Consider the following 72,089-nt stretch of genomic DNA (forward strand, 5'->3'; position numbering starts at 1 on the left):
TGGAGATGTGGATTGGAGAGTTCCTACCATAAATCTTAAGTTTCAGGGGAAGGACTTTACTAAGGTTTTATTAGATGGAGGCTCTGGAGTGAACATCTTACCTGAAGGGGAGTTTCTAAAATTGAAGCAGGTGGAGTTGCAACCAGCTCCTTTCCAAGTGTGGATGGTGGATCAGAGGAGGGTCCAGCCTATCGGGATGTTACGACACCAAGAGGTACTGATTTCTGGTTTGTCATTCAAAGTAAATTTTGTGGTCTTAAAATTGGAAGACACATGAGGAGCTTACCCAATGTTATTGGGGAGACCTTGGTTCCGCACAACAAAACTTAAGCAAGACTGGGAGAAGGATGAAATTGCTCTTAAGAAAGGCTCCAAAACAGTGAAGGTTAGCATGATTGATAAAGCAATTTTAGCAAAGGAAATTAAGCCTCTATATGCTCAAGCAATCAACTTGGCATCGGAAGTCATAGATGATGAGGAAGAGGATTATCTTAAAGCAAATCCGATAGTAGTGCATGTTTTTGAAGTGGATGTCATTGACATTATGGATAGGTACTAGTTCACAGGGAAATCTAATCTTCAGTGTGCTCGAGTGGAGTTGGAAGGCCCAAAAGGGTCCGACCTGAAGGAAATCTCAAGGGAGGAAACAACTTCTCAGATTTTGGATGTTCAGAGCAAGGACTCTGAAAAGGATGCTGGAGAAGCTATCAAGCAAGTAGAGGCATTGTATGAACATACTCTGGGAAAGAGTTCTAGAGTAAAAGAAGATGAATTGCAAGATTTAGATTTGGGTACAATGGACAATCCAAGGATTGTCAAGGTTAGTGTGCACCTGGATTTCGATTTTAAGGAGCAGTTGAAGAAGTTGCTGCAGGAATTTATTGATGTGTTTGCTTGGGACTACACTGATATGAAAGGGATGGATCCACAAATTCATCAGCATCAGATTAATCTTAAAGAGGATGCTGTACCGGTGTGGTGCAACAGCGTTACCGCATTTGGATAAGCTCCTAAAAGCAGGGTTTATTAAGCCAGTGGATCAGGCAGCATGGCTTTCCCCCATTGTAGTAGTTCCGAAAAAATCAGGAAAGCTGAGGGTTTGTGTGGATTATAGGAAGCTGAATGCAGCTACAATAACTGATCCATTTCCCCTGCCATTTGTAGACACATTGCTTGATGATGTTGCTGGCCATGAAATGTATAGTTTTTTGGATGGATTCTCAGGGTATAATCAGATTAGCATGGCAGAAGAAGACATGGAGAAAACTGCATTCATAACAAAGTGGGGAGCATTTGTGTATATAGTGATGAGTTTTGGGTTAAAGAATGGCCCCTTGTCTTTTTCAAAAGCAGCATTCAGAACATTTGAGCCATATCTTACAGATTTCATGAGGATTTTCATGGATGATTTCTCAGTGTTTGGGGAACAGTCATTGCATTTGGAGCATTTGAGGAAATGTTTGCAAAGATGTAGGCTGTTTAGAATGTCCCTGAATCCATTCAAATGCACAATAGCAGTCCGCAGAGGAAAGTTGTTAGGACATATTATTTCAGTAGAAGGAATGTTGGTCGATTCCGACAAGATTCGAGTAGTTCAAGAAGCTCAATCTCCAAAGAATCTGAAAGAGTTAATGAGGTTTTTGGGTCAGATTAAATGGCATTGTAGATACTTGTGCTATCTGGCGGCGGATATTTGTGCCCCATTGTCTCATCTGACCAAGACTCACATGATGGTACACAAGAAATCATCCCCGTATCATCCGCAGGCAAATGGACAGGCGGAGATTTCAAACAAGATTTTGCTCAGGATTTTGAAGAAAATAGTAGCAGATCACTATAAGGATTGGGATGATAACTTTTAGATTCAGCTCTGTGGTCCTTTCGAACTGCTTTCAAAGTGTCCACTGGCATGACACCTTTCCGATTGGTGTATGGGATAGAAGCAGTTGTTCCCATGGAGCTTGTGGTTCCGACACTGAGGATTTCTTCAGAATATAGATTGTCACCCCAAAGGAGTCATTAAAGCACAGGCAGGAGCAGCTGTTACAGTTGGATGAAGATAGATTACTTAGTGCTCTTACAGTGGAGGTGATACAAAAGAGGAGACACGCATGGATGGCAAGGCAGATCAAGTTTAAAATTTTTCAGAAGGGCGATTGGGTTATGATGTATACCTCAAAGCTGGGATCACATCCTGGTAAGCTCAAACTTAGGTATTTGGGTCCTTATTAAATTACAGAGGATTTAGGGCAAGGCACGTTCCGACTGACAGACTATTTTGGAACGGAGGTGTTGAAACCAATTAATGGATTCAGGCTCAAGAAATTTTATGGAGCTATCCCAGGCCAGAAGGGCATTCATGAAATAGGTCGGGATAGAAGGTCTGACGATGACTTAATGGATACACAGCGGAATGAAGTGGAGATCATGTCCGCAATGTGTGAAGGGGTGATTCCGAAGGGAGGATCCGAGGCGTTGGAGTGTTTTGTGCTGACGTGGCGTTCGAAATTTTTAAATTTCAACATGATGGCTTTGATTTGTGTGAAACGTCTAAATCACATCAAAATGAGGATTGGGGGTTTTCGAGTTCTGGGAATAGAATATCCACTTGAATCTCTTGAGATGGTAGACGGGACACAGTTTCAAATTAGTAAGTGTCCTACTTCTGAGCGGGCCATGCAGCATGCAGCCATAGAAAAGCTGGACTGCTTGAACGCGCTTAGGAGAAGCTTAGCACTGCTAGACATGCCCCAAAACCCACAGTAATTCTGTCCCGATGGCAATGAAGAAAGGTAAAGGACATTGTAAGAAAATGGGGGACGAGATAGTTCAGATAGGGCTAGTTGAGGGTCAGAATAGTCTTGTGGAGATTGAGGATGATGATGATGATGAGCAGCAGGTGTCTGGATCTGACTAATGGTGAGACAGAAGCTTGGCTGAGGCGGATAAAGCTGTGGGAATTTGCAAATCTTCCATGGTCAGAGTGGGAGAAGAATCCACATGCAAAGGAGCAGTTCGACTACCTGAAATCTATAGGCGGGTTTGTCACACAACAGATGCAGGTAACACCAGACTATGTAGCAGTAGCATTTCATTTACCTTATACAAAGGATTCTAGTGTCCTAAAAGTGATCGACCAGATGATGAGGGTGGAGTTTGGTTCTCCCGAAGGTACAAAGGGGTATTTCATGGTTAGAAATGCATCTCCATAGAGACAAGTACAGTGTACCTGGTTTTTATCCAAGGTGTGCCTATTGGTGAAAAGTTTGTATATGAGTAAGGAATCTTATGCAGTGTTGCACAGTGCAGAAAAAGGATTGAGTATTGATTGGGGTTCTCTTCTCCATGAGAAATTATAGTTCTATGCAGGGTTTCGGGATAAAAGAAGGCAAGTTTCGGGATAAAAGAAGGCAAGTTTCGGTGGACCGTTTAGCCCCATACATGGCCGGCTTTGTTCCGATCCTACTCATGCAGAGCCGAAGGCATCGATGAAGGAGCCTGTGGATGGTGGAAACCTCAAGAGAAAGCTGTAATACATGGCAGGGTCAAGTATGAAGGCAACTGATGAAGCGGATTTGCTTGCTACCGGATATTTAAAGCAGGAGGTGTTAGACGCAGTGGCTAAAAAGAAGCCTTCTTTAGTGGTGTTTGATGGAGATAAAGCAGGGGGTAGCAAGCCTGAATCGGCTATCATCAGACATAAGTTAAAGATGCCAAAACGAAAGGGCACTGGCAGATTGGCACTACAGGCTTTAGGGAGTTCTGTACCATCTACTCCTGTAGCACCAGCAGTTCAGATGATCATATCCACGGGGTTGGAGGTAGCCATGAGACCTGAAGAGGCCATCACAAAGTTATACTCAGTATAGCATTATATAAGGCAGCAAGCTAAGCAGGGAGAGAGACAGAAGGCTGCTGTGGAGGCTTTGGAAAAGCAGGTAGCTGATAATGAAGCAGGCTGCCCTATGGAGGCTTTGGAAAAGCAGGTAGCTGATAATGAAGCAGCAAGATTGGATGACATGCGTAAGGAAATAGAGGACTTGAAGGAGCAGAATGTTCAGCTCAGGAAGCACCATAAGGAGGAGTTGTTGGGTGTGCGGAATTCCACAACATTGTTCAGACAGTGGACAGAGGTGTTTAAGCAAGAATGCAGGTCTGAGTGGACTCAAACAATGGACAAAGTGGCAGCATTTCAAGCAGAGAACGAGTTTTTACAGTCTCGGATTGCTGCATTATCAGAGTTAGAAGGGGAAATCTTGGAAGAGAATCAGGTTCAAGGAGTGATAATAGCAACTGAAGATGTTGAAGTGATGAAGAAAGCAGTGAGATAGAGCATGCATCAGAATTGTGGGAAGGTTTGCTGTTGAAAATGGAGGAATGGATTTCAAAGCCTTATCAGGAGTTGAAGGCTATGTTTACTTCTGAAGTGGATGAGGAATATGTCATGCGGATTAAAGAGCTTGAGGCAAAGAATATGAAGCTATCTAATTAATTGTTACAGCAGACATTGCAGGAGGTTAAGGATGCATTTCTAGTGGAATCTGGTGTGTTTGCAATGGATATGCAGATAGGAGCACAAGAGGCATTGTCTCGCCTGTGGTTGCAACAGGAGGTGATATGGCTAAGGGTTAGAATTTGATGGTTAGTACATCTCAGGAGACGGAAAATCAGTTTGAATTGGTGAAGACATCAAGACCTTTGACTGATGATGCAGAGATTTTGGAAAACAAATACAGCAACAGAGGATGAAGGGGATGGAGCATTTCAGGAGGGGGATGGTGGTTTTTCTGCTTGATCATATGTTCCGTACCTTGGATTTGGTTCTAGGCACTACCGTTTGCTATCAAGTAGGAAGCTGCTATCCTAAATCAATAGAGAATTTTGTCGGATCAAGGGATTATGGGAAACAGGTCTGCCTGGTCAGGCTCAGGCCACCGGGCTGTGCCAGTGTTAGGGCTCTACTTACATTACCATAGATTACTTTACTTTGTTTTAGTTTTCAAGTTTAACAATTCCTTTTTGTAAGTCTTTTTGGCAAAATACCTTAGTCGGACTTTCATTATGTCTTGGGGACATTCCGATGAAGGAATGCAGTTATAACCACTTGTAACTGATGCGGGCTTTTAATCAGCCGCACTATTGTGTTTTGGATATGATGAATTAAGGAGTTCTGTCTGAGTTCTGTAATGGCATTCGGACTCATTTCTGTCATCCACGTGTATTTCTGATTTCAGTCTTACTTCCATGTATCTGAATTAGGTTTAGTGAAAGTCTGATTTGAGTTAGGAATATACAATCATGTTAACATGGCTATCCTCTTTCGGATCCACCTCAAGCAAGGAGCTTTGGGATGACATGAGCCAACAAAACACATATCGCACCAAGCCTTCGATCCCAACAAATGACCAATACTCAACATAGTTCTCATGTTAAGAAGGCTATACTTCTTCGAATCCACCTCAAGCGAGGAGATTTGGGAGGAAATAAGCCAAAAAAACACATATGTGAGTGCAGGACCATTAAAACCCTTGGAAATAGGAGCTCCCTCCCCACATGAGCCTCCAAACTCAAATTTACAAGAATTGGCTCTGTAAACGTCACCTTAAATTTTATGAAGAAGGCATTCGATCGTCCTATTTTTTATGAGATGTCAAGCTCAACACAAGCTGACACTCAACGCGCCTAGATGATCGTTCCACATTTACACCATTGGTGTCTTTGGTAGCTGACACGATAGATCTTCACCAGTGTTCAATAGCCAGACTACACCTACCTAGTCCAACCGAGTTATGGCATACTTATCTTGACAGCTCACCTTATTAGAGTGTTCACATTATGAACCGCTTCTGCATAGTACTCTAGTACTTACGTTGTGTTTTTACTTATCTTTTGTAGCTTTCTTTCGAGAGCAAGAAGAAGAAGAAGATTTCAGCCTTCCATCTTTGTGTGGGTGTGTGTTGTCCATTGTTGTGAGAGTGTGTGTGTGTGTGTGTGTGTGCTTGCAAGAGCTCAAGCTCTCTCTTGTCCCCCAATTGTTTCTTAGTATTAGAGTATGGTTCAAGCTAAGGAGCTGAGCAGTAAGCAAGGAAAGCTACGAAGGCAAAGGAAGCGGTAAATAGGTAAGAGCATCATTGTCTCTTTTTCTTCTTGTTTAGTTAAAACACCCCCTAGTGGGTAGCTCTAGAAGCTACACATCTTCGATTGAGGAGTTGTCATTTGTAGGCATGGAGGTGCTTATATAGTGCATAGTACTTTGTACTGCAATTTTGTGGCCAGATTCGCATTTCGGGCGCGTTAAGGTGGTTTTGAGCACTTCTAGGACATGGTAAAAAATAAGATCCCTTCATGAATATATATAAGTGTAGGTGGGTTAACGATCTAAAATTATAGAAAATGGGGTGAGAGTTTTAAAAAATACCCTAAAATGTCTGAAATTGGGTGAATATTTTCTAACACCCTTCAAAATGGCCAAAATTTGGGTGAGTGTTTTAAGATACCGGGTGTATTCTTTTACGAAAAAACCCAAAAATAGCCAATTGGTGAAGATTAGCCCCTATTTTTTCCTTGTTCTGGGGAAGTTCCAGTTTGTAACTGTTTGTTTTACAAAATCTAGTTATTACGGTACAATGATGCACTTTGGGTGTCCAGACAGAGATTGTATTGTTAATTTTGGGTTTATATACATGTACTTTGGTCATGTGCTGTGAAATATAAGTTGTGTAGAAGTACCACTATAGGAGCTACAACAGATATTGTTGCGTTGCAGGTTGCATACAAAAATCGTCTGTTTAGTTTTTTGGTGGTTGTAAAAGCAATGATGTCTGACAACATCAACCAGATTTTCATTGAGAAGCTTGACAAGAACAACTTCCATGCGTGGAAGTTCAAAATGACAAATTTCCTAATGGAAAAAGGATTTTGGAACTATGTTGAAGGAGACAATGAGGAGCCTCCGAAATTGCTTAAAGGAAAATGCAACTGTAGTAGAGATAAAGGCGTTCGAAGACTAGAACCAAGGTGTAAAGGAAAGTCATGTATTGTCCTTCAATTGTGTAACAGGCACTATGATAGAGCATATACAGGATGCCAACCCTCCAGAAATTGCATGGCAAACCCTTATGAAGATATTCCACAAAAACATAAAGGCGAGGAAGTTGCAAGTAAAATAGGAGTTGCAAGTAAAATAGGAGTTGCATACAGTGGGGAAGTAGAACATGTCCATTAATGAGTATGCATTGAAGATCAAGGGTGTTGTTGAATCCCTTGGATCTATTAATTTCTCAGTGGAAGATGATGACTTGGTGAGCATATGCTTGAATGGACTCAGTAAAGAATACAAGTCATTCAAGAACTCTATTGTTATAGGAGAGAATACTCCATTAGGGGGCATTTGAACATATTTTGGGCCTTTTGCTAATGAAAGTAATTAGGAACAGACCAATAGGAATAGAGAATTGTGCACATTGGAGGGAGACTAAGCTGTAGGGAGAGGAGGGGGACTAGGCTTTTAGTACTAATAATTACACTTGTCCTTTAAAAAAGTAGGGGGTTTAGGGTAGGTATGGTCCCACCATTTTTGTGGCTCAAAAAATCCTTAAAATTTTAAAATTTTCGAGATTCCCCCAAAACTTACTTTTTTCCCCAAAAACCCATCTCAGATTTCATTGTAGTCAAAAATTTCATTTTCAAGTCCGCTTTCCCTCTTGAACATCCAAATTAAACTCTTCCTCCCTTTCTCTTCCATCTCTATCTCATTTGCCCAACCCTAATGAAACCATGAAGCCCAAAACCCTAATTTGCATAGCATCTTTGCATTTTCTTTCTCTATCTCATTTGCCTAACCCTAATCTTTCTACTATAGCTTCGCAACGATTGATATGGCTGCACCACGAAGAAGAAGACCAAAAGATGAGATTGAGGAGATCTCATTGTACAATAAGAGGGATGATGATGGTGTTTGGGTGAGAGAGGCATTTTCACAAGGGTGTTTGGGTGAGAGAGGCATTTCACAAGGGTGCTTGGGTTTTCCTACAGCAACCTACTACTCTATTGGTCCACACCGAGTTCGACGACGAGATGTGATGGAGCTTCATTGGAAGGGTCATTTAGAGGGATTCAAAAAATCGAGCAATGGAGACCTAGTGGCCATTGTACAACATGTGTACATGGCACAAGACATACATCTTCATAAACAAACTCGATTCTCATGCAACTGTAAGAATCATAGGGAAGGAAGGAGGCTTGTGATATTACGATACCTACATCTTTCATGTTTAATGATCTTATTTTTGGGTTGTAGATATTTTTCCTTTCAACTTGGTAGAGGAGCAACCATTACAAAGCCTTACCAGAACATTTCAAGCACTCTCCATGCAGATATTAGTGAGGCATTGTTTTCTTGTAAAACTAGTGCAGACCTTCTTAAGGAAAAGATCTTCTTTTACCGCCACTCCTATGTGGTGCCAATGCATGACGGTGGGTTTGGTAAGCCAGAAATCATCACATCTCCTCTCCTCTCTTTTGTTGAATGGCCAACTCTTGATGCTTAGATGGTTATGCTTTGTGACATACAAGGATCTTTGAAGTTTGCAAAGCCATCTCGATATGTGGGTCTTAGTTGGTTATGTCCAATTCATCTTTTTTGTTAATATGTTCAATCAATTTACTTTCTCATAAACTCTTGATGCTTAGACGGTTATGGTTATGAAATTAAAGATGCTTTGTGATATACAAGGATCTTTGAAGTTTGCAAAGCCATCTCGATATGTGGGTCTTAGTTGGGTATGTCCAATCCATCTTTTTGTTAATATGTTTAATCAATTTACTTTCTCACATGTTTATGTGCAAGAAATTACTAGGTGATGACAAGGTTGCCTTGCTTGGAGAGCAGTGGGACATTGTAGAGAGGCAGCATAAGGATGATACATTCAAGTGCAAAATAGTAGAGTCCAGTGTTACATTTTGGCATCTTAAAGCTCGTGCTACCTTATACATTCGCTTTTATTACAAACGGTGGATGAAGAAAAATAGTAGTTGGGTCCCATTGCAAGTAGATGAACATGTTGTTTTGCCTCTTGACATATGCGTTAGGTTGCCCAATGGTGTGGTGGAAATTGTAAGTGCAAGCAGGCATTGGAGCCTACTAAATATTAGGTTGCCCAATGGTGTGGTGGAAATTGTAAGTGCAAGCAGGCATTGGAGCCTACTAAATATTAGGGAACACCTCAATATCATAGGAAGTGAGGATATAAGTGGGGCACGGTTCAAGGTGAAGAATAGAAAGATTCGAATGCGAATGGAGTCGAAGACCTTGGTAGATGCTGATTGGGAATATGATTGTATAAGCATGACTTAATAAGAAAGCTTTGGATTTTTTTATGAAGTCTATTTACTCTTGGGATTTTGTAAATTTACGTATGTAATTCATCAATGAAAAGTTTTGTCTTGTAATTGCCATGTCTTTGTAAATTTTTAGGTTGTTCTTTTAGAATTACAATATTCAGACCTCTTTTTTATGAATCCCTTTAAGAGTTCTAATATTTTCCTTTTAGAGATGTACACGAGTCACGAGATGACAATTAGCACAATATCTCAAAACCATTACAAACTCAAGTACAAATGTGTTTTGAGTAAAAAGCATCACAACATGAGAAGAGAATTTACAAACAAGATTATAAAATTAGAAGAAAATTTACAACTATTTACAATGATAAATAGGAAGGAGAATGAAGCTTTCTATTTTGTCTCCATCTCCTTTGGTTTTCTCTCCATGTCCCCCTTTATCTTCTCTGGTTTTGTGGCCTCCTTTGTAAACTTGAACTTAAGTTGGAGGAGGGCGAGAAGGCGTTGAGGGCGAGAGGCTGTCCACGATGCGATAGAAGGTTTTGGAGCCTATTGGATGTGTCTACTCGCGCCGTGGGGGGGAGGAGGGCGAGAAGGCATTCAGAGCAAGAGACTAGTCGCTTTCGAGGGAGAACACTGTCCACGATGCGATAAGCGTGATTCGACCCTACAGCATGAAGTTATTTGTGCCGTCAAGGGAGGACGTCGTCCACGGTGCGAAAAGCGTGCTAAGTGCCTGATAGATGGTAGTATTCGTGCCGTAGATGCCAATAAAACTTTCGCACTGATTTAAAAAAAATGAATATTTTACCCATTTTATAGAATGTGATGTCATGCAAGGGTGACATAAGCCCTATAACGTGTCACTTTGGTGATGATGTCAGCCCTACACGTGGCACAATGGCACAATTTGTTGATGTCATCCCTTCACTTCTGTCGTACATGTATGATCTCAGAGCTAATAAGATCTATATATATTCGTGCCTTGTTTATTTTTTTTAAAATTTATGTCCTTCTTTGCCCCTTCCACACACACGCTTTATAGTTCTGTTACCATGCGATAAGAGGGTTTGTTTTATAGTGTTTTCTTTATCCTCGCGCACCGTGAATTGGCTTCCCTCACGTCTGGAGTTCACTGTGCTATAGATAATTCCGCTTCTTAGTTATTTGTCATTGCACTGTGGCCAGCATGGAGTAGGTGGTTTAAGTGGTTCACTCCTATGATCCTTTGGAAGATGTAGAGACACTTGAAGAGGTAAAAGATGAGCCTAGTGCCAATGAGAACCTATTTGATTTATTAAGGAGAGCTGGGCACACGATGAGCGTCTTCCAGATGTTGAGCCTATATTCAATGTACCCTTTAATTTAGAACAAATTGTTAAAGGACATGGCAAGCTCCATGTTAGGGAAAGAGTGGGAGGCATATAGTAAGTTTGTTAGTACAGAAATTATAAATGAGGGATCATCACAATATGTTCACATGTCTAGCTTTGCCCTATCCTCATCTGAAAAGAAGAGCATGTCACGCAGGTGGGATGCCTATTCAAAAGATACGAGGATAAAGATATGTCTTGAACACTGCCCTCTTTACAAGAAAAAGTGCAAAGTTCTTGAGTACTATGGATTTGTGGCTTATCTTTTTCTTCATGTGTGTAGACAAAAAGAGGACTATACAATGGATGAACTGGAAGTTCAGAAGGGTTAAAAGGTTTCACAAGCTTCATTTGTCACAAAGATTGAATTTGATGATGAAGTTATGGACCTAGTTCTGGTGATGAGGAGAAGCTTCTATGCACAGGTTTTGATGTGGTAGATTTTAAGGCATCCACTGTTATTGATGAGGGATCATCTGTGCATGGAGAACACTTGAAATCAAACTTCATCCTCCCTGGGTTGCCCTCCTTTCTTATTAATGGCAAGAATTTTATTCTTCTCTCCCACATACAAAAGCTTTATAATTTAAGGGAGGATTATTGCCTTGCAATTATAGCAGATGGTTGTGAAGCTGCCAGGGGTTTACTGGATGTGGAAAATGAACATAAAGAGGAGTTTCTGAAATTGGACGCTGAAGTGACATAGGACTTCATTGAAGCCCCTAGAGCCATGTCATTGTGCTTTGAAAAAGCCAAGGAAACTGAATCTTCTCTTCCCACAGAGCTAGAATTTCAAAATCTTCAAGAGGAGTTAGGAATTACTGAAATAGGAAGAGAGCCCTTGCCCACCCTTGATCAAGGAAATGAAGAAGGCTCCATCAACCTTTGGGATGAATCGAAGGTGGAAGAGGATGAGAATCAGAAGGTAATTTATTTGTTCTTGAGTGAGTGAATTTATGTGAAAGCTTATTCTTTGTTTATGCAGATTGAACATGATGATGCCAAGGGCTTCCTTGACGTGGAGGTGCTGCCCGTGCAAGAGTTGGCTAAGATGCTGCTTTTGCACACTACATCCCATCTATTGACAAAGGAATATTTATTGTCTACCACAACAAATATTCTAGTGATGCTGAAATTCCACTTCTCACACTCAAGGCACTATCTAGATATACGGGCTATTCCTTTATCCCTTACAGTACACATAAGGTCATGCTGATAGAGAAGTGTGGTGCTAGTCATATCTTTGGATAAGGTACAAGATTTTGGCCTTTGAGAATCGGATACTTCCTCTGTTATGCTAGCTATGCTCTAGGTGCTAGACTAGATGATGTAAATGCGCTGAAGGGTTATAGTCTCGCAAGAAGTTTTTGCGTTATAGAGGAAAATTGCCTAGTGAAGAGGAAGAGAAAGTACAAAAGAGACTCAAGAGTAGTTAATTATCTTATCATTGTAAATATTTTGTTATATCTTTCATGTAATAAAATGATACGAATAAGTTTTAATTACAAGTCTGTATTAAGCAAAAATGTTTACAACACTAAATCCAAATTCTTCCTTCTTGTCTTCTTGATGATCTCAATGCTGCATGATGTGTTGGTCATGTTCTAGCTTTCCACTTCAGTGATCTCCTCATTTTGGCTTGATTTCGTGCTCCCTTTGCTAAATCACTCGTACAAGCCTTTTCCGTTGATAGTTTTCACCCAAAAGTATATCTGTAGAACCAATTGAACATGTGCTCCCTTTGCTAAATCACTCGTACAAGCCTTTTCCGTTGATAGTTTTCACCCAAAAGTATATCTGTAGAACCAATTTTGGCTTGATTTCGTGCTCCCTTTGCTAAATCACTCGTACAAGCCTTTTCCGTTGATAGTTTTCACCCAAAAGTATATCTGTAGAACCAATTGAACATTTCTTTGAGGTAATTTGTACGAGTCTTTCCTCCTCCATGTGTGTCGGGTGTTTTTGAAATATACTCCTCTAGCTCAGTAGTGAGATTTTTCGATTCCTTGGGTGCTCCACATGTTAAGAGAACCATATTCATTCATGAAGTATGCACCATGTGCATACAAAATGTGCTGCAAAAGAAAACATGACCAATTCAAAAGCTATAATTTATGTGCATACAAAATGTGCTGCAAAAGAAAACATGACCAATTCAAAAGCTATAATTTATACCTTATAATCATTTCAAATTGATGAGTAGAAAGAAACTCGTTTACCATGTAATGCGTAATGTTTGTATCAACCCATGTATCGACCATGGCTTTTGTAAAAGTTTGAATCTCTTCTTGAAATTTTTGGCACTCCTCTATAATCGTCCTGCTTTTGCTCATTAATTTAACCATCTTATTGAAGTCCGACCAAACTTTCTCACATAGAACTACAAGGCTTGGATTGGTGCAGTCAAATGTTGTGCATTTACACAAATCCTTCCACAAGTCCCATGAAGTTTTTTACTTTTTTTGGCCTCTCTAGAAAATGTCTTGCCTTATATCCACTTATACCTATTAGGCCAATTCATGATTAATGTCAGAGGTCTTCTTAACAGTAATCTGCACATTACCACCATGGCATCCAATTGAGTTTAGTAGTTCATCTGCTTTTTGAAGAGCTTCATGTTGTCTTTCCTTGCCTTGCATAGTAAATGCATAATCAACGTGACACTTGAGCAGACGATCAAACACACGCATGAATACATGCAAGGTACAAAAGTGGACATTCTTGAGTTCGAATGGAATTACAGGATTCCATTTGAGGTCTCTCAAATGCCTGCTAGCATGTTAGCAGATAAGATACCACCAACCCGATTGCCAGCATTATCATCCCCTGCCTAGCATGTTAGCAGATAAGACACCACCAATCCAAATGCCCGCATTATCATCCCCACTATGTCATTCTCATCATCTTGATTCTCTAGCTTCCTCTTCCTTCTTGCCTTTTGTTTCTTTTCTCTCATCATTCTCATGCACCATGGACAAGGATTTGGGATGTTAGCACCTTGTGGACACCCAAGAAGGCACTCTCATGGGGTTCATCTAAAAATATGTAAGTATACCGGTTTTTTAGTTCAAAATTTTAAGGTAAATTTACAGAAACACATGTATGGAAGTGGTTTTTAAAATCAAATTTGAAAAAAAAAAACCCGTAAGTCCATAAAGAAAAAGGAGTCATTTTATTCATGGAAAATTTACAAGTAGGGGGTTTTTTTAATACCCCTTGAACGCACGTGATACATAGGGTTTCTTAGTGGTGCACCCCTCGAGAAGGCACTTTATTGTCTTCAAGTCACCTCCTAAATGCCAGTCTATGTATAAGTGCCCTTACCCTCCACTTCTAATTTTTCTACTTGAATCTATGCTTTAATGACATTAGTAATCCATGGTATTCTATCAAACATCTAAACCAGCACTTCATGTGCCTCCTTCGGTATTTCAAACGCCCAAGCCACCATATCTCTCTCTTAGATTGGACACTAAAAGAGGAAGAACTTAACTTGCAAACCCTCTCCCTATTGCTCGTCTCTGATTGTTTGGGTTTTCATTTAGAACCTTCCAAAGGCAACTTAGTCTCCTCAGTCATGTTGATCTCACTCTTTGCATATGCCATTGCCTCATTTATAAGTGTGATACTCATTTGTTCTAACCTCTTACCTTTTACAATCTGACACTCATCCACTTTCACCAAAACTTTCCTTGTCACCTTACATGACAAACAAAAGTAGATAAGTTTTAGTACTTGAAAGAATTTTTTTTAAAGTTCGCAAAGAATGTAAAAAATTACTTACATTGTTTAGGTAGTCCATAGAATAAGATCATAGCTCTCTGATGAAGATGTTGTAGATCAACAAATATGTTGTTGAACTCATTGTAGGGATACATAATCTTACCATTTGTGCTTCGTTTTTCCCCCCAAGCTCCAATGGTTAATGTATCATTGATGCAATAGTACTCTCCAATTTTGCATTGCACATCATCATTGTATGTCCTCTTTTGCTAATCTTATCTTTTTGGGGGACAGGAAAAATATTCCTTGTGTGATGCCTTGTTTAGGTACTTGGTTGATGTACTTCATGTGCCTAACATAACAAAGAATTTGGTTTTCTATTAGTCAAATGGTTGAGTAGGGTTTGTAGGTACGCTTTAACCTTGAGGACTGCTATGTTGAGGACTTCAACAACAAATGTCGTTTGGTTACAAAGGACAAAAGAGTGGGCATAATGTTGACTTTGGATGTAAGCATGTCTGAAGTGAAAGCTACTATGTTCGCACAAGGTGCAAGTGTTATGGAGCCCATACAGATATTTAGCACAAATAGATTGGCCATGTGAATGAGTAGCAGCGATTAAAGTCTATGCAGAATTCAAATTTGTTATAGGTTTGCCAAATTTTAAGGTTGATGGAATCTATAAAGTATGTGAAGAATGTCAGTTTGGAAAGTAGACAAAGAATGTATTTCCACATGATAGGAATGTAAGTAAGAGAGCACTTGATATGGTGCACTCAGATGTATGGGGGCTGACAAAGATGGCATCAATGGGAGGATGTCGTTACTATGTATCTTTCATTAATGTGACTACACAAGAAAAGCAAGCAAGTTTGTAGGTTAAGCTCCTAAGGTCAGATGGAGAGGAGGAGAGTACTTCTCTAATGAGTTCAGTGAGAGTACTTGAGAAAACATGGAATTCAGAGGCAATTCACATGGTGCAGGTACACTCCTACAATGAAATGGTATTGTTGAGAGATGAAGAATAGGCACATTATAGAGGTTGATTGTGCATTGATGGGACTAAGAATCCCATGATTTGTCCGTACGCCAGGAGACTATAGAATCACATCGATTTTTACCATGTTGACTAAAAAATCACATCGTTCATACGCAATGGTTTATACGTACATCGTGAGTGATGACTATAGAATCACATCGATCAAGATAAGATAAGGTTTAATATTTTTGGCCTTGCACTCTCAAAAATTGTGGCAAGAATCTTTGGAAGATAATCACGCAAGCATGATCACGGCCGTGATTTTGTAGGTTTTACCCCAAAAAACGTAATTTTGTTTTAAAAAAAATCAATCAATTTTTAGGAGATTTTTGATATTTTCTCTTAGCCAAATTGTCCCGTATGGGCCTCCTAAGCATGAAGATCATGAATATATGTTCAATGGAGTCGAATCTACCCGCTAAACTCTAAATTTATGGACTGCATTGTTAGCCCATAACCAATCGTCCACCACTTGAACAAGTATGTGAACCTTCATATTCTCTTTGTCTATTTACAAGAACCATGGGATACTCTCATCCCATAAATCAGCAACCTTTCTTTACTTTGATAATTCTCTCATGCTCAAACCAAAAAAATTGAGGCAAAACTTCAAAACAAACCTCATCTTTGAGACACCATTGCCTCTTTGTTGACAACTTCCTTGTTGATAATGTAGACTCCAAAGGTCTTTATATTGCTGAAATCTCCATTTTCAGATTTGTAGGTAGCTTCATGATCTCTCCAATCACCAACATCATAATCTCTCTCCAAATTCAATACTAATGATAATGAGTATGCTTACATAATAAAATATATAAAATTATACAATATGCTTAATCAAATGAACTCACACAAAGGCTACTATACATAGATATCCACCATAATCAAGAGCTCATCCTAGCTCTAATACCATGTTGGTGCATATATTAAGAATAATAACTAAGGTGGGTTATACCACACTAAGAACTCCATGGCTCTAGAGTCAAAGAGAGAGTAGCACACTCAACAACACTCTATTGCATATGTTATCACCATACAAAGAAAGGCTTTTAGTATAGATAGCCATTGACCCAATCTCCTTTACACATCATCATGCCATGTGGCAATCCCTTTTCCACATTCTTTTATGTGGCTCTCATCACTCACACAATATCTTATGTGACATTATTATCTTTCCACAACTGTCAAGTTAATATCTTGCACCTCTAGGGTGCATTCACACACTCAACCAAATAAGCTAAGATTTAGTTTACATTGCACATTTCAACAAACCATAGATTAGAGAAAAATAAATGATAAAGCTAAGGAATTGCTTCTCAGTAGAGCAGTAGAGCAGAGCGATGCCAAAAATGTTAAGGCTAAAAATTCGCTCCAAGGGAACCACTCAACTCTACTTAACTTAATGTGTCATGCGAATCATTTCGATGGCCGAGCTCATAACACTTGAGGTCTCCAAGCTCAACACCACCACCATTTGCCTTCTTCGGTGAGCGTTGTCACACCATCACATTGCACTTATGGGCACTACTCACTCCTCTCACCTCAAATCACTCACACACACTCACGAGCATGCATTAGAGAGAACATTACAGAGAGGTTTAGTAAGAGTGAAAGCTCAATTGCATAATGGAAGAGTGTACTTGCATTGCCTTATATACATGGCCATAAGTGTTCACACACACTTAAACCGTGGGGTTGAAGAAACACCCCCATGAGCAGACACCCAAAGCTTCTATTTAGCCTATTGCTTATATATTTCTTCATCTCATAATACATTAATATATTACAACACTAGGAAGCACATCCTAGCTCATTACCACACACACTTGGAGCAAGAAATGCCATTAGTTATCCATCGAACCTTTATGGGTTCTTGTCCAAGTTTGAGATTTGGACACATGATTGCTTCATGGCTTGTTTGTACATGCGTTTGTGTGTCCATCCTTGACATTGGATGTAGATTACTCATACTTTGGCATACAATTGGGTGTGGCAACCTTGTTAACCATAAAATGGGTTAACAAAGTGATTTTTAGTGATATGGGTGAGCCTATGGTGGATAGGGCTAGTAGAATGAAGCACATTGAGGAGTGCATTACCACTTTGTGAGGGAGAAGGTTCTAGTAGGTGATGTAGATCTAGTATATGTTAGCATAGAGGATCAGGTGAGCTGACATCTTCACAAAGGCATGGGACATAGAGAAGCTCAAGAGGTTTAGGAGCTTACTTCTTGGAGTGCAATGTATGTAGTTGAGCTCAAGGGGGAGTGTTGAGATATCAAGCTTAAATAGTGCTGTGGACATTGATGACCTACCTGGGTGATAGCTTTTGCACTTATGCCACTAGCATGGTTGGCAAGATTATGGTTGATATGCTGCCAATGGATAATAAGCTGTGTGATAACACTTTGGAGTACTATAGTTATGGCACAGTTATAGCACTAGCTTATATAGTTGAGATTCACGCTATGGACTGACCATTATATGTTATAGTAGGAGAGTAATTTTCCTTATATAATGTACTCTTATCTCTTTAGTTTATGGTTTTAGAGAAGAGAAAAATATAGAAGAAAATTTAGCCATCTGTCTCTCTCATGTCTTTCTCTCTCTCTTGTGTCTGTCTCTCTCGTGTCTTTCTCTCTCTCTCTTGTGTGTGTGTGTTTTCTTGCAAGGAACTCAAGCTCTCTCTCTCCGTTGCATTCTCTTTAGGAATGTGTGGAATTTCAAACCCATGAGGAGGCCAAAAGTAGGCACCTAGAAGAAGGTGGGAAAGAGAAGAAGTGGGTGCTCATTTCAGGGGAGATAATGCTCAAATCTAGGAGAGGTAGCTTGATCAAGCTTATGGGCCATAATTAGTGGCTAATGGAGAGATTAGAGGTAGCTTGATCAAGCTTATGGGCCATAATTAGTGGCTAATGGAGATATAAATGCCCTCTATCTAATGGATTCTCATATGAGATTTTTTATAAACCTCTTATCTTATCATTATGCTCTATTTTTGTAATTAGTGTTGTCATTAGTCTCTTTCTTGCATTTTTTATCTGTCAAGATGATTTTTATCCATTTTTACACACCCTAATCCTCTCTAGACATGAAATTCAAGTCAAAAGCATTAGGAAAAAAGGGAGCTCATTTTCGGACCTTTTACGGTTTGGAAAAATAAGCTCTCAACCAATCAACAGAGGGCCAACGTAACGTTGAAAATTCATAAAAATAAGAAAAAATAGATAAAAGAAACAATACTTTATGTAGGTACAAGCGTGCTACATTAATGTGGAGATTGGTTTTTTATTCTCACAAGATCTTTGGACATGAAGATAGAATCTAGTCTGACATTTTCTCTGACAAGGGACTTCCCGCTTCCACCTTCCTTTGAAATTTGAAATGTTGTGCTGCCTTTCCTTCGAAAGGTCTACCATTCTACACCACTACCTCATTGTGCAGCAGCCTCTTCTTTTCCAAAACTGCTCCCTTGATCTTGTTTGGCTTAGAGTAAGATGTTTCTTGTCAACTGTCTGTCTCCCCACTTTCTCTTTCTTAAAACTTCACTTTGTTATCTTGTTTACATTACTTTGCTGTTGTTACAGATTCACAAGTCTCCATGGTGAATAAAAACTATGGCCGTTCTTGTGGAAGACGCTCTGTGGTGGATGATAATGCTATGAAGGTAGAATTATACATCCTTACCCCGTCGACCTGCTTTTTCTATTTCTTCAGTAGAGAATTCAAGTACAGTCAAAATGGAAGGAACTTGGAAAAGGTTTAGTGTTTCGAAAGGAGCATGGGTGCTCATGCAACCTAGCAAAAGGAAGAGACCCCAGACAAAAAACATTTTCTTGGCGTCATGGAAGGGAAGAGTACGAGATTTTAAAATCACCAGAGGGAAGATATCAGTGAAAGAAGTTTTGATTCAGCATGTGTACATGCATAAAGAACTTGCCTTGCGAGACTATCCAAATGATCTTCTGCAACACAGGCCTAATTGTATATTTTTCTATTGTGGTTTTGTTCTTTATGAGGTGTATGGATTTTTAAGATATGAAGCTTTCTTTCTTTGCTTATTGACATTCTTGTGTTATTTTATTTCAGATTTATACCCTTCATCATATGAGACATGGCAAAACATCGATTGTATTCTAGGATTTATAGATGTTTTGCATGGATCGATAGGAGAACAACAATACCAAGGTCGATGTGCAACAGAGCTAGCTCAATTGTTGTTGCTGGATAATGCTAACACACATGGTGTGTTAAGAAAACAAGACCTTCCGGCATGGAATTCAGTGGATTGGCCTCTCCCACATTTTAGTGTTACAGAGGCATATAGGGCCAAGCTTTTCAAAGAAGTACAGAAAGCTCTGAGGCCCAATATTGCCACAAGGATAATAAAAATTTCTTTATGCATGCCTCTCACAGTTTTTGTAGACTTGTTTAATACCTTTCTAGTGAAGGTTTCAAAAACAATGTTCACAATTAAAGCAACAAGTCTGGCATGCATGCCACAATTTTTGGATAAAGGTTGGGATAAGAAGACATGTAGTTCAGTGTTTTGTGAGGTTGTCCAACCTTCTATGCAAGTGAAGTACATGGTTGCATCACAAAATTTTATTTTTTCTTTTTATTACAAGCGCAGTCGAATGCTAGGCACAAAACTAGTTCCAATGGATCAAGATGAAGATTCTTTTGGTGCAAAAAATAAACTTCTTGATATTGATGTTGTTGAGAATGGTGATGTGCTAGTCAATATCTCATTAAGACAATGTTGCTCCCTAGCTCAATTGCGCAATGACATTCTGTTTGAGACAGAAGGTTCTATGTCAAAGGACTTTTTATTTATCTACAACAATAAGAAGGTACACCATCATCTGACTTATCCTAGTCTCATTAAGCACTGCGATTAGTTTACTTTACCCTATTGATTCATATTACTTTTTTGCAGGTGCTCAAAAGAAGAGAGAGTTCAATAAACTGCAAAGACATTGAAAATTTGAAAATTGAGATAACACAAACTCCATAAACAAAGGTATTGTATTCAATAAAGTAAAATTTTGTACATAAGTGTTTAATTGTACATGTAGAACATATTCTTGACAACCATTTTCTATTTATCTACAGCCTGATTCACAGGTTGCTCTACATGGTCCAAGATCTCCGTATCATCTTTTTTTGGAGAATCTATTTTCTACTGCTCCATCCTGTCTTGTACAGTCTCTTGGTGCTGCTCCATTGTCTCCTCTACTGCCCGTGGAGCATCTGTTTGCTGCTGCTCCATCTTCTCCTCGACAACATCAGCACAGCAGCCAGCAGGTCCTTGTTCCTGTGGCCCTTGTTCCTGTGGCACCACATCAGCATCATCTGTGTCATCAAGGTGTATGACACCTCCTCGGACTTTAGAGCTCTCACCCAACTCGACAGTAGCTGGTACAATAGGTTTGGCGGAGGCATACTTCAAAAACTTCCAAATTGTATCAGCTCTGAAACTATATACATAGTTCGAGCTGAAGCTATCTTCTCTCATCTGCAATGGCATATGATGATTTAGAACACTTTGTACCAATATCAATTATTTTGAAGCTAAATGAAAATTATTTTTCTTACAAGGTTTGGTTGTTCTATCTATATTTGGCACTGATCAGCACTCTCCAGCCACGTAGCTACTTGAATCATCTTGTTGTGGTGTCTGTACAGTTGGAAAGATATGTTAGAAACTGTTAACATCTGAACAAAACAAAATTATTCAATAGGTTCAAAGGCATAGCATGAAATAGACATCAGTAGAGGGAACGACTTTTTACCTCTAAATTTACTAGCTCTATTGAATCCAAAAGATTGACATTAGGAGGACAGTGATCTAATGCATCTAGAAGCCTTCTAATACAACTGCAATACATATAATTCAGTTAGTGTGCATTAAATCAAAATAATGAAGTTTGAAAAAGAAGAATCCCAAAAGAAGCAGTCACCCACATACCTGTTATGGTATGGAAGTAGCAAAACATCGATAATATCAAAATTGCAGTGTCTGAACCAATTGGAAATACCCATGAGAGTTTCCTTTACAAGAGGAAAAAGATTAGTGCAAAATACAAACAAGGCAGCTACTAAATCCCACACGTGTGGAATGGAGTCGTTTTTTCACACGTGTGGATGGGACCTAGATCTCTTGGAGTTTGAAACTTGGCACATGTGAATGGGACACTTTTTGCCTTGGAACTTGTGCCAATCATGATTTCATAATCAGTTCCATAACCACTCTTCCCTCCCCTGCCTCCCAATCTTTCATCCCTGCCAGCACCCTCCCATCATCCTTTTCCTTCCCTCTCTGATCCCTTCCTACCCAACACACTCCATCCAGACTGCAACCTGCCTGAAGACTACTACCACTGCCAGATCTCCAAGTTACCTAGGCTACAGCTCAAGTTTGGGAAAAAGCAGAAGATTCACCAACAGCATGGAAAAGGAAAAGAAAGGTCATAGTTCTAGATTTTTTTCAAAGTTTTTTGATATATATTTCTTCCATCCATAGACTTCTTGATGTCCAGATATCTGGGTAATTCCCATCCACCACATCCCATATCCCACATTTCCACTAAGCTCCAGCATTTCTTGTCACATGTCCCAGTCCTGCTATCCAATAATCTCATAGAACATCCCAGATATTTGCAACAATATGCGAGGAGAGTGGTTTACATATCTCTAATCACCCCATATCACATTTTGCCGCAAATTCCCTTCCTAAACAGATTCCTATGAATATCTTCACTCAGCTCCACTCTTCTTGTTACATATCCAAATCTTACTGTCCAAGAATCGGGTAGATCACCCTAGGATTTGATTGGAGATGGATATCCTATCTCTAGTTAACCCATATCACATTTTCCTGCAAAATCCTTTTCTCGACACATTCCTCATGAAAAGCTTCACTCAGCTCCACCCTTCCCCTTGCATATCAACTCCTACTGTCCAGGAATCTGTGAGATGATCCTTGCATTTGATTGGATATCAACAGAAATGGAAAATTTGATTGGAGATGGATATCAACAGAAATGGAAAATTTGCAACAAAATGCGAGGAGAGTGCTTGACATTTTCCAAATGGCCCTACATCGCGTTTTCCTGCAAATTCCTGTCCCTTTTGGTTTTCACTTCTTCCTCATTGTTTTGCTTTCTTTGGCCCTGGGGAATTCTCCCTTGATGCTAGGATCATCTCAAAGTTGCCTACTGTCCAGGAATTTGTGAGATGACTCTAGCATTTGATTGGAGATGGATATCACCAGAAATGGAAAATTTGCAACAAAATGCGAGGAGAGTGCTTAACATTTTCCAAATGGCCCTACATCGTGTTTTCCTGCAAATTTCTGTGTCCCTTTTGGTTTTCAATTCTTCCTCATTGTTTTGCTTTCTTTGGCCCTGGGGAATTCTTTATTGATGATGAGAAAAGTTTTTGCTTTGGAACAGTTGATTCTCAGGCCCCTCCTTTCAAGAGGAAGCTGGACTTTTTTGCTGCTATAATTAGACCACATCAATCACTAGGTGAGTCATGAGTGCTCATGAAGGAAATTGTTTGGTGATATCCTATACATTCCCTGATTACATATGTCAGCATATAGAATTCATGATATATAAATTTTGGTTCAAGCAAAAGGAAGAGACTGGAGCAGAAAGCTGAGTCTTCCCTCTCAAAACAAAAGGAACCAGAAGAGGACAAATCTCCAGATTTGCTCCTATTTGAGTTTCTTCACAAATGCAAGGCTCAGAGGAACTTCCACATATACCACAGTATTTTCAACAGGGAGTTCACTATGAGCTCTGTACTGGAGCATCACAGAGATTTTCTTTCAGACCATTGGGATACCTTCAAACAACTGACAGAGGCAGGAAGAATTATGGAAGGTGAAAAGGTTTTTGTGCATATAAATCATATTGTCTCCATTGACAGGCTGAGGTACCATGTGAATAGAAGATTTGACAGCCTAGCTGAGGAATATAAATTCAACTATAACTTGCACACCAGAAAGTGTAGAGTGCTTGAGGAAACCATGGCATTCCTTATGTACATTGTCTTCAGTCAGGACTCTCAAGAAGAACAAGGGCAGGAGGCTGAAGAAGAAGACACATCTGAAGCAGAGGAAAAAGAGGATGTTCCTGTGGCAACAGAAATGGCAGAGCAAGAAGAAGATATCAACCTCCAAGATGAGGGGCTGCAAGTGGCTGCTCTTGACCTTGTTCAACTGAGGACTAAAACTCTTAGGGCAGCACAGCCAGTTGAAGATTTTGATGTTCAGAGCAGCAACTATGCAATGCCCATGCTTCCAGGTATCTTGATTGGTGGTAAAGATTATGTTTTCCTCCATGATATAGAGTGTATGTTCAATTTGAGGGAGGACTATGCCATTTCCCTTATTTCCCAGGCTTCAAGGCTTGACAAGGAGGTTGGCATAGAGGATGACCATTCACTACTGGCTTTGGAAACAACTTTTGATCCTGCAGAGACCCTTACTATTTGTTTCAAAGAGGCTGAAAAGTTCCAAGAGCCAGATGAAGCTGCCTTCCAGCTCACACAGGAAGCTATGAATCTCTCAGCACTATACAAGGGAAAGCTTAAAGAAGAGGCTGGACTGGAGGAGAGAGGAATAAATCTTTGGAAAGATGAACTACTTGTTTGCTGATGAAAATGAGAAGGTATGATCTTGTTACTTCAAATCAAAATCTTGTGTTTAAATGTTTTGTAGGTTGTGTCTCACTCCAATCTTTTGATATGTGGCAGCTACAAATTGAGGATGACACATTCCTCCAGAGAACAAGTGGAAGCAGGCCGGCTGGGTTTGGCAAACTGTCAAGCCTAGCTCATTATATTCATGATCTAGGGAGTGCTAAGATCTTGATTTACCATAGGCAGTTGAGCAACAATGGAGAAGCCATTGTTTACTCCTTTAAATGTTTGTCTAGGGTTTTAGGTGGACATGATCTTTCATGGCAAAAGGAAAAGATCATTTTGATAGAGAGGTTGTCTGCCATAGATATATTTGGGGATTATGTGAATAAGTAGGCCTCTAGGGCCTCTTACTTTTTGTCTTACACTTCTTATGCATTAGCATGTGGTGTTAAGGAGCCCAAATGTCTGGAGGGCTATGGAAAACACAAGCTCATAAGGTTTCGAGAGCCACCCATGATTGCATCAGGCGACACAATCCAAGAAGAAAAACACATGGAGATAGCTGAAGACAAGGATACCCCTCCCAGACAAGCAACAGAGGCAAGCATTGATAAACAGACAGTCGACATCAAGCCAACAAGGAAGAAAAAGAGTCCAATCAAGATCAAAAAGAGAGTTCCGATTGGCAGGCCCTGGGAGTAATAGGATTTACTCATCAAATATAGCACAAACATTATGTTGAAGTTGAACTGATTTGTACAAAGTCTTTGATGTCTGCCCCTTGATATGTAAGACTATCCGCGTCACGAAGTTGAGCTCCTTCTTGTTTTGCAAGATCCCCACCCACCACTTCGAATTAATATTTGAGAAAACCACACTTCAAGATATCATTCCGAATTGATATTCCCTCCTCGATGGTGGTGGTGGATTGACATGCATCTTGTCATCAGTTCCTTGTCCGTATGGATGATCAGTACCCTTTTGCATTTGTCCCATCACTGTACGACACTTTAGTACTCTTCCCACACTCAGTAGCTTCTAAAAGCGTTTGACACTCAGTACCTTATTGGTAAGGATCAATAGTGTGTCTAGCATAATTAAGTAGTATTGATTGAATTTTTTGTGTGTAGGTCATGGATGTATTGATGCTTGTTAATATAGATCACATGTTTCACAAAAGAAATACTTTTGATGGAGTCTCAAAACATATAGGCATAACACCAAGAGTCACTTGTTCCACAAAAAAAAATTCTATTGATTGAGTTTGAAAACATGTGGACATAACACCAATAAGTTACAAACTGCTATTCATGTTTACTTGTCCATTTATGGTTTCTAAATATCTTCGAATCCCTCCATTGTCTATGTCTCTCTGCTGCCATTGAATTGTCCAAAGTTTGTCTTCGTCTTTGCTTTTGGGCTAGAATAAAAGCAAGCTTGACTTTGGAGCTAGCAACTTTTCTTTTAGCATGCAGCCTCTGTAGTATGCCTTGGTAAAACCATTGGAAGACTTCCTTCAGACTATTTCACTCCCTTCGTAGTGTTGTGTGTGTTTGAAAAATGCATTACGTGCCATGTAGTGAGACTTCTCCATGCCTTAGGTAGACCAAATTGCTGGGCATCCATACTTTTTGACAAAATAGGGAAGGTGGTTGTAGATGATATGCTATTTTCACAGAGACATAAGAATGCATAGTAAGTTATAAAAAAAAGAGGATCACACTTAAGTAAAAGAAGAAGACAGAACCTTACCATGTAATGAGTTATATTGCAGGCTGTCCACGCGTCTTTCATTTGACTTCCCAAAATGTTTAATTGCCTCTTCAAAGTTCTTGTAATCACTCTTGGTCCATGTTACATTGTCATAGAACATGAAGAGTTGATCAAGAGACCTCCACACCTCTGCCTTCACATTTCGGGCTTCCCCATCTACCTCATGATCTTTCACGGCATTATGGACTTGCTTCCACAATCCATAATTAATCCTTGAAACTGTTCTACCTTGCCTTACTTGCTTACTACTGTGTTTGGGTCGAGACAAGAATCTTCTTGCCTTAACACCACCAATAGAGGGCTTGATTGGTACCTCCTTGCCATTGGTAGACTTTTTAAAATCCTTTGTGATATGAACATCACCTCCATGCAGACCTATATCGGATAACACTTTTTCCAATGCTTGAAGAGTATCCTTTCTATTTTTTTCGGACAGAGTTTCCAAGCAAATCCAATATACAAAAATACCATTTCTCAATAATTCGACATAGACCATGCAATGTGCATATGTGAACATTACATAGTGGAATGTGAAGAATGGCCTTGAAGTCAGGGTCAACTTTATCTCTATTAGGTGCTCTCTTCCACCATTTGGAATCCATTACTTGAGCTGATTCTTTGCAGTAAAGACAAGGAGACTTTGAGTTGCCTCCTTTACTAACGTAAAGACAAGGAGACTTTGAGTTGCCTCCTTTACTAACGTTATACATGCACTTAAGTGTTTTAAGATCCCCCGCCATGTGCCACTCTACTTGAAAATCACCTTTTCCTGCAACATGGAGATTCTCTTCTTGCACTTGTCTTTTAATTATTCTTGGTATTTCTGTGTGGTGAAACACCCAATCTAGTGTTTCATGGTCTTCTGTCTTCACCTGTGATTATAGAAAACAAAAGTCTTACTATAAAAGATTTGAAAACAATGACTAAAATCAAGTACGAAACAAAAAATGATCATACCTAGAACGAGCCTAACTACCATATGTGTTTCTCTGATTGCACACTAAAATACTTCGAACTCACTTCAGTCAATGATGTATCAAGTGCTCCATTCATCAATGTAATAGTAATCCTTTCCATTTTCTTTTCCTTTACAACCTCACACTCATCCAGTTTGATAACAAATTTCAAAATTCCTTTGCATTCCTCAAATGTTATTCCATAAAACTTGACCATTCTTCTTTGAAGTTGTTGTAGATCTACAAATATATTGTTCCAAGGGTCATACACAGTGGTTCCTTTACCACCATGAAATATTTCTTCAATATGGATATATTGCCCAATAAACTCATCTATACTTTCATTCAAATGACCTCTTATCCTTGCTAGATTTGGCAGTAAAACTCGTTTAATCCTTTGATCTTTCAAAGTTGAGGATATCGCATGGAAAATCGAACTATATCCCTTCCTGCTAACTCCACTAACATCAAGAGCCTCTTGGATTGTAGTGCCATCAACTTGATTATTGGATATAAAGTCCTCTACAACATTGCGTTTGATTGTTTTGTATTTTTTTTCTTCAATCAAACCTTTTGCTACACCACAAGAAAGCAATCCTTTCATTTGTTTAACAGGAAGAAGGTTGGGATCCATATTTTCTTTTGCACGCTCCAATAGTTTCCTATAGTAACAACACAATATGCCTATATCATTCAACACCTGCATTCTTGTTTTGCGTTAATGGATGAAATAGATATAGTCATTTGAGAGCCTTTTTGAGTATACAAAATGAAAAATTTCAAACTAGCCTTGCTTCCTGAATTCTTTGCTTGCATCCACCAATCCCAGCCTTCAAATTTGCAATGTTTTTAATCTTCCTGCTTCGTAGTCTGTCTCCAAGCACGGTTCTCTTCTTGCTCTTGTCAACTCTTTTTTACTCTTTGAATGCTCCTCAATTTCATTCTACAACTGCTGCTCCAATTTTGCACGAATAGCTATCTCTTGCATCCTGGCCCCCTTTTCTTGTAGGTACATCATTTTATACGTTTTTGCAAATGCGGACTGTGCTGAAATATATCCAAGAAGTCCATTTTGTCCATCGCCCGCCGCAAACCTCAGTAGTGTGGTTGGGTTGACAAATGGAGGTGTACAGTTTTTTACTAGACATTTTGGATATATGCTTCCATCGCACCATAAGTCAATATGTTGAAGCCCTTCTCTTCTCATATTTTTCCATTGTTGAGCATTCAGCACCGTATCCTTTCGTCTTTTTTATGCTGGAGCATATTGTTCTTCTAAGTCGATGTGAAGATGGTGTAATCGCTTCTTCTGAGATTGTGACTCACTAGTATCGGCCATTTTTTGTGCTTCTGAGGTTGCGAAGTTTGCTTGTCAATCTCATAGTCTTTTTGTAACATGAATGATGGAAGTGTGGCGGTATCCATGTAAATATTTTGAAAAAGTGCAATCATCAAGTTCAGTGATGGATTCTTTATGAGAGGCCTGCACACGTCGTCAAAAGAGATGCGGAATCTTCGGGAAACAAAAAAAAAACTAAGGAGATATTTAATGCAAAATCGTGTTAGTTAGACAAAAGATTATCTTATTCCTTTCTGAACTGACAGTTCTGTAGTCCTTACTGACAGTTCTGAGCCACGTTTCCGTATTTTACTATTTTTGAGGTCTTTTAGGAGAGAAGTAAATCAAAAAATAGTGAATTTCTTACAGGGCCCTAAAATGAGCTCCCTTTTTTCCTAATGATGTTATCTAAATCACATTCAAGCACTACCAAAATTAGGAGACCGAATCCCAAAGGAAGAAGACCAAAGGTTTCTGAGAGGACAACCTTTTACATGCAGTATTTTAGATGTGGGCCACAATTCATAACTATACCACAACTTGACTTGGGGAGGCTAGATATAACAAAAAAATGATAAACGTCAAGGTGGTGAAAGGAAGAAAACTTGGGTGTTTGTTTACCATGCCCCTGAATGTTATCGATCTTGCAAAACCAAGGAGTGATGGAAAAGATTAATGGGATAGGATTAGGAGCAGTGGTGGCTGCCACCAAGACTTTGACTATAAATCCCTTCACCATTATCATCAATTTCTTAAACCATTATCATCAATTTCTTAAACCATTTTGATCCAGATAATAATGCAAGGAAAGTATAGGTGGAAGGACAATTAGTGGAGGTAATGCTCACTAAAGAGCTGGTGGTGAAAGCTCTAGGACCAAGGACAACAAACCAAACAAACTGAGTTTAGAAGATATTGATGGTGGGAGCTATAATAAAATAAAGTAAAAGTTGGAAAGGGAGATATAATAATAGGTCTTACTAAAAAGAAGCATCTTCACAAGGGAGCACCTTATGAGAGAAAATAATGGACGTCTCACAACAAGCGACTACCTTATCAGAGAAAATATTAGATGTCTCACAAAAAAGAAAGGCAAAGGAGGTGTAAAAATTAATGATAGGAATGTATGGCCCAATAAGCCACAAAGCAAACACCTTATCACAAAGAAAATATTGGAGGTCTCACAAGAGAGCACCTTATTAGAGAAAATAGGTCTTACTAAAGAAGTGTCTTCACAAGGGAGCACCTTATTAGGGGAAATACTTGACATGTTTCAAGTGAGCACCTTATTAGGGGAAATACTTGACATGTTTCAAGTGAGCACCTTATCAGAGAATATATTGGATGTCTCATAAAAACCAAAGGCAAAGGAGGTGAGACAAGTAATGATAGGAATCTATGTTCTAATAAGCCACAAAGCAGTGGTGGTTCTAGGGATGGAAAGAATTAAAAGTTCCAACATCCATATAACAATAGGTAATACTGCCCAAACGAGCTCCATAAAGATGTTGAAAGACCATTGAAGAGGTAAAGAATGGAGGAATATGACCCAAAACTAGAGGAGGCAAACCAAAGCAAGAAGGAGACTCTAAAGATCAAGATGGTGGGCTCATGACACTCTCAAGGGGTTTGATCCAAACTTCTCAAAACAAGTAAAGACAAAGGTCTAAAAAGGAAAGAGTAGATAAAGTTAATGAGTCCAATGAGCAAAACGTGAACGTGATTGCATGAAGATTTGACTCTAATACAGGAAGTCTAGACACTCAATCAGAAGGTAGAAGTAGTTTAGTCAATCAGAAGGTAGAAGTAGCACCAAAGCTTGAACAACAATTTTTTTTAGTGGAAGAGATTTTCAATGGGGATCAGCAATGTTGGTTGGGTAGGAGTGTAGTGGAAATGAAGGAAATTTTTGATGTGGAGTAACCTTTAGAAAGAAAGAATCAGGATAGAAAGACCTTAGAGTCTATGGGATAGGGGCTTGTATGATAGATATTTTTGAAGTGAAATTTTTAAGTGAAGCTCCACTGGAGAAATATTTTACAAGAATTTCTATCAAACAATATCATCTTTTATTCATAAAACCTTTAAAAACACCATCCTTGCTTCAACTTCTACATACAAATAGTGTATAATGTTTCTATGATAGAAGCCTCAATAGTAGGAACCCTCCAGGAACATTCCCAAATGGGGGAACCTTGTAGTGGCAACACTAACCCAAGGCACGACTAGTCGCTTGGATAACCTTGCCATATGCTTTTCTTATGCATCATGCTGTTATTTTAATGTGAAGCATATATGCACTTACATTTTAAGTGCATGCATTAGGCACTCTTTAATTGTTTTTATACAAAGGCACAACCTTGCCATATGCTTTTCTTATGCATCATGCTGTTATTTTAATGTGAAGCATATATGCACTTACATTTTAAGTGCATGCATTAGGCACTCTTTAATTGTTTTTATACAAAGGCACATGCATTGACATATCTATAACCTCATGATATGATAAAGCCCTGGAAGTTGACAACTACCATAGAGCTCACATGGCTGCTTAATAGATTTGTGACATGCCTCACACTGACACTAGTGGGGGGCCAAACTTTCGAGTCCCTAGATTTTTCTTCACCAACACATGAACCAACCTCCAAGACATTGCACTTCCTTGCATAGGTCATAGGATGGACCTACATCACACAGGGAGATATGCTAACCCCATTTATGATGATCAACTATGATCAACTATGGACAACTCCAATGGGCTCGGCCAAGAATATTTTTATGTAACCTAAATATTTACAAGTGATTTTTTAGCACTTAATGTATAACTACTTTTTTTCCTACCTAATGGTAATGATGTAAACAAGCGATGACTAAGCTAAGTGTAATGCCAGCATCAATGACATGCACATTAGTTGTCTAGAACACTTAACACTTATACACACTGTTTAGTCTAAGATTGAGAGCTCTTGACTTCTCTACTACCTTATCTCTTGTGTGTAAGTGATAGAGAGTGTGGCTCCTTGGCTATGAGGGGCATGTCCTTGGAGAGTAATCACAAACACCACGAGGGAAAATTGTGAAAGCTGTAACACTAGCTAGCTGCATCAACAAGAAATTGCATGGTGTTGGGAATTAACAAAGACTAGGGTGGAAAGAAGTATGGATTAATCATGTTGATTAAGCATGGAGAGCTACTAATATTAATTAACATAAGAGAGAAGTGCTAGATGCACACAAAAGAATAGCACAATAGCCAAAAGTTTGATTTCTCTGTTATTTGTTGAGGCTTTTAATGGGCACCAAAAGTACATCAAAATGAGCTCTCTATGTGGGATATTTGTATCTCATAGAACCTTTGCACACTCTATTTTTTGATGGATGATGATTTGTTATTTTTAGCATGAGACCTGCCTCTCTTGGGGAAGCTCTAAGGGTAGCAAACACCATCATCCCACGACAAACAAGTAAGTATTCTCATTGGTTTTGATTGATAGGATTCTGTATATATAATGGTTTAGCTTATCCCTTAATCTCATGAGTTTTTCTAAATAGCCACTGGCATTGTTGATGAGACTATAAATTCTAGAAGATTAAGAATTTTAAGAAGGACAAGGAAACAATGGAAAAAACAAGATAGAGGAAACATTGGAAAAAACAAGACAGAGGAAACAGTGGAAAAAACAAGACAAAGGATAGAAAGACAAAATAGAAGCTATAAAACCTTAGCTACCCAAATTTCAAAGGGAAGAGTGATGAAGATGTGGATGCTCGTGTCTTCTCATTTGATACCATAGTTTTTTCCACCAAATTTCTAGTAGCTCAAAAGATAGAGTTCTTTACAACAACACTAAGTGATAAAGCAGTCAATTTGGTACTAAAGAAACTAGTTGGTATGTGTAGTATGGTATGGTATGGCCCACTTCTAGACATTTGATGAGCTCAAGTGTGCTTTCTTAAAGAGGTTCTGGAAGGAAAAGACAATTCAAGTACTTGTGAAGTTGCAAAGACTGATGACCCAAAATAAAATGCCTTGGAAGACTATGCTACTAAGATTGGATCAAGTTGATAGACTGACGATATAAAGGAAAATGCCAGAGAAGACTATGATGCTGGGTTAAGAGCACTCCTAATGAGATTGGATCAAGTTGAAAGATTAGCATAACAACTACTCTAAGTCAATGGTTTATGGGAGGATTGTGAATGATGGTTTCAACAATTGTGGCCTTGTCTGACCTAGAAACTCTCACATTTGAGTAAGTGGTACAACAGGAGTAATGGGAGAAAAATCTTGAGGAAAATCAAGAAAGAGCCTAAAAGAAGAAGTTTGAGAAAAGAAAAGATAAAGAAGATGAGTCTTCAATGTTGGAATTTAGAGACGACACTTTTGACTTGGGCTCCAGTTCAGACACTGATGAAGAGGGTGAAAGCCCTAGAAGAATAAAGGAAGGAAGAAGGTTGTGGATGCTCATGAAGAACTGAAGGAAACCTTAGCCAAGCTTGTTAAAGGACACATAGAAAAGAACATACGAGGGTGAAATCCCTACAAGAAAAAAGGAAGAAAGAAGGTTATGGATGCTCATGAAAGAACTGAAGGCCATCCTAGCCATGCATGTCGGAGGACACATAAGAAAGAATAGATCCGGAGTGAGACATGATATCTAGTGAATGAAGTGTAAAACCCAAGGTCGCACTAAGGAGGAGCTTCTACTATTGCTCAACTGCATGTTGCAGACCATGGACAACTACTACTACAACACTAGGAATAGGAACCCAAGGGAGTGGTAGAAAGGCCACAAAGACAAGCTTAGCTTCCAGATGTGAAACCAAGTAGTGACATGACCAAAGAATTCATGTCAATTTAGACGAGGAGGAGGTGGAAGGTTCGAGCAAAGAGGAGTCGGATTGACCTTTCTCCATAGATGTGTACCAAGTAGCAACAACACCACATAATGCCCTTCAATTTGGACAAAGAGGAGGTGGAATGTTGGAGCATGATTGACTTGCTACTATTGCAATACACTTGGAGACATACAAATAGACTGTCCTATCTGGAATAGGCATCAACAGATTTCATTACAAGACACGAGAGAACAAAGTAATGTAGTTCTAGAAGGACATGGTTCAACTATGAACATGGTAAAACTAGATGCCATAACTGGGAGATTATTGCAAGAAAGGCCCCCAAGATTGTTGGTAGTTGTTATATGCACATTATGTGTGCATATACTAGGAGGCTAACACACATTAGGCTTGTGAGCATGGGAGCATGGGAACAATGACGGTAGGTGGGACAACAAAGGGTTTGTGACAAGGAGTGACCTAGACAATACAGGAGACCTTGTGCCTACAAGGAGTGATTTGGGCAATGCAAGAGAACTTGTGCCTAACAAGGAGTGATCTGGACAATGCACAAGGAATGATTAGGACAGTGTTGGAGAACTCGTGCCTACAGGGGCAAGCTGAGGGAACAATTCAGACAAGAACACTCTAGCCAAGAAAAGTTGTGCCTACAACTCGACAATGCACAAGGAATGATTTGGACAATGTAGGAGAACTCGTTCCTACAATGGACAAGAACACTCTAGCCAAGAAAAGATAAGAAATTGAAGCAGGCAAGAAACCACAAGGCATCATCATGGATGTATTGAATGAAAGGGTGCAAGAGTGTCAGAGAGTGCCCATAACAACCCATATAGCAGCAAAGGCTTCTTATTGTAGGAAAAACTTGAATGTAGACTAGAATCAAGACACATATAGAATTTTGACAAGAAACTATCAAGGACAAGAAAACTAGGAGCAAGGAGAGCTAAGCAAGAGAAGAAACAAGCGCTTGCACAAACAAGACAATAAGGGCATTGGAGTAGAATATGACCTATGAGAAGATCTTAGCAAGATGAAACTTACTATCACTCCATACCAATTCTTAAACTTGGTGCCTAGTAATAGGCAACGATGGTCCAAAAAATAGTTCCCACAAAGAAGTTGTTGGAACTTCCAAGGTTTGATGTTGAAGCCCTAGATATGGATTGTAAAAGGGTGGAGAAGGTATATGATTTCAACAGAATGGTTTTGGCATCTAGCTTATATAAATAGAATGATATGTATGTAAATGCCTACTTAGGGCTCAAATTATGGTTATTTTAATATAATATAAAACTTACTTACCAAAAAAAGTCCCTTGAAGGTTAAGAGTGTTTTAGACAAGTGTTATGCTATTTAAGAGTGTTTTAGAGAAGTGTGAAGCTATTTAATTGCAAATGTGATCTTTTTAGGTAGATGTGAAAAAGTACAACTCCTCACAATCTTTTCTCACTTATTTCTTATTAAGTTATAATTGCAAGCTCCTCTTCTTTTGCATGATATAGAAAAGCATTTTCTATTAACATTAGATAATTTTTAATAGATAATGGGTTAAATGATGCATGTGAGATTAGGATATTTTCCTCATTGCTTATATAACTTGGGTCTTTCTTGTGACATTGTGCAGAGTACGCAGGGAGTATGTGTGACATCATTGATTCCTTTGTTAGCCATTAAAAGGCTTGCTTAGAGCTCATGGGCTCCTCATCACCTTTCTCTTGATTCAAAGTCAATCCCAGAAGGGATGATAGGGAGGTTATCTGTCTCGTCCAACCTTGCAAACATTGTTCCTAGCTTCTATGGAAGAGTGTCCATGGTTGCCATGACCTGAATCTAGTCCTCAGAGAGTCACCAAGCTCTAGAAGAGACTCGTATCTTGGTTCTCATGTAACTATCTAACAATTCATTTACAACATTTGCACATTGACTGAAGTGGTTCGGATAGTTGTATCAAACTCACTGGTGAGAATGCCTCGACCCACACTCATTGGCAAGAATGACTTGACCCGTGTGGGATGAGTGTTCCCTATTTTTTATTCTATTTTCAAGGATTGTAGAGTGTGACCTTCTAATCAACAGCGGGTAGTATCGAGAAATTCCTAATAGCTTGCAATGGACAAAAAAATAGAGCTAAGCCCCCGTGGTACCAAATATGTTTAAGATAATAGCTTACATTAGCCTTCGCCTAGAGTTGCAAATGCAACTTTCCTATGTGGGTGTGCTAGCCCCTTTTGAGAAGAATGCACGGAAGAGGGTGAGCTTGTAAGCAAATACTTTACACACACACAAGAGTAGACAAACACACAAGAGAGAGAGATGGATGGCTAGATTTTCTTCTTTCTTCTTTCCTTTTTAACACATAAAGATAAGAGTACATATTATAATTCTACCACTAAAACATATAAGGTCCATGGTGTGAACCCGACTATATAGGCTAGCACTTTATAACTCTACCATAACTTTAGTAAACCAAAGTGGCTATAAAAACCACTACTAGCGTATCAACCATGTTAGTGGTGTAAGTGCGGAGATGTGATTCGATATCTCAACACTCTACCTTGAGCTCATTAACTCCATACCCTGCACTTCAAGTAAACTTCTAAACCTTTGAAACTTCTCTGTACCTAATGCCTTCTTATGAAGATGTTAGCTACATGTTTCTATGTGAAGATGTCAACCACCTATTTCTTTGTAAAAGATGTCAACCACCTATTTCTATGTGAAGATGTCAACCACCTATTTCTTTGTAAAAGATGTTAGCTACATGTTTCTATGTGAAGATGTCAACCACCTATTTCTTTGTAAAAGATGTTAGCCACATGTTTCCCTATGTTGATATAAAGCAAATCCACATCACCTACTAGAACCTTTTCCCTCACAAAATGATAAGGCACCTCAATGTGCTTCATCCTAGCACGATATCCTAGGTTGTTGGCCAGATGTATACTGTTGATGTTGTCATGATAAATGAGAACTACCCTATCCATGGACTCACCCATATCTGCAAGTCGAGTGTGGCAACCAAGCTATCTCACATGTCGCCATAGCAGTGTCCTTGTACTCAGCCTTTGCTTCTTGCTAATCTAACTAACAACATCACTCCCAAAAGAGAACATAAAGCTGCTAGTAGATCTTTTGTTTGAGACACTACTAGCCCAATCTACATATGTGTACCCATTTGCATTTGTGTATCCATGTGCATGTACTTGTACGCTAGCCTCATAAAGAAGTCCCTAATGTACTGTGGACTTTATATACCTGAGTATACTCCTAGTTGCATCTACATGTGGCTTTCTCGGGGCCTGCTTAAAAACTGACTCACCAGTCCAACCAAATAGCTCAAATTTGGTGTAGTGATAGCCATGTAGATCAAACTTCCTACTATGCACCTGCACATAAAAGGGTCCTCCAGAAGATCACCTATATCTGCAGACAACCACCTCGTGTCTGCTCCGATGGCACTGAGATTGGCTTACATGCTCTCATACTTGGACAACATATCCAGAGCAGTTTTCTCTTTGCAAAATCTAGATCCCATCATGTGATCTAATCATATCTATACCTAGGAAGTATCTCAGCTCACCCAAATCTTTCATTTCAAACTTCTTCTTAAGAAGCATCTTAACCTCATGAATGGCATCGTCATTTATCACCTTTATGATGATCAATTCATCAATATAAATGACTAGTAACACAATCATTTTCACTCTCTCACAGAAAGTGAGAAATCTACATTATACATGAAATCCAATAGTGACAATATACTCCCCTGTCTTGTATGACAGGTGCTTGCTTCAAGCCATACAAGGCTTTGTGCAACTTGCAAACAAAATATGGGTGTGCATGATCAGTTATTTGTGTCTCGTTATTAGTTACAATGTTTCCCATGTCCAGCTAAACTAGGTCATGAGAGATTCTCGTGACCTAGCCATCCATTTCCCAAGTGTGCCGATTTTGAGAGAGTTGGAGTTTTACTTTGAAACTAGGCCAGCATATCGGCTTGATGGAGTTATTTTTAGTGGGAAACCCATGCATATGTTTAATGCTTGTGCAACTTGCACGGCCTAGTTAATTGGGCTGTGGGGGAAAACGTTGTTAGATTAGAACTTCTTCAAATGTCAGAAAAGCCTTCTGAAATAGATATTCCTACTCCATAAAATTCAAAGTATAAAGTGTGAAGAAAATACTTGTTCAAAATCACAATTTCTTCCTCATGAAAATGATTGCTGTGAATTGTAGTGCTGGGTAGAGTCTAGACTGTGACTGGTGCTGTAGACAATGGAGACGCAATGACTGACTTGACTAGCAGGCTCTGGAGTCTACAGGTTCATGATCGGAGTCATGAGAAGAGGTAGTGCTGTACTAGTGCCTTGTCTTTCTTCATTTCTCATCAAGCAAGGTCGGAGGACTCCGGGCCATGCTGGTCGCACTCAGTGCTCGACCTCGGATCCACGGCGTGCACAGTCGACCTACTCGTTCTTCTTCCCTTTCTGACCCGCTCCTGTTACTCCTCCCTTGACCACCATTGGTTTTCATGCGGTGGGTAAGGATCTCATAGCTTTGTAGGGCTCGTGGGGTTTCAACATGAGCAGAGTTTGTGACGGTCTGAGAGCCAGGCTTAAAATGCCGCGCAGTTGAGGGACGCCTGTCTGGCCTCCTGCTAGTAGATTTGCGACGGAAAGATTAGAAAGGGAGAAACATGTAGATAACAACTGTGGGGGCAAAAGAGGAAATGGGCCGGAGCTTACCTGGGCAAGCATTTAGGGTTGGGTTTAGGGTTTGTCTGTTGCTCTGTTTCGTATTCTGCACAGCATGGTCGGCCTCTCTTGATCAAACGAAGAGGCTTCTTTTGAATCTGAAGGGCGATGGCTCTTCCTCCTGGATCACAACCGACAACAACCCTTGCAGCTGGAAAGGAGTGACGTGCAGCGGCACTGACGTGACCAACCTCTCCCTCTCGGGCTTCGATCTGCGCGGAACTATCTCGCCGGACATTGGCCTCCTGCGGTCTCTCACCACACTCGACCTCTCTAATAGCTCTCTCACAGGTAGTATCCCGCTCAATCTTTCCGATTGCATCAATCTTTCCCTTGTCAATCTGAGTTCGAATAAGCTCTCTGGTCCTATTCCTACTGGATTGAGAAAGGTGCACCTGCTCCAATTCCTAGACCTTTCGCAAAATCACCTCGGTGGCTCCATCCCAGATGGTCTCGGCAACCTCACCTCCTTAGAAATACTCAACCTTGATTCCAACAGTCTCAGTGGCAGAATACCTCAAGATTTCTCTGATCTAACGGCCATCACACAGTTGTATCTCTCAGGGAACCTTCTCACAGGCTCCATTCCACAAGGAATCAGTGGGCTTGTCAATCTAGAGATCTTCTCGGCATACCAGAATAACCTTAGCAGCCAAATTCCATTAATGAGCATGCTAAACCTCAAGTCTGTAAATCTGGCTTCAAATTTTCTGATAGGAGCAATTCCGCATAACTTGTGTGCATCCAGGAAGCTAAGTGTGCTTGTTCTGACTAGCAATCGCCTCGGTGGCTTCATACCTGAAGATTTGGGATCATGCACCACTCTGTCTAATTTGAGACTTGGGCAAAACTCTCTGAATGGAACAATTTCTGAGAGCTTTGGCAAGCTAGAAAACCTTGTCTACTTTGAAGCCAACCAGAATAATTTATCAGGTCAAATACCTTTAAATATCAGCAGTTGGAAGAATCTAAGCCTTCTCAACCTTGCTCACAACTCCCTAACTGGTGGCATTGCCCAATTGAGTCAGGCTGTTAACCTGCAGGAACTCCTGCTATCCAACAATAATTTTTCAGGATCAGTTCCACAAGAACTTTCACTGTGCAAAAATCTGAGTGTGCTTGACCTCAGTGAGAATCAATTGACCGGTTCTTTACCAGATAACATTTGCAGCTTATCCAAACTTACATACCTACAACTTGAGGGAAATTCCTTGTCTGGAGCAATCCCTTCTTCAATAGGAGACTGTGCACAGCTATTGGAGTTGCAGTTGGGAGACAATAAACTCAATGGAAGCATTCCATCACAGATTGGAAATCTGTTCAACCTCCAGGTTTCGCTCAATCTTAGCATAAATGAGTTGACAGGGAGCATCCCAGATAGCCTTGGGAAATTGTCTAGGCTAGTCTCCTTGGATCTCTCACACAATCAACTTTCAGGTTCAATTCCTGCTGTCCTGGGCAACATGATGAGTTTGTTGAACTGGAACTTCTCCAACAACTTGTTGACTGGGCCCGTGCCACCTACTGGGCCACAGTTTAACAGCTCTGCCAGCAGTTTTGCCAATAATACTGGACTTTGTGGTCTTCCTTTGCCTCCATGTCCATATGCATCCCAAAGCTCTAAAGGAAAGCGAAACGCTGTTACCTTCTGGAAGGCTGCTGGAATTGCCACAGCTTGTGCAGCTGTGGCACTGATTATTATATCAGGCTTAGCTTTTGGCGTGATGCACAAGCATCATTTTTCATCAGCAGTAGGTGCAACACCACCATTCACCATCAACCGCCTCTTTTCTGATGATGTAGAGCGAGCCATCGACTTTGACAGCATCAAGGAAGCGACCGGCAGCAATTCTAATGTGATTGGCAGAAATCATTTCAGCACTATCTACAAGGCAGTCATGCCCTCAGGTTTGATCCTAGCTGCCAAGAAGCTCCATTCAGCAGAGAAAGGTATAGTTATCCATCAACGGAAGATGATTTTTGAGCTGAACAAAATGTGGAAGTTCTATCATGAGAACATCATGCAACCGGTGGGCTATTACCTAGAGAATGATCTTGCCATCATTATCTATGATTTTGTACCTTCATGCAGCCTCGGCCAAAAGCTTCATAAGAATTTTGAAAGTTTGCTATCTTGGTCCAGCCGCTATGAAATAGCCATAGGAGCAGCACGAGGCTTAGCTTTTCTTCATCACTCTTGCAATCCACCCATGACACACATGGATGTCAGTTCTAACAACATATATCTGGGTCCTAATTTTGAGGTAAAAGTAGGAGATGTGGAGGTCACCAAGCTGTTGGATCCTTCCAAGCACACAGGGAGCATAAGTGCTGTGGCTGGATCATTTGGCTACATTGCTCCAGGTGTGGTTTTCTAAGGCTTCCTTTGCCTTGTTGCAAAGCATGCATTTACTATGTATGTGACCTTAAGATGCCTTTTTTCCACACTGCTTTATAGATGTACTTACTGGTTCTTTAATTGCTTTGTGGCAGAATATGCATTCACTATGCGTGTGACATTAGCCAGCAATATCTACAGCTTTGGTGTTGTTCTGTTGGAGCTTCTCACCGGCAGACGCCCGGTCGATGAATCTTTCGGGGAAGGTTTGGATCTTGTAAGATGGGTCCATGGAGCATCATTGAGAGGGGAGATGCCTGAGCAGATCTTGGATGCGAGGATAAGCGGCCAGTCTTTTGCTTCTTGCCAGGAGATGCTTGCCGTTCTAAAGGTGGCCTTGTTGTGCACAAATTCTTCTCCTTTGAAAAGGCCTCGAATGAAGAAAGTATTGGAGATGCTTCAAGAAGCAAAGCTGCTAGCAGAAGCACATTCACCCACCAGTTCATAGCCTCTCTACTTGTAGTATCTCAAGTGGCCATTGGTTTGTGCAGCCTTTTGTGTACAGTAGGGTTATAGCTCAAGTGCTGAAGATGGGACTGTAAACTTTTGTTTTTTTTTTTGGGCTTTGAACTACTGAAGTGTAGTTAGGGAGTGTCAATCAATATAGCCAACAGAGAAGAGATATGGTTTTGGATAAGAACATAGCTTATACTAAAGAGCTTTGGTTCTGATGTAACAATTCTGTTGCTTGTGGTGTGTGGTACTGTTGGAATACATTTCTGGTGTTTTGTGGGAATCTCACTCTCTCTTTCTCTGGATTTTACATCATTTAAAAGATGATACTGTGGCCGTTGGATGTTTTCTAACAGTTGAAAGTCAGTGTAAACTGGCTTCTTGGGAAGAATGGGTATATCATCCTGGATGCATCGGATGCATACGGGTGTCATGGATTGTGACAGAAACCTGTTTTTTGTTTGGATGTTCTCTCCTATTTCTTTCAGTGAAGTTTGCTTTTTACTTAAAAATACTGTTTTGCTTTTCTAGCATACTTGCATGTTTATTGTCGTGTGGATGACTACCATGAAGTTATAAATTGCACATTCTTATAAGGTGAATTTGGGCATGTTCCTGGATTCATCTAAGTATATCTTGTTTACTTGGCTATACATTTGCATATGTCCTATGCATGGTGTAATTTGTATCAATAGAGAAGGACAATGATGTAAGCATCTATTATCGAGGATAACAGTGAGTGCTCTCTTCTTAATCGTGCACACCTCTTAGCCAGTGAGCTAGCTTGCAGGATGGGACGAAAACACGCACATAGACGGCACTCCTGGACCCTTTGCCATCATCCGTGTAAGGAGGCATGTCGTGTCACTGCCCTTCCCTGGTCTACATCTCCTAACTTCTGAGCTGGTTGTGTGCCTGATCTTTCCACAAGCAACGATTCTTTAACCAAATTTATGATATCCTCAACTTCCAGAGGGTTCAGGAGAGGGTTGATGTATGTCACTGCTTTCTAACAGGGTATGACTTGCCCTCATCAAGATCAGCCAATGTGTGTAGGAGAGCACAATCTAGACTCGCCACATTTGTAGCAGGTTAGTTTGTGAAGTGTAGCTTCCCTATGGCACCTTCAAGAGAGGGGGAACTGTGTTACTGGGAGGTTTTTCCTGTTTTGAAAATAGAGAGCCATGGCAACTGCGAGCTGTTTTTGTAATGAATCTTTTCCCAACATCATGGTCCCTGGTAGGTGGATGGCGATGTCAGCACTGCAGGGCACAGTTGGAGGCAGACCAACTGAAATTTGACACTTGTCATCAAATTATATTTTGACAGACCAACTGAAATTTGACACTTGTCATCAAATTATATTTTGACAGACGAGCACTCCTAGGATGGCTTCTGTAATAAGCATTTCCGGCTCTTCATTGGAGCTGGGAGGAGGATGGGACTGTTCAGGAGGAAGATGGGACTGCTGCTTACCTAGGGCCATGATGTGCAGACCCCATACAATACATGGGGTGGCATTGTACATGCAGGCTGTGCTCACTAGCCTCAGAGGCCATAGAGATCTCTAAAACAAATCCCTGATATCATCGGCATTCTTAAAAATAAAAATAAAAATTGGTGACTACTAGAAAGGAGCAAATTAATATGCAAGGACCCCTCATATCTTCTACGAAACGAGGGTAAGGTAACTATCGGGTGTCCTTCTGGGGATTGAACCTAATACCTCTAGGTTACAAGCCACCCCCATCAACCACTAGAACAAGTGCCTGATGTTAATATCATGGGCATTCTTCCTTCAGGATTCATGTAGGTTATTTAATGTAGACATTTCAGTAAAGATGGAGTCAATTATGAGGTAGGCCGGGCAAATGCGGATGCCTCAGCACAAATGGAATTGATTGCGAGGGAGGCTAGGCAAATGATGAAGCAGTCCCTAAAAAGGCTAATGAGCCATGAACCGGAGGTCCAGAAGAAGAAGACCTCTAAGAGCATGCAAAAATGCAATGCATGATCAGTTGTTAAGGGCAACAATGTCATGACCATTTAAAGTGGTTCGGATGATAGCTCTAAAGCTACCTCCCTCTTGACAGAGACAACAATGAGCGATCTCTTGTTATAGCCATCTCTTCTCATAGAGAAACCTCATTGATTATGAAAATCTTGTGGAGAAACTAAAGGAGCACCCAACCCCGTGTTGGAGAAAGAGAGAATGAAGTAAGGCCAAGAGCTTGTGAGGAAGATATAAACTGCACTAGAGACAGTACTTGAGTGAATGGTCGAGTACGCACCAATGACCCTACATGTGTCAATCCTTGATCCCATCCTAGAGCCAACCATAGAACCAATGAGAACCTCAGTGCCTACCAAAGGCCTTGACTAAGACTGTAACCATCCTTAAGAGGGTGCAAAAAGAGCCAGTTCAAAAGCCTCTACCTCTAGAACTAATCCGACCAAATTTCACATTGCTACTTGAAAAATGTAAATGTAGCCACGGTGAGAGATCATTACCCATTGCTTATACTGAACATGTACTTGAAAGGGTAGCATAAAAAGAATTGTATAGCTTCTTAGATGGATTTTTAGTATACAACCAAGTATCAATAGATCCCAAAGACCAACATAAGATACCTTCATTATAGAGGATAGAACTTTTGCATATAAAGTAATGCCATTTGGAATTACAAATGTGCCAACTATTTCCAATGACTGATGTTCTTTGCATATAAGGATTTCCTATAGAAATTCTTAAAGGTCTTCATGGATGCTCTGTGTGAACTCGAATTGGAGAAGAGAGAAAAGGCTAAAACTCACTCAAATGTGAAACCACATGGCCACAATGTTTTCTCATGATATTTTATATCTAAGAAACCATTCTTCTACAATTTCATAGATATTTCATCATCATGATTCTCAGAATCATGCATGTAGTTCATTTATGAAGACGAATAGTCTTCAACTGGCCAATCATCCTTGTCTACTACAATTAAAGGAAGTAGTGCTCAGTGAGTAAACTTTTACTCACCCAACTAATGGAAACCTCGTCATCGAAACCTTCCAAGTATATCTTCAGATGGGCAGGGACCATGGTAGGTGTATGTTTGACCCATGCTATAACCCATCACCTAGAATTCCTTAAAGTTTAGTCTATCCACTAGAGCAGCTAATGTCTCGTCCAAATAGCCGCTAACCCTTCAAAATAAAAAGCTCCACAACCTCGCAAGTTGACTAAATCCGTTCAATCCTCTCCAAATGTTTCGACTGCAATAGCTCTAACTAGAGTTTAAGAATAAAAAAAGCATGTGGGAAGTAAAGCAGGTTAGGTCACTATAAAATCCTCTAACAATCTGCAAAGAGACACATTAAACAAAAAAGATGTGCTCATAGGGCTTTCTTGTCAATGCTCCTCTGGACCTCTACCTCTCTTCTTCCAAACAGCCATGTAACTACCAAAAAAAAACAATCACATGCAATGGCCTCCATCCCAATTAGGATTCCATTTGTTATTAACATTTTCATCTATTAACAAGTTTTTTATTCATCCCTCTAGAGAATCAAAGGCATGTAACAATTACTTAAAAACACCAAGTATACATTGTCCCTCAACAATGTCTTTAATCTAATCATGAGGACGTGATCGCAACATCAGAAAGGGGGGATGTTCACCTATTTTATGGTTAACAAGGTTGCCACACCTAATTATATGCCAAAGCATTAGTAATCTACATCAAATATCAAGGACAGACACACCAAACTCATGTATAAACAAGCCATGAAACAATGGTGTCCAAATCTCAAACTTGGATAGGTACTGTTATATGTACATTATGTGTGCTATGTTATATACACATTATGTGTGCATATACTAGGAGGCTAACCCACATTAGGCTTGTGAGCATGGGAGCATGGGAACAAGCTCTAGTGGAGCATGGGTTAGGACTAACCTTAAGGTTTAAGGTTAGGGTCAGGCATCCAAGGGTCACACATGAGGAATGGAAAGTCAAGAGTCACTTGAGGGCCCTCCTATATAATAGGGGCATGGGGCACACTCAAGGGGGGCTTGGAGGCTAGGAAGCTTGAGGCTTATGCTATGGTGCAATTCATCAACACATATCAACAAAAAAATAACATTTTATTAGTAAATATTAAAATTTACTTAAAAAATCAACAACAATTAATCGATTTGGTGATTGGAACGTGTGTAACTACAATTCAATGGACGAATCGACGTTGCGGGGAAATTCCGTGAGTTAATGCTATTTTTTTCTATTTTTTATGGTTAAAATCAAGCATTAATGGATTTTTTTTTCAAAAATACCATAAATTTTATGGTGGATATTTTTGAGAGAATGGATTCCCTGAATTTTTGGAGTTTTTAGAAATTTTTTCTATTTTTTTAGGAATTTTTTGAGCATTTTTTAATTTAAAATGTATTTTTATACATTTTTTGCGGGTTTTTCCGTAGGAATGCGATCAAATTTATGTCAATTTCTACTGAAATTCAGTAGGGAACAGCGTGTTGATGCATGAGATGCTCTCCCGTGTGCGTGGGACTCTCTTCGCCTCTCAAATCTCATTTTTTCTTCTTTTTTCTAGGAGAAAATCTCTTTAAAATGATTTTTTTAAAACACTAATCATAATTAATGAAAATTATGATTAAAAAGTTTAATTAAAGATTAAGCTAATCTCTCTGATTGAGAGAGAGAGAGAGAGAGAGAGAGAGAGAGAGAGAGAGAGAGAGAAGAGATTGGAGGAAATAGATGGAAATGGAGAGGAAAGGGAGGAGAGAGGGGAGGAGAGAAGAGAGAGCGAGAGAGAGAGAGAGAGAGAGAGAGAGAGAGAAGAGATTGGAGGAAATAGATGGAAATGGAGAGGAAAGGGAGGAGAGAGGGGAGAAGAGAGAGTCCCTCTCTCTCTCTCTCATATCCATGCGCAGGCGACGGGAGGGGGGGCTGCGCACAGCAGCCGGCAGAAAAAAACGCCCCCCCCCCCCTTCAAAAATCAAAAAACTGATTAAGCTTAAAAAGCTTATTTGTATGTTTTTTATTTTTTTTTAAAAATGAGTGTATTATTATTTAAAAAAAGCTTTTGAATTTATTTCAGAAAAAAGCTTGAATAAAGCCTGAAAAATACTGAAAAATTTGAGATTTGAGGGAAAAATTCTCTAAAAATTCTTTCTTGAAAATTTTTGGCTTTTCATCTTCCGGAAAACCTTTGGCTTTCCGTTTTCCCGAAACCTTTTGGCTTTCCGAATTCCGGAAAAACTTTTGACCTTCCGTATTCCGGAAACCTTTGACCTTTCACATTCCGTTTTTTTTTTTGTCTTTTCATTTTCCCAAAACTTTTGGCTTTTCGTATTCCGGGAAAACCGTTGGAATTCCAAAATTTTTTGATCGTTTGTATTCTAAATGCGTTCGGGGTAATTTAAAATTTTCAAAAAATTCCTGAAAATTAGTGGAAACTTAGACAAAGGTTATTTTAAATTTCGGGAAAATGTGGGGTTGGTGTTTGGCATGTGGTGTGTCCATTGGGGCGCCCGTGACCATTTAAATTCCTTTAAAATTATATTTTTTGACCCAAAAAATTAGAAAAATCCATTAAAATTAAAAATTTTCATTGGATTTGAGAATTGTCGGGCGAAATTGGAAATTTCGTGAACGATGGGATTCTCAGGGAAAATTAGAAAATCTCTAGAAATTATTTTTAGAAATTCTAAAAATTGATATTTTTTAAATATCAATGGTATTTTGGCAAATTTAATTGCTAAAATTTTTTTGAAAAAATATAGGTTTGGAATGCCATAGGATAGGTTTGGTGGAATTCAAAATTATTATATTTTGAGGTCCTATAAAATTAGAAAAATTAGAAAAAATCATGATAATTCTTTTTCTCGAGAATTTAATATTTTCGAGGGTTATTTAATGTTGAAGTACGTTTCCTCGTGCTGACATTAGATAGATGCGGGTTATTCGTATATTATTAATATGATTATATCTCGTATTAATGGATATTTATGTTTGGATTAATTCTAAACGATGTATTCATGATTTTTTTACCATTGTTTAGCCATTCTTTTTGGACATGTTCCTTAATTTCTTTTGATGGCTATAATTTTCGTTCAAAGTGTGTTTCACCTTTGACATTTTTCCATGATAATTTATTTTGGCACTTATTAAAGTGTGGATTGTGCTTAATTTCTTAAGCCTAAGACAAACGCTATCATGGGTTAGTTGATCGGTTTGTTTTGGTGGATTTTTATTGGATGTTTTCCAAGTTTTATATGGACTCATGAGGTTCTGCCTAGATCACTTGTGTCTAGGGATTTCTTATTGAGTGCTATACACATGTGTTGCACTTTCTTACTTTGGAGTTTTATTTGAACAACATAACGTTCATATACTCCGGATTGATGAGTTGGCCACCAATTTTAATGCTTCTTTTGGCATGATTACTGTCCATTAGATGGTATGCATTGATTTTTATGATCAACTATGGTTTTTATGGATTCGAGGAGCTTCTATGCTTTTATCCATGGTTTTATAAGGATCTTTTAATCTTTTGAATAATTACATGTGCTTTGAAGGTAGCGTTTGCCTTTGTTTTTTACACTTAATTTTGGAGTATATTTTTTATACTCTTGTATATATTCCAACTCGGATACCTAGTTACTTATATATCTAGGTGAGTTATTTTTCTACCCTAACTTTATTTTGGGTAGTTATCATTAGAAAGGCGCCAATAATTCAATTTCTTTTCTAAATGATATACTCAGAAGGATTTATTCCTTGATGTAGTCTCAAGTATATAGAGACAGGTTTAGTATGTGAAAGTCTGGATAAGACCATCTTATTTCTTTTATACAGGATTTTTTTCATATTTTCCTAGATGACATACTAGGGAGTTTCAAATTATTAAGGTATATATGGGTGGTATCATGGTGGTATGGGACGCTAGTGATCCCTCACATATATTATCTTATGGGATAATTTGGACTCAAGATTGTTGCTTTGCTTACATCACTTAGCATGTTGACCTCAACATTCGAAGACAATCTTATTTTCTAAATTCACTAGAAGTTATAGTGTGGGCATTCTCTAGATAAACTTCGTTTATCTATAGCCTGCATGTTTTGATGAGTGTAATCTCGTCGGCATTTTCACTTGTTGAAATCTCTTTCTTTAGAGTTCAAACAAGTTTATCTTGTTGTGTTCGGATAAGGAAATTTGGATTCTTCCGTTGTTGGCATTTCTTTCTCTAGTTCCGTACTTTAGGTGATTTATATAGTCAACCTGATTGTTTACGGATGGACATATGTAACTCATCGAGACGTTGATGACTCTCTATGTTGATATGGGTAACTCGAGACGTCGATTATTCCATATGCAGATGTGGGTATGTCGGGGCGCCGATGAATCCCTGGTTTCTACTGTTATAATGCCATGCTTTCCTACTTTATTCCGAAAGGTTTACAACGAGGAAGTTACTTTGAATGTGAATTGCTCTAATCATCCACAGTAGTCTGATGGGCAAACAGAGTGTATGAATCAGATTGTGGAGTATATGCTTCATGCATGTCTCTAGAAAATCATCATGGAATTTGCCTATAACAGTTCTAAATTTACGTTTATTATTTTTTAGTCCGTGCATACTTATGTATGGGTATTAACCCAGGGCACCTATTGATGTCAGTCTTAAGGACATCGAGCTTGATGCATCGAGGGATTTCTTGCGAGATATGCAGGAAATTCTGACCGAAGCTCGGGATTCTATCAGGAGTGCTCATGATAGGGCACGGTTTTATGCTGATAGGGGACGCTCATCTTGGTCTTTTGAACCAGGAGCGTTGGTTTATTTTAATGTTCCTAAAGATTCTCAGACTTTGTCAATGGAAAAATGCTCGAATTTATCTCCTAGATATTGTGGTCCATTTCGAGTTATATATCGGATTGGCACGGTTGCGTATGAACTAAAACTACCTCCAATTGTTAGAGTTCATCCAGTCTTTCATATCGATAGATTGAAAGGGAAACTGGGAGGTGAGGATGACACAGTTACTCCTCAAGAACTCGTTGAAGTCGATGAATTATCCTATGTTCCACATGAACCTGATAAGGTACTTGAATTCAGGGAAAGGAAACTTTATAGTTGACTAATCCCTGAGGTTAAAATAAGGTGGAAAGATAGGGAAATTGAGAATTCGACTTGGGAGTCGGTTGAGATTGTTCAGCGCAGTTCTTCTTCTTTTCATTGCAAGAGTGCAATGTTTTGAGAGAGGGGAAGTATGTTATATGTACATTATGTGTGCTATGTTATATACACATTATGTGTGCATATACTAGGAGGCTAACCCACATTAGGCTTGTGAACATGGGAGCATGGGAACAAGCTCTAGTGGAGCATGGGTTAGGACTAACCGTAGGGTTTAAGGTTAGGGTCAGGCATCCAAGGGTCACACATGAGGAATGGAAAGTCGAGTCACTTGAGGGCCCTCCTATATAACTCATATGAATCAACAACGGTGAACTTCCAAAGAGTGTAATTTGTCCCATTTAACTCTTCATCACCACCAAAAGGTAGAGTGTGGTTGTGCTATTTACAGGTTGGGCCATCTCTCCAAATCTTCTTTCAAAGCAAACTGCCAAAAATAAGCTTTGCCTAGAGCCTATCCTTTGATAACATATAAAAATTCATAATATAAAAAGTTGGATAAACATAATACAAAGCACTGAATTGTAGAAAGAAGTGGAGAGAATAATATTACTGGTTGTAAAAACTTGATTGTAAAAACTGAGTGTCCGCCCACCGATGTGCTCTAGGTAAGATGGCGATCTAGATAGACTTTGGATGAAGGATATCTTGCTTACAAGAGTGCTTGAACACAATAAGCTCGATGATGAACTAAGGCTACCAAAGTATTCTATATATAGTGCCCAAGATCAACATGGACGTAGGAGGTTGGCTATGTCAGCCTCCAAAATGATGAATTGGTCGCATCATTTAACTAGGACCATATTAGACTATAACACAATCTTTAGGGACTACGTCAGCTCCCACAGCCATCTAACACCCTCTAAACCCTCAAATGGGTCCCACAACTTGAGAAAAGCACGTCCTTAGTTTACTATCCAGTAGTTACTAAGCATGGGGCACACTCAAGGGGGGCTTGGAGGCTAGGAAGCTTGAGGCTTATGCTATGGTCTCTTGTGTAGAGATCCATATCTACTCATCTACCATTTCACACTATAGCTACATGCTATTGGATTGGAGTTATACCTCTTGATGGTATGGGACATCAAGGTAGAGGTATGATGTATTTCATTTATGATTCATGTGTGCATCCGTTGGGCTCGGGGGTGGTTGGGTGGTTGAGTTTATGCCTGATTTATGCATGTTTATGCATAACAATTATCTAGAGAGATCTTAGGGTTTTAACAGGTACCCTAAAGGTCCAATGAATAATTAATGACATTTCCCACTCCAAGAGCGTGTAGTAGTGAGCTAGTATGTTCTCGCTAATGTTGTAATGCATCGATGTATTATGAGATGAAGCAATGTACAAGAAATAGGCCAAATAGAAGCTTTGGGTGCCTATTCAACCACAATTCAAGTGTGTGTGAACCACTTATAGCCATGTATGTAAGGCAATTTCTCTCATAATGCAAGTACACTCTCCCATTATGCAAATGAACTTTCCCTCTTGCAAAACCTCTCTAATGCATAGTGAGTGTGTAAAAGTGATTTGAGCTGAGAGAAGGGAGTAGTGCTGGTAGTGCAACGGGACGGTGTGACAATACTCGCGGGAGAAGGTGAATGGTAGGCTACCCATGGTAGTGTTGAGTTTGAAGACCTCAAGGGTTATGATCTCACCCATCAGAAAGATTCTCACGACAGGTTGAGGTGAGTGCAATGTTAAGGCTAGGAGATAGCTTCGAGAAAACCACTAAGCTCTATGTGTCATGAGGATAGGAGATAGCTTCGAGGGAACCACTCACCTCTACTCACCTTAACGTGTTGTGTGGGGATCTTTTCGATAGCTAAGCTCATAATTCTTAAGGTCTCTCCAAGCTCAATACCGCCATGGGTAGCCAATTTTAAGGCTAGGAGATAGCTTTGAGAAACCACTTACCTCTACTTGCCTCAACGTGTCATGGGGATCTTTTCAATGGCCGAGCTCGAAACCCTTGAGGTCTCCAAGCTCAACACTACCATGGGTAGCTTACCATTCACCTTCTCCCACGAGCATTGGCACACCATCGTGTTGCACTACGGGCACTACTCCCTTCTCTCACCTCAAATCACTCACACACACTCACTAGCATGCATTAGAGAGAAGATTAGAGAGAGGTTTTGAAAGAGAGAAAACTCAATTGTACAATGGAAGAGTGTACTTGCATTATGAGAGAAATTGCCTTATGTACATAGCCATCCTTGACATTTAATATAGATTACTCATGCTTTGGCATACAATTGGGTGTGGCAATCTTGTTAGCCATAAGATGGGTTAACACTAATTTGGTTAGCAATCCTTTAAGCAAGAAAGATTCAATAGCATACAAGAAAGTAAGAAGAGAGAAGAGAAGATCTCACAAGTATTCTTTTGCAAAAGGAAATGATTTTGTATTGTTTATTGTCAAAAATGACATATATAAGTGACAAGTTTTCACACTAGACCTTCTAAACTTAAAAATAATCTGACCTCTGTTACTAGTCTTAAAAGCAAGTACGTACACAAAGTCCTAAGACTTTCCTTTTTTGACATTAGGTACAAGGTAAGGCTGCTTTATATGTTCCAATGTTGTCTTATAAAAGATAAGTGCCCGTTCGAGTGGGTAAGATGGTAAAGTGTCTCTTATGATAGTTCGGATAGGTGAAACCATGTTAGCCTACGGAATGGTTAACAATCCTCTATGTGAAGAGGAGTAAGAATTGATCATTGTTCTATACGTTGATGACATGCTGCTCAAATGCCCTACTAATGAGAAGAAGATTTCAGCCTTCATGAAGACTAAATTACATGTGTCATTTGAGATAACAGGTTTTGGCTCGCTGCATTATTATTTAGCCATACATCTTATGTAGCATAATGATGATGGTATTGTGATGTTGCAGTCAAAGTACATAAAGAGACTGCTTATATGGCTTAGTCTTGAAGGCTGTAAGCATGTTGCTACACCAAGGTTAGGTATGTGGTTCTTCATTATGTTGATGTGTGCACTTGGGCTCGAGGGTGGTCATGTGGATGAGTATATGCCTGGATTATGTGTGTTTATGCATAATGATTAGCTAGAGAGATCTTTAGGGTTTTAACACTCGTTACATGAGAGATTAGTACATCTTTACACACGACAATGTGACACATATGCTCGCAAAGGCTCTCTCTCATGAGAGAGGTTAGAAGCTTTTTGCAAAGCTTTAGCCTTATTGCTATTTGGGGATTGATCAGCCACAATATGATCCCTCTACAAGTTCATACCATTAATGTAGGGGAGATTTGTTACCTATATGGTAGTGATGTGTGGAAGTAGGCTAATAATGGATTGGGGTGCGTTTTCCCTCCTTAAGAGATTTTTCTCCCGAACATGTGCATACACTCTTATGACTGTGTGTAAGTGACCTCATTATGTCACTTCACTTGTACTTCACTCACTCTCATCAATCTACTTTAAGTGTTTTGTTTCTCTGTATTTGATATTAATTTCAATTAATACTTGCATCTACAACAACAACAATAAAATTACTTCTCTTTATATTTATATCACTCGTTTAGGCTTTTCTTTCATAAACCTAGCTTTTGAGTCTAGCCTTCTTTTCCTATCTATCCCGTACCCTAACACCCCACATAACAAAACTTTATGCTATCCATTTTATTTAGCTCTAACTAAAAGTATGTCTACAACTCGACCTAGCCTTCTTTACAAATCTAAAACAACACACCTTTCAAACCTCTTGTAAATCTGTCCTTCTTCAAAATACAGATTTAAGCATTGATGAATATACCTTGTCATGTCAACTCACAATCCACATCACAATGCCCATGTTCTTATTAACATGCCACCCTCCCTTATCAAACACCTACACATGGTAAATTCATTCATTTCACCCACAAATAGTATGATATGGGAAGGGGAGGGTAAACACTCCTTGCATGGCTCTTTGCTTGCTAGTAGTAGAATAAATGCTGGATGGGGTAGTGTAGAAGGCCAAGATACAATGACATTATTTTTAAGCATTGTTTTGGTCCTGTTCGTGTGCATGTTTTATTAATTCTTTGGTAATAGGATAGCACTAAGATCGTTGATCTAAATGCCAAGTTAATTGTAGTTACACATTTGTTTTGAACAAAAGTATTAGTAAATCAATGTTCTTGATTTTAGCTGAGCATTTTTCCCTTCTCATTCTTTAACTTTCAAAAAAATGAAAAACTTGTGTTCGTACCTTTTATTAAGAATGTGGACTACAATATTAACTACCTCAATCCTCTTGAGCATACTTTGAGCCATCTCCATGGCAATGTAATTTTAGCATGTTGCAATGCCGTTTTACTTTGATTAATTATGAGGGTTATCTACCCAACTACCATGTCAGTCATTTTGCTTTAAGCACTAGTTTATCAAACTACCATGCCATTCACACGATCTCTGTTCTAGTACAAATAGTAGTACACCAACATTGTAAAATCACATCAATAACCTTCAACAAACCATTGCACAAAAAACTTGAAACCATTGCTAGGCAACATGCCATGGAACCCTTTCTGCGATCATCAACTACCCTTTATTATGCAGACAACATTTACAAGGGCTGTCAACAATGCTAGAGTACGCCAGAACAAGGGCCAATTAGCAACGCAAGGAACATGTGCATCTGCCTGTTATACAGCAATTAAAGGGCTGTCCCAATCAACGGGCTAAGCATAATCCCCATTTGCCAAGGATATACTTCATTAGATGATAGCATTCATCTAATCCCCATCATCATCATGACCACCCATCAGTATGGGCCAGCAATCATCATCTAATGACCATTTGCCAAGGCTGCTTTCATTAGATGATGGCAGTCATCTACCCATCATCATCATGACCACCCATCAGTATGGGCCAGCAATCTTAATAAATCCAAAACGAAATGCATCACTAAACATCACCACGGCAGCCCACTACAGCAGGCAATGGAAAAAGGGGATGCCTATTACAGCTCTGGATAGCCTGCTTCATGTACTTGGGAGAGGGTTGCTCACTAAACACACCAAGCTCCACTTCGTCATCCATAGTGCTAACTATGTCACATCCCTACCTTCACTTTACTGCCTTTGTATCATAAATGCTTGTGAGCTTTGATAGACTATGTGCGTGCATGCATGGGAGGGGGAGAGAGAGAGAGAGAGAGAGAGAGAGAGAAGATACTTTTCAGTCATTAAAAACTACAGGTTGGAAGGATATGAGGTTATGGACACATTTCAAATGAAGGCAGTAAAAGCTACAGTTAAAAGAACACCAATAGAAAACTTCAACAGCAAAAGAAACAGTGCAGAGAATGGCTGGACAGCAGCTTGGCTTTCAGACGTTATCGAAGAAAAGCACCTGCCGGATCCTTGAGCCTTATTCAATTGGAGCATTGTCTCTACAGATTTCAATGAGACAAATGATTAGTGATGCAAATATTATATGCGCCAGAGATAGCATAGTTCCCAGGGTAGATGAACGCTTGATCATGAGAAAATGTAACAGTTTTCTGCCCGGAAACCTCGAGGCTGAGAGTCCAACCAAGACTAGATTTAACTGTGCAGGGGGGCTTCAAAGAACAAAGGCTGATGCTGGGTGGCCCCTATAAAAGTTGGCCAATTGCTCGGCAAACATTTCCACCTTGCAGGAATGTGCGCAAGACTACAAAAAAATGGCACTGTACAGCCACAACTCAATGGCATATTTACTGATAGTGAAGCCCTCCTCAGTGCCCAAAATTACATATCTGAACAAATTCCATTCCATAGTCAACATATTTCGTCCAGTATTCCTTGTACTGCTTCATTGCAAGGTCCAGCCATGGCTTCATGTTGCCATTGTAATGGATCACGGCAGCAGACTTGATCTTCTCTTGGCTGATGTTTGGGTTGTACCCCAATCCAAGAACATGCCAACTCTTGTCCATAGGCTTTGTGGTCTTATAGAAGGTGATGAGACCAGGAGGCAGCGTTCCAAGCTTCCAAAGCGCCCTATTTTCATTCTGTACAGCATACAGGAAACAAACAGAATCAGAGTGAGACACCACCTGTTAGACCAAGATTTAAAACAACACAACCATTGAGAGTCACACATAAAGACCCACAAACTGGTCATCCAGAAGCATGCGTATCACAGGATACTTGCTCTGACTAACCATCAAAAATGCATGCATGTAGATGAACTCAAAACTTGGAGAACCTTTGGGCTATAGGGAAACCTTACACTGTTTTGCCAATAATGATACTCCTCTGTGCATTTCTCCTTCCTCCAAGCATCTAGATCAAAAAGGTTCATGCCGTAGGCCCACGCACACGCCTTGGGATCAAACCTTTCCTTGATAAGGGGGTGCGAGAAGTTCATGTAATTGTCATACCTGTGAAAAGACCCAAAACATGTTTCAACTGCAGCATTGACCTTGCCATCCATGTCAATCTCCCAGAGAGCAGTGAGGTCCTTCTGCACGACCACATCATCATCCAAAAACAGTATTCTGTGCAATTTAGGGTACATTTCAGCTAAGTAGAAGCGAAGATGATTAAGCATGGAGAGGTATTTGGGGTTTCTGAACTTCATGTTGGGGGCATCTTTGGTTGCGTTCTCCATTTGATTTTCAAAGTAAAACCTCTGCAGATTGGCTGATTCGAGCTGTCGTAAGACCGGAACGTAGGTCGAGTTGAGAAAGGAATAATCCTCCACAGCTTTAACCTCAATGTGGGTTGCATTGTTGGGCGGCCTCATCTTGAACCAAACCCTCATGGCCCACAGGTTCATCTTATCAGTGACCACATGAAACACATGCTTCTCAGGCTCCTTTGCATTGGCAACTGCAGAATTCACAACCACAGAGGCTGCTAGCACATTGTCTGAGAAGATTGCGTAGTGGTAAAGACTTGGGTCTTCAAGCTCGGGTGCTGGGTCCCCAATGTCGATGTATTTTGATGGGTTTGAGATCCGTTCTTCCATGAGGCGAGTTGACAAGCAGTGCAGGCTTTTGGGGATGGATTTTGCCGCGATCAAGCTAGAGAAGGCACCTTGCTTTTTAGCTTTTGTGAGCAGATCGTTCACCGAAAAGATGGTATCCTTGAGCTTCTGTACCCTTAATTGGCTGTCAAAATACTCTTTCGCATCCATCATGCGCTTTCTGGAGAGCTTGATGTGGTCTTTGAGCTCTGTTTCAAAGGCTCTGAGGTGCTCTTCGTTAATTACAGTGGCAGTGAGGAGGGCTCTGTTTTGCGGGCGGTTCAGAAGCTCCGTGAAAGCTTGAGCCTGCTCTGTGAAAATCCTTACCTCTCTCATCATCTCCAGCTTGCTCTTGCGAGCATAGGATGCATATGAGTTGGCTATAGCGATCTGATCGTTGGCTTGCTTGAAAAGTGCGTCCACCTTCACCTTCAACGGATCAGATCTTACAGCACTCAACCTGCGCATCTGGTGCGAAGATTCCACGAGATTTCTCTCAGCTCCCACCTGCGGCAGAGCCAGAAAGATTCAGTAAGCTCACATCTACACAGCTTTTCTGCAAAGCCCACATGGATTTAACAAATTTGGCGGCAAATCTATGCTTGATCGGCCAAATTAGATCAAGGCTTGCGCAGAAAACCATCGCCCTGTAGCCTTAAAAACTGGACAGCAACAAGAATAGGGCATGTTGCGCATTAAATCTCTGCTAAACCTATTCGGTTAGGTCCAGCTTTAGTCAGAATGGCAAAGGCTTCGATCGTGAAGCGAGAAGTGAACAATTCAAGCGATTTCAGCTTGATAAATCTAATTAGGTGAAGAATATGATACTTCGCCATCGCACATTAACCAAGATCGGCTTCATAGAAGCTCAGAAAATGATGCAAATCCATCGCCAAAGAAGGCAAAGACAGGAATTATACAGCACCGAGCAGTAATAAAGTAAGCTGAAAATGCAAGAAACTTACAGATAGCTTGGAGTTGTTGTGGAGAATAGAAGCAGAAGAAATGAAGACAACCAGAGCACCAGCAGAGAGAAGAAGAAGGAGAGCCCATCTCTGCCGCTGAGAAGGGCCTTTGATTCCCATGGATTTGTCAAGCTTCTTCCAGAACTTTCTTCTTGTGGGTTGCGTGGAGAAGCCTATGCGAAATGCGGCTTGTCAGGGCTTCTATCAAGAAAATGGGGAGGTGGAGGAGAAGGGCCTGCAGCTGGGAGCCTGCATGATATTTTTGAGGTCTACTGAGAATAATGCTGATGGTGGTGAAAGCCAGCTCATCTGCCCTAAAAGTTAAAACTAAAAAGGCCCACTGTTTCGACCAGACCCAAAACCTTCCAAGTAGATTTCTACCTTAGTAGGAACTTGTGTTTTTTTTTTCCCCTTTCAAGGGTACCTCAAATTAGATGCTAATTTAAGGTAGACTTAACCCAATACCTCCCCAAATCAGCTGCCATTAGGTAGACTGAACCCAATACCTCCCAAATTACATGCCATTAAGGTAGACTTGAACCCAATACCTCCCAAAATTAGATGCCATTAAGGTAGACACCTCCCTTTTGAGAGAGGCATGGCAAGCAAAGAAGGAAGTGATGTTAGCGGTTAGGCCTTCACATAAACCCTTTTGGCAACCTCAAGTCTTTAGAGTAAATTATGCCATTCCTCGTTACACACAGCTTTCATCCATGGCCAAAATTCTTTATAGAATTAAGTAAAGCGTATTGACATTCAGGCCAAAAACATATCATGATTCATGATATACCTTGTAGAAGAGCAATAAATAAGACCCCACACCCTTCAAAGAATGGAAAATCAATTAATTGATGTAGTTGAGGAAATTGTAATCATTGAAAACCTTGACATTGAATCCTTAATGGTTGATAAAAATGACTATTAAAAGACTCCTACTTTCATTCTTTTAATGCTTCTCTCCAATCTGTTTGAGGGCGTGAGTTCTTTAAAAATACATATTATCATGTGACCCCTTGGTTCCAGATGTTTGGTGATGTTTCATATTGATATCAATGGAATAATTTGAGCCACATTTATGAATTTGTGTACTTCTTGTTTTGGTACATGTTTAATTTTTTAAAAGATAGAAATATTATCTTTATTCATTTTTGATGGGAGACAACTAATTGAGCAAAAAATATATGTTTGGTCTACTAATCCTTAAGGAGCCATCACCAAACCACCCCACAAGTATATAATGTATGTTGGGGTAGAGAGAAGAGGAGGCAAGATTTTTTTTTTTTGGGGGGGGGGGTGAAGGGGAGTTGTTGTTCCAAAGTAATCATCAAAATGGTGGCAATTTTTTGTTTCAAATAAAGACAAAGATGCTCATTAAGCTTGCATGTCCATTAGCCATCTATGTAGCCCATTCAAAGTGTGTAAAGAGCCTTAGTTAGTGTTAATTTATGATCATTTGTAACTAATGGCTCGTGCAAGATCTTACAACTAAATGAGGCAATTTTCAAAGTGGCGACATGTCATTAGTTACTCAAACAAAGTGTTTAGTGAAGGGGTTTGATTTTTTAGTTAGCTTTCTTTGCAAGATTTTGGAAAGAAATGGTGAGCTTTTAGGTCTTTGCTTTTTTGTTAATAACCTTTGTCTATTCTTGCAAGTTCACAACCACCACCACTTTTCTATTGTGAAATGAATAGTCTTTAACTCTATATAATTATTTAATATATTGTTATTGACATTCACCAACCACAAATTATAGCCATGTTTCAAAAACACAAAATCCCTTCAAATATAACATTGTTGAGGACCTTCCAACTTAGACGTAAGAGGAAACACACTTGAAACATACAATAGAATGTTAAAGTTTTACATGACCTCTTCATTGATTTTTCATAACCTCTTTTCACATAAAACTTAACAACCAAAGAGTGGTTAAACTTAAATCATAATATAACTTATATATACTAATATATAAGTTGAATATCAATAACTAACATTTGATAAGAAAAGTGTCATTGCACCTTTCTCGAGTTTCATGTTAGGTTTCATCCAAAAACACATGCTAAGTTCTTTTAATGTGCTCTAGCCATGTGACCACAACCTGCAAGTGTAAGCGTGTCAAACACAATGTCGTTCTGCTTGGTGAATTTTACCAATAGCCACTTATCACAACATAGATACAAAACAAGAGCACGGTATAAGTTTGTACATAGTCATGAGAACATGACATAACAACAACAACAAAAAAAAGAAAAGTAGCACCTATGACAAAATAGTCACAAGCCACGAAATGACAAAAACTTATACATAATCATGTTAACATGGAATATATCTTAAACATGAAAACGCTTACTTGCAAAGCAAGAATGACCTTCATGAATTGGCCCATCTAGACCAATTGCCAAAGTTGGAATAGCTCTAATAGGATACTCCGATAGGGCAATCCGTAATTATATTTTTAGGTGTAGGAAACGATGTCGACCTCTGTTCCTCTTCTCTATTCATAATTAGGGCTTCATACCCACATCGATTGAAAAGACAAATGACAAAGGCAACAACTAACAAAAAAGATACACATTCATGAAATGCAGTCGGCGGTTTCACATCCAGATACGCAGTCATACTAACACTAAAAGCTACATTACAATGGATGCAAAGACTTGCATCTTGTTTGAAGTCTTCTCAATGATAGCCAATCTACAATGATGCAACTCAAAGCCTGAGGCCGTCGCACACTCAATAGTAAGTGGCAAATGCTCCACAAATGTGCTACAAGCCACCCTTGGTCACACAAGAATGAATTTGCAAGTTTGCAAACCAAATCCACGAGCTCTTGCTTTAGACATTCCATACTAGAATGTTCTCACCATCCTTCAGCCTCATTTGGCACCAATCCCATAGGAAGATCTGGCCATGCAAACTTTGCGACATTTGTGCTTGGTAGCCTCTTCAAAGTGAACCTATTTATAGCAAGAGCTTCTTGTGTGCCCCATCGAGAACCAAAAACAATAATCACAAGATGTGGTGGCCAACCACGGTGTCATACAAGCCTTCGTCGACAACACTTAACATGCCCCCCTTCCTAATGTAGATTCCGTCCTCGGATGATGTGGTTGAAGAAGATTTGAGGTCACAGGATGAAAGCAATGTAAGGCTTGGGATGATCTACATGGCAACAAAAATAAAAAGTAATATGTTCTTGGAGCAACAAGCAGAAGTTAACAAGGAAATAGCTGAACAAGCTGTTATGAAATCAAGGATAAGATTGTTTAAGCTTCCCAAAGATGCTACAAAGATGAATATTAATGTGGATCTAACTTAGAAATAGGTGGGTGGAAGCATGTTAACCTGTTACAAAATAACATGTCCATGGATATTGCTAACTAGCACAATTTTTTAGCATTACCTCCTCTTTTTAAATGGTTATATGAAGATTTTTTGTTTCTTTTGGGCCATTATGGTGGTTACATGGGGTGAAGTGGGCCATCCAACATGCCCCTCTCTCTCTCTATCTCTTTGCTTGGAAACGTGGTCTCTCTCTCCTCTCTCTCTCTCTCTCTCTCTCGTTGAAGCTCTTACATGCTATCTCTGTACTCATGCAACTCTAGCTTGTGTTTTCTTGTCATAGCATCTCTCTCTCTCTCTCTCTCTCTCTCTCTCTCTCTCTCTCTCTCTCTGCTTCTCTTCTTTTTTTTCAATTGCTAGATAGTGCATTTCTCTATTTTTCTCCCTCTCTCTTGCCCTCTTCTTTGCAGGCTTCTCACATTGCAAATAATGATCAATAATACGGTTGGATTGTTAGAGGAAAATTCCCATGCAGTAATTAGATAGTATGAAGCTAAAAAAAAAAGAGAGCAATGGGCACAAAAAAAAACTAAAGAGATAGGCTGAAGAAGTGAATAGTGGTGCAGTTGTTGATGAGCAAAGAAAACGTAGGATATGCCGTGAAATAGTGAAATGCTTCATGGATCAAACAGCAAGAATGGAACGCGAGACTAAGTGGGACATATTTAATCAGATGGTTCAGCATCCAATGATCTTGGCACTACAAGAGAAATCATCATCACAAGAGGAGGCTGAAGTCCCAAGCAGCCATTGTGGCTAATGTTTGCAACACATTGGCTAGTGTTAAACAGCCAAAATCTAAGGAGGAGCTATTTCTAAGGAGAAGCATGTTGTCTATGTTGATGAAATCTGATGGGTCTACATCTCGCGATCTACAAGTTTCCAAGATCTCAAGGGTCATTAAGGTTCGAAGGAGCACCTTGTATTCAGCAAGATCTCATTTACATAGTGAATCTCTTGATAATACTACTAGAATGTTCTCATTGGCTACTTGTTGGAAGCAACAACGTACTAGCCCCATTTCCCACAAGAAATCAAGGAGCTTGTGTACTCCTTTTGGGAAAATGAGACACGAGTGTCCCCGAATAAGAGGAATGTGTGCCAAAAGAGGATTGGGAGAAAGACATTTATCAAACATCCAGTACACTTTCTAGATGAGACACATGTATTGACTCAAACAGTATTCTTGTCTACACTTGAATGCTGCATTACCCACACTATTAGCATTAAAAATAGCATTGGGATATTGTTGGTCATGCTTGTCATTAATAATGTTTTGCTGATTAGTTACACATGTAGCATTGGTATGTTGCTAGTCATGCTAGTTACTTCAAATTTTATATGCTTCATAGCACTGTGAATAACATTGATAAGGCGTTGCTCATCTACTAGTTTCATTTAGCAATGTGCTTGTAGTGCTACAAGTACCATTGGTACCATTGTGCACACTGGTGCCTAGCACAGTTTTGTTGTTAAGAAGCAATATCTACTAATGGTCTAGAGCTAGCTAATATTACTATACTAATAACTAGCACTAGCTAGCTATGTTATATTGAGAACTAGCACTCTTGTACTTCTAACTTATGTAGCATTGTTAAAATATTAGCTAACACTATTATTTTGCACTATATATAGCAATGCTTGTACCATTGTGCTAGTCTTAACTAGCATAACCTAACACTATGTAGAGAGTGTCATTTTAGAAGGGTCTTTTTTGTCTGAAAAATTGTCATTAGAAGTGTCATTAAAGATGTCATTTAAGTTGTCGTCGGAAGTGTCATTAGGTTGGAATATGAAGTGAAGTGGAATATGAAGGGGCATTTGGAATATGAAGAGTCACTAAAGAATCGGTTAGAGGAGTCTTTTTAAAAGGCATAGCCTTCTTGTAATCAAAGAGTGTGAGTGTGTGTGTGAGAAATCAAGACTCAAGAAATTACTTTCATTTTTTTAATCTCTCTCTCTTTCTCGTCTCTCTGAGTAATGCTCCAATGAGAGTCTCTTATGTGTGTTTGTGGGAATCTGGTTGAAGCCTTAGCTTCAACACACTATCATGTTGATAACTAGCACTATTATACTGCTACCAAGCATTGGCTCTTGCAAGTTAATATTTCCAACTATAATTGCTAACACACATTTCTAAAAAGTAGCACTGCTAAGAGACTGCTAATTAGCATTATTGGCAAACACTGCTAACACACACCACTTCTAGGACACACTGCTAACTACTAGCAGTATTACTTAGCACTAGTAACTACTAGCTCTATGCTAATAGTATTGGCATTGTGCTAATAGTATTGCTATCTACCAGCACTGCTAATAGCATTGCTAACATAACTGCTAACTAGCACTATTAATAGAAACTGCCTAGTAGCACTGTTAATTAAAACTCCTAACATACATTGGTAACTAGTACTGCTAACTAGTACTTGTAAGCACAATGTGGGTTGTAGTAGAAACAATCATTGCCAACACATGCTACTAACTAGCACTATCTAATTAGTTAGTATTAACATTACTATTAAGTTGCTAATGATTTTCTTGTTTGGTTTTATGCAAGTGGAGTTATTTCAACGATTCAAGGCATAATATATGTACTGCAAAATTCAGCTTCGATCTTTTGAGTCCTTGAAGCCCTTTTTTGTAAGAAAATTGAAGGATTGGAATACGTGTTGTTATATCTATCATGTGCAGATGTGCTATTTGAAGGATTCCTTCAACCAAATGCGCTCTCTCCATAAATCTTCATGTCAATGCAAGTGCAATGTGTGCAGTACTTTAGACCCAGGTAGCGCATGCATTGCATCTACTTACACATACAAAAGTGTCACAACACTTTCGAAGTCCATCCTATGCCCAAAACAAGCTAAATCAATCTTTCACGATCGAAAGTGTCTCATAGGCGAATGCAGTAGCTGTGGTGTAAAGAAATTACCATGTTGTCCGGAAGAGATGGCTGATCAAGAACATATCATTTCTTTGAAGGTATTCAAAGATGTGGAGGTAGATAACAAGCAGGGGAGTAAGAAAAAAAGTCTTGTATGCACAGAGATGAAATGCAATGAATTTGTCAAATTCTTAAAGAGTCAGCTACAGTTCTTCATCAAACACAACTATGTGTGTCGTGTGGCAAACCTCACAATTTAAGGAGTGCATTGAGAGATTCGTTGATGATGTAGTTGTGTTACTTGTGGATTTTGTTGAAAATTACTCTTTTAAGATGCAAAATGAGATCCAGTCTATGCATTGACATTCCACCCAAGTGACAATATTTGTTCACATCACTTCCTACCGAAAGGAGAGGGATGTATTGAAAACAATTCACTTCTTGATTTAAGATGACAAAGTGCATGACACACTTTTTGTGCAACATTGTTTTAGCTTACATGCCAATTGGTTGAAGGATCGGGGGCTCACACCAAAGCGGCATTGAGTTTGGTCAGATGGGGCTGCTTTTTCCCAATTCAAGGCTGCTAGACCCTTCTACTTTATTGCAAGGTATGCTTCAATGATGGGTATGGAGATGACTTGGAACTTCTTTGGCTCTGGGCAAGGGAGAACATGATGGAGCTGGTGCTATTGTAAAGAGGGCATTGACGCATGAATAGCTGAAGACAAATGGAACAATTTTAAAGTGTGCAGCAGATGTAGTGTCTTTCTTGAATGCCAACTTATTTCATGGAGCTGAAGCTTGCTACCCATCTAAGCAAAGAGACGTAGCGCGAGTGTTCTGGGAGGTGAAGGTAAAAGATGTGGATAGAAAAAATCAATGGAATTGATCTAGTATTCCCAATACACACTTGTTACATGCTATTCGTGGTCATAACCCACGTGATACAACTGGACTTGCAAGTAGAACATTGTCTTGCTTTTGTGATGTGTGCATGCAAGGAATTTAGAAAAGATGTGCTAATAAAGCACATGTTACATCTTGGGATTTTCATGTCTTAGAACCCTGTGAGCCCATATGAGGAGGAAGATGCCTATGATGAAGCTATCTACGAAGGTCACCATGATGTGCTGAGTGACACTCTGTGCATTGAAGATAACTTTGCATTGAAGACAACTTTGCAGTGAATGCTGAGTTTGGTAATGTTGAAGGTGCGGACTTCTATGTTCTCAAGTGCACTGCAAAAAAAGAAATGGCAGAAGTGAATCATGTTGATGCATGGGGAAATGAAATTGGTAAGGGGTCTTATTTTGTTAAGGGACACTACTATGAACAGACCAGTAGCTATTGCTACAGGATTCCAAGAAAAAATGCTCTAGAGGTCATGGTACTCTCACATCTTGTGCATTGTATTAAGATACCTATGGAGCCCATTGTAGGAAAGCCTAGAATGTACACCATTGGTTTGGACGTGTACGTGAATTTACAACAGTATGACATGAATTTTAAGAATGGGCTCAACTCAAATGGGCATACATTTTGCTTATTTTTCTTGTACTGATAGCATTGCTATTTTTTGTCTAATAACTTTTAAGGACTGCTAACCATTTCACACAGTTAACTAGAAATGTGTGTTGTACAATTAGAGGCCTCTTGTCTGGATGATGCCTTCCTTGTATGTGTGTTGTAGGCATGCAGTAGAACCGGAAGCCTTGAAGTGGCAAGTCCATTTTGTTATGGCGTAAGCTAGAAATTAGCATAGGCTTCTTGTAGAAGCTTCTCTTATTCATGCTAGCATAACCGTGAAACGTTTCAACCCCCAAAACGTTTCATGTTGAAACGGGGTTTAAAACGCTAAAATGTTTTAAGGCTGAAATGTTTCATGTTAAAAGAAGGGACCGAAATGTGTTTCGTGGTTACGGTGATTCATGCATATGGGAGCTGTGCAAGCATGGAAGACACCCAAGTAGTATTTGATGTAAGACAGGATTGGGATGTTGTGTCGTGGAGCGCTTTGATAGTTGATCACTCTCAAACAAGGGAATATGGTGCAAGCCTACAATGCTACGAGAAAATGCAATGGCTTGATATGAGATGGGGATGGGACATAGATATCAATGGCTTGACATGCTCGTGGTTTAAACCTAAAGAGATATCTCAAGAATATGCAATGTTAACAGTCATAATCATGAAAATGCACTGATTAATAGCAAATATGCTAATTGGTATCTGTAAAGAACTATTAACTGCTACCTGGTAGCACTGTTAATTAGTAGTGTTCACACTGTTAACTAGCAATGTCGGCAATGGTAATTAGCACTTTTAACCATTAATACTAATAATTATTAAGCATTAATTAGCACTGTTAAAAATTAATACTAATAACTGGAACAAACCAATGTATGATAATGAAAAAACATGGCCCCATGATTGTATTATAAGGTATTTGAAAGTATTACATTAATATCAGGCCAAGATATCCATGGCCATATGAGCGGGTTTCCAACTTGTCTATTTTAGCAAACAATCTCTGACATACAAAGGTGCTCTCGTCATCCTTCCAGGAATTAAACACATCGCCAATTACAACTTCATTGACGATTGGGTGAACGTAGCTATTCCATAAGCAAAGGACCCACACTCCGTAATAAAAAACTTTCATGCTCCAACAACGGCATGTTTTCAAACTTGGGAAATACAATATAGACACCCTTTTTGCTACATGCTACTTTGTAGTAACTGTCATCCATCAGCAATGTGTTTGTTGGGCTAAAATTTGTATACTTCCACCAAAACATTCACGGGTCTTTTAGGAAGACTGGCTTTCCCCCATCAAAGTCAAAGCTGGCCCTTTGACAATCATTTTGCCCCAAAAAACCACTAATATTTTTGACCAAGTTTGGGAAGTAGATCTTGAAATGTCGTAGAAGGTTCACACGACGTTGAGAACTCCATATGAAAACCTGAAACCATCTACAAGCCCATTGCATAAATAGTTCAGCATCCTTTCGCACAAGAAATGTGGTGCCAAAATCTGGACTGCACTCAATCCAATCCCTGACTTGCAAATATGCAGTGTGCCAATGTGGAAAAAATTAGGTGCCACGAATGACCTTATACACAAGTACCCCATTCATATCCAAGATAAGTGTATGACGCTCCTGGTCCAGTGGCCTTGGGAGATTCTTCACTGAAGGTGCAGGCAGCATATAAGAGGGCCAATGGGAGGGGGGCAATAGTATTGGAATCTCACTACTGCGCCAAACTGTGTTTAATTTCTGAATAGCCCTTTCCTCAATCATAAGGGAGTGCCATGGCCCCTTACAAAGTTTCTTTGGCCTCAATTTCCATGGTCCTTTCACAAACAAGGACAACGCCAAGGACTCATTTACAAAAAACAACACATGTATTAAATAACGTTAATCTACATCAACACAAGAGTACTCGTGAATAAGACAACTTCATCATCACATGATTGAAGCACTATTGTTATCAAGCGAAAGCAAATAGACTGAAAATAATATAGAGGCCATGATCAAAACCACCACACAATTATTGAAAAATAAGGTTTTTCATTGCACATCGGCCACATTATGCAGCATGAGTACAATAGTTCTACTCATCAACTCTAACGCTTTTCAGCCACCTTAGTGACATTAGCGGCCTTACATTTTCTAGAATGCTACAAAACATCTTGTCCAATGTAATGTCCTCATCAGGGTTGCTTGCCATGTTATTTAAGTCATTAGTGACTTCAGCAATGATCTCATCTACAATGACCTTTCCCTCTGCATTCACAGCATTATCAAACTGCATAGGATCCTTTTCAAGATTGGGCTCTTCTTCCATAGCCTCGAAGGCATGTGTTTCCTTCATCTGCACATCCTCTGGGTCCATGTGTATCTTGTCATCATCTTTGGCCTTACTGGTGCCCTCCTCCTCCACACACAATCAACTTTACGAGCTGTTTTACGTGAGGACCCCAACTTTTCTACAATAGACTTTCTTGCATAGAAAAAGAGTACATCACATCATTAATATAAAGCAAAAAGAAAAGGTTACATTAGATCAGTGTGATAAGTAGAGCTAATATACTGTTAACTAACAATGTTTGACAACTAGGACTATCATTCTACTAACTAGCACTTTCATGGTGCTAACTACATAATACTACCAAAAAACCAATAATTGTTTGCTAACAAGGACTACCATTCTGCTAACTAGCACTTTCATGCTGATAACTATCATTGTGATATTGTTATCAAGCACTTTCATGCTGATAACTATCATTGTGATATTGTTATCAAGCACTCATTGATAAAAAGCACTATGATACTACTAACTAGCACTATCATTATGATAAAAAGCACTATGATACTACTAACTCTAGCACTATCATTATGATAAAAAGCACTATGATTCTACTAACTAGCACTATCATTATCTACCTATGTTTTATTACTAACTAGCAGTATTGTGTTGCTAACTAGCACAAATAGTTTAAATTGTTTGATAACTAGGACTATCATTCTACTAACTAGCACTTTCATGGTGCTAACTACATACTACTAACCAATAATTGTTTGCTAACAGGACTACCATTCTGCTAACCAGCACTTTCATGCTGATAACTATCATTGTGATATTGTGATCAAGCAGTCATTGATAGCTAGCACTATGATACTACTAGCTAGTACTATCATTATCCATTGTTAACTAAAAGTATTGTGTTGCAAACTAGCACAAATAGTTTACTAACTAAAACTGTTTTGATAACTAGTACTATCATTCTGCTAACTAGCACTTTCATGGTGCTACTATATACTACTATTCACATTGTTTGCTAACTAGGACTACCATTCTATTAACCACCACTTTCATGCTGCTAACTATCATTGTGATATTGTTAGCAAGCACTCATTGCTAGCTAGCACTATGTCATTTGCTAACTAGCACGCATTGCTAAACTAGTAGTATGTCATTGATAACTAGTAAGAACATAGTGCTAACTAGCACTACCATTGATAACTAGCAAGAACATAGTGCTAACTAGCACTACCATATACTGATGACTAGCACTCTTTAACTCTTAACTAGAAATCTAAGTTAACTATCACTATCATACTGCTAGATAGTAGTATGATAGTGCTAAATAGCAGCAATAATAGTGTTTCATTGCTAAGTAGTAGTATTTTAGTGCTAAAAAATCCAACAAAGGAGTCAATATACTGCAAACAAGGAATTTACCTATGCAGGGAGGTATTCCATGATCATAAGCACTCACAACCATGGACTTTGTTGATGATGGGATGGGTTGTAGGCAAAACAACCATCCATCGATAAGCTACCACCCCGTGAAGACCAAAGCAATGGCCCAATGATTCCTGCAAAAAAGGATATCAAGAACCACTACTAAGAGCCTCTGACGACGATGGTTTTTGGAGTGGTCACTGGAGAATCTTCCACTGACAATGGTGTAGCGGGGTTTGAGAAACTAGCTTCAAATCCATTTGATGGCAAAGATCCCTCCTTGTGATCGTCCTTGAGAGCTAGTAACTTCACTGAAGGTTGCATAAAGACCAGAGTTTTGCAGTTAGGATGTTCTACCATATGTTCACTCTCTTTTGCAGAGTCACTTTTACCTTCTGCAGTTGTCAACCAATTGTAACCAAGGGTGATTGGCCCTTTGAATTTACCTTTAGGAAAGACTAGGAAGTCACCAACAAGGTGCTCATTATCACAATATGTGCCAATTTTTTACAAACCAAACACTTTTGTACTTTTCTTCTTGCTACCCTTAACTCTAGCTTCACTTGGTTCAAGCTAGGGTTTTCCTAGTTGGCACCAAGAAGCAAAAGAGATCAAGTTGTCCATGGTTTCCCCATTAATCAAAGAACTAAATAGCACTTTTCCATAGGGACTAGCAAGTTCAATGCATTTTCTTTTTGGTTCTAGAGCTGTTGTAGCTAAAATCACAAGTGCTTCAACACATGAAGTAGTAGATTTTAGAATATATAATCTCACTCGTGTAATTTGAACTCCAAGATGTGGCAACATTGTAGTAGTTTTCCAAAGATGTGGTCATGGCCATGGTTTCACTAGCTAGAGGAACATATGGGTCACTAGCTAGGATATCATCTGGGGCTCTATTCATGCTTGTGTTAGATGGTTCTTGGACCTTTTCTTGCTTTTGTGGAGCAATGATGACTTTGTAAAAAATACCAGGGATTTCATGCTAGATGCAATTCGTGAACTGACTAATGGCTTGTCCCCTTGCTTAGAGGCTTGAGCAACTATAAGTGCATTTGTCTTTGACAGCTCTTGAGATTTCTTGGCATGAGTAACAATGTTTTGCTCTTTTCTCATTTCTTCCATAGAGTGATCTAATCCCATCATCATCAAATGAAGACTCAGTTTGATTCCAAGGTCCTCGATGGATTAGTATAATGTCTCCTAAATTGAGGTCTTTTGTTAAGTCAATTTCATATTAAAGTAAAGAGAGGGTCAGTGTAGACAAAAACAGAGTTAGTGTCTGAGGAGGGGCTCGAGGAGTCACCGGCAACAAGGATCCTATCTCCGAAGCGTGCTTGATGAGTTGCCGTAACTCATCATTTTTCTCTTGCCATTGAGGACGTTCCTAGAGGGCGAGCATTTGTTCCAAATCCTAGATTATTTGATCCTTTACGTTGAGGAGGGAGGAGATCGCTGCTTCTCGTGCATCTCAAACAGTCGCCAACTATGTGTATCTTCTCTCAACCTCTTCTTTTGCAATGTTGTTGGCACTGGCTTGGGCTTCAGCCTCTTCTAATTGCACTAGCCGTTTCTTGTGCCAATGTTTGGCTTGTGTTGAGTTGTTTGTGGACATGCTCAAGGACCTGTTGATGGCTCACTAGCATTTTCTCTATTTGCGTTGATGGCATTGACGGCCTCATTGAGGTCCCTGATCTTTTCTACATGTGCCTTGTTTAGTTGTTCTCGCTCATCCTGGAGGTTTGCCACCTTTTGTTCTAAGACAACAATTTTTTTCTTTAGCTCATTGATTTTTTGTGTGAACCCCTTTTCCTTGGCTTGAAAGGTGGTGTACGCTTGTCTCAGCTGTTGTGTGTGCTACAACGCTTTTTTTTTGGTGTTCGCCACTTCTTGCTGAAGTTGTTCTTTTGTTTGTTCTAATTGTGCCTTGAGCTCCTCATTTTCCTTGGTGGTATGGACTATTATCTTGTTGATCAACCTATAATGCCCTTCCATCATTGTTACTCTTACCTCTTGCTCTTTGGAAGCCCTTAAACTTTTAATGATTACCTCCTTATGTGTGACATCAGCAGCATCTAATTGATCTTGAAGAGATTGCACCTGTTATGTTTTGTCTCTGACCTACTTCTGCCACAATTCTTTATGTCTATCATATGTAGTAGATGAGTGGTCAGAAGGTGACAATAACACACTCTTTGTTCCTATAACCAAATAGAGGAGCTGGAAGAGGCCAAGCCTATCTGCTTCATGAAATTGAAGTTGGAGCAATCGTCAAGACCTTTGGTGGTTTCTTCGAGAAAGGTATCTACATCCTTAGGTATATTTAAACAATCTAGGAAGGAGCATGTGCTTGCTTTTGAAGTCCAATCTTCTTCGTTTGTTGGGGTTGGGGCTGTCTTCTGTTCTCTTATGCTTGTCCACTTCGTGTTCCTCCTAAGCATCCTCTGTATGGACTGAAGTGGCTTCTTTATTCTTTTTGCCGACATCTGCTTGTGGAAATTGTTGTTCATTTTGTTCTTGTGTGACACCTATCTCAGCTGAGGTGGGCAGATCCGAGATGAATAATTTATGTAGTGGTGAGAGGTTTTTGAATACAAGGGTGGCAGGGCTAGAAGGTGGTGTTTGTAGTATCTTCTATATAACCGCTGCACACAACAGCAGTACTTCAGCACGGCCTTGTGTCATAAAATGTGACCAAAGTACATGTACATACACCCAGTATCAACAATACATGTGTGCAGCAGTACTTCAGCACAGCCCTGTGTGTCATAAAATGTGACCAAAGTACATGTACATACACCTAGTATCAACAATACATGTGCAAACCCTATTTGCACTTCCAAAATGCACTACTACACTACAATAACCAGATTTCGAGTAGAAATAATTTTCTACGAGAACTTCCAGAAAACTGCCAAAAATACTCTGCAGTGACGAAACAAGACCCGTAAACGTGCCTGAAACACGAATCTGGCTGAAATTATTTTTTTCCAATATAGGACAGTATACCTGCCATGTAGCTCCGCTCCCATGAAGACATCTCCTCAATCGGAGATATGTAGTTCCCAGAGCTACTGAGGGGGTGTTGTACCTAAACTAAGAAGGGGACAGAGGTGATGGTGCTCATACCCATGTAGTACCACTTTCTTCCTTGCTTGTTCTTGCCTCTTGCTTACCTCCTTAGCTCTCACCACGGAACAGGATCTGATACCATAAAGAGAATGTGGGGGAGAGGGAGCCCTAGTAAGCAAACACACACACACACACACACACACACACACAAGAGAGAGCAAGACACAAGAGAGAGATGGATAGTTGAATTTTCTTCTATCTTCTTCTTCTCTACTCAACCAACATAACATAAAGATAAGAGTACACACTATATGGGTTAGTACTCAACTACTACATAATGTGAACCTGACTAAATGAGCTGGCGCTATAACTATGCCAGTCTCTAGTAATCCAAAATGGCTGTCACACACAGCCTGTCATCCCACTGGCCGCATATCACCCATAATCTCACCAACCATGCCGGTGGTGTAGATGCAGAAGCTATCACCCAGGCGAGTCATCAATGTCCGCCGCGTAGCACTAGTTAAGCTTGATATCTCAACAATCACTGTCTTCCAGAATCTTTAGGCACTCAGGGCTATGGTATTGGAAGATATCCTTCCCATGATTTCTTTGTATGTCTATTTGGAGCATTTTCCCTTGTAAATTCTGTGCATATGGCCCCAGATATGTCAACTTTGTGCCGCTTCCTTTTGGCGACCGGTGATCGTGTAGTGCTAGTTTGAT

General features: G+C 39.6%; 2 protein-coding genes across 2 annotated transcripts; one reads left to right on the plus strand and one right to left on the minus strand.

Moving 5' to 3' along the window:
• Positions 1 to 37,100: 37,100 nt before the first annotated feature.
• Positions 37,101 to 40,950, plus strand: LOC147627339 (uncharacterized). The gene is made up of 2 exons (XM_086815972.1): positions 37,101 to 40,180; positions 40,310 to 40,950. The coding sequence occupies exons 1-2, from the start codon at positions 37,792 to 37,794 to the stop codon at positions 40,660 to 40,662; spliced, it is 2,742 nt and encodes a 913-aa protein (XP_086672098.1). The 5' UTR covers positions 37,101 to 37,791; the 3' UTR covers positions 40,663 to 40,950.
• Positions 40,951 to 54,193: 13,243 nt separating this feature from the next.
• Positions 54,194 to 57,597, minus strand: LOC147627340 (galacturonosyltransferase 8-like). Its single transcript, XM_086815973.1, has 3 exons — positions 56,815 to 57,597; positions 55,112 to 56,356; positions 54,194 to 54,890 (listed from the first exon to the last, which is right to left on the minus strand). The coding sequence occupies exons 1-3, from the start codon at positions 56,932 to 56,934 to the stop codon at positions 54,615 to 54,617; spliced, it is 1,641 nt and encodes a 546-aa protein (XP_086672099.1). The 5' UTR covers positions 56,935 to 57,597; the 3' UTR covers positions 54,194 to 54,614.
• Between the last annotated feature and the right edge of the window lie 14,492 nt (positions 57,598 to 72,089).

Source organism: Cibotium barometz, chromosome 21 (assembly GCF_041138505.1).
Source record: "Cibotium barometz isolate CiBa-2024 chromosome 21, ASM4113850v1, whole genome shotgun sequence".
NCBI lineage: Eukaryota > Viridiplantae > Streptophyta > Polypodiopsida > Cyatheales > Cibotiaceae > Cibotium > Cibotium barometz.

Excerpts from the sequence above, each read along its gene's own strand:
- LOC147627339 (XM_086815972.1), top strand. The coding sequence starts at position 37,792 with ATGGGCCGGAGCTTACCTGGGCAAGCATTTAGGGTTGGGTTTAGGGTT. Across the intron at positions 40,181-40,309 it reads ATTTGGCTACATTGCTCCAG|AATATGCATTCACTATGCGT; the intron begins GTGTGGTTTTCT and ends GCTTTGTGGCAG.
- LOC147627340 (XM_086815973.1), bottom strand. The coding sequence starts at position 56,934 with ATGGGAATCAAAGGCCCTTCTCAGCGGCAGAGATGGGCTCTCCTTCTT. Across the intron at positions 56,357-56,814 it reads ACAACAACTCCAAGCTATCT|GTGGGAGCTGAGAGAAATCT; the intron begins GTAAGTTTCTTG and ends GCTCTGCCGCAG. Across the intron at positions 54,891-55,111 it reads ATCATTATTGGCAAAACAGT|AATGAAAATAGGGCGCTTTG; the intron begins GTAAGGTTTCCC and ends TATGCTGTACAG.